This window comes from Rhinoraja longicauda, chromosome 1 (assembly GCF_053455715.1).
Source record: "Rhinoraja longicauda isolate Sanriku21f chromosome 1, sRhiLon1.1, whole genome shotgun sequence".
In the NCBI taxonomy this organism is placed as follows: Eukaryota; Metazoa; Chordata; class Chondrichthyes; order Rajiformes; family Arhynchobatidae; genus Rhinoraja; species Rhinoraja longicauda.
The window spans coordinates 85069015-85141103 of NC_135953.1; the positions used below are offsets into that span (position 1 = coordinate 85069015).

The window sequence follows — 72089 nt, forward strand, 5'->3', positions numbered from 1 at the left end:
TAGATAAGTGGCAAAGAATTAAAGGTGAGTTGATGGACAGAGAATATGTTCCAGAGAGACTTGGAAATATGAATGGTTGTATGTCTGATGGGATTGTTGCCCTGAGAGTTAACATGGACCCAATGGACCAATTGTCCTCCTTTTGTCATAATAAGAAAATAAATACTTATTGGAGTGGCGCAGTGGTGGAGCTAGTAGTGCAGCTGCCTTATAGCTCCTACAACCCAGCTTCAGTCGTGACCTCTAGTGTTGTCAGCGTAGAATTTGCATGTTCTGCCTGTGACTGCCTAGGTGTCCTCCCACATCTTAAAGTTATTCACCTTGATAGGTTCAATGGTCATTGTAAATTGTCCCGAGTGTGTAAGTGGAATCTGTGGAGAATGTGAGGGGAATAAAATTGGATGAATATGGGATTAGTGTAGATGCGTGCTTGATGATTGATGTGGCCTCAGCAAGATTTGAATTTCTTTAGGGCTTACTCCTATATTTTCTACACTGCAAAGTACCATGGTTGGACATGTTTGTAGTGCAAATATTTGGAAATAGCAAAAAGTCCAGAACTAGGGCTCAGTGTCAAGATATGCCATGCAAATAAATGTAAGACATTTAGAACCAAGACCGTTGAGAACTTTTTTAATATTGAAGCTACGTCATTTTCTATCCCAGAGTGCTGGAGAGACTAGATCATTAAATATATTCCAGAAAGATAGCGCTATATTTCTTAATGCCAGAGAGATAAATGATATGGGGAGAAGGTATGAATAGAGTACAGAAGTGGAACATGAGCCATGATCATGTTGAATGGTGGAGCAGGCTCCTATTTCCCATGTTCCTATGTTTCACACGTAATCTCTGGCGAGTGCAAATGTGTCAGCCCCACCATGTGCTGCTTTGAATGCTACTTCAATATCACTGTTGGTGAGGGGGCTGGTAGCTGCATGCACACATGGGGGACCCAGCATGGGGGGGCCACCGAGAACAAGGGGGGACCCGGTGTCGGGGGGCCACCGAGAACAAAGGGGGGCATTGGGGACTAAATGAAATGCTTGTGTAACTTTGTCAGCGCCCTATACGGTGCGATTATTTTCATACCTTGGTTATGCAAAACAAAGCATCTCGCTGTTACATGCCACATGTGACAATAAAGTAAAGTATCAAATATGGATCTCTTGAGGTGGAAGATGAGTTTCGAGTTGGTTCTGTTGCAAGTTTCCTTACGTAGATTACTGTGTGAGCAGCCTATTCTTGTCTGGTTTCCAGACCTGACATCACAGCATTCCATCTGTTGTACATCGTATCAATCGAGATTTGTGTGTCTCTTAAAAGGATATTGAGCACGCAACCCTCTGTAAGCAAACTCAGAGGCAAGAGTATTTTCAACAAAGCCACAGCAGAGTCCTGAACCATATGTAGTTTCAGAAGCCACATATTGGGAAGATGAAATTCCCAACATGTTCATTGTCAGGCTAAATCCTGATCAGAAAACCTAAGTTAATGTGTAAGCATCCACTGTCGGAATTAGTTCAGCTCAGTTCTACAACTTTCCCAGACAATAGCAGCTGAGGTCAAGGTGGTTTTTATAAGCATTTGGGGCTTCAGGGTGTCTTTAAGCATTCTGATATTGCTCTAAGATTATATGATTATTAAATTATCAGGTGAACTTTATAAGTCTAATATAAAATAAATAAGCATGGAGAGATTACACTGCTGAAAGTGCCAGAGCAATATGTAAATATAAAAGCAGGTGTAATTTTCCTCCCCATTCACCTTCCCATCGGCCTTCTTGCCTTAATCAATCATTCCTACTGGTCATGGACCCATGAATGTCAGTAGTCTTTTGATACCTTCTTCACTTGTATGGTGCTTGATCAATTAGTACTAGCAAGCTGTTCATTTTGCAGGGGTGCATTCACAGATATATTAGCCTACTCTGAGAGTAGAATATTATTTAAATGCAACGTATTCTTTCTTGAGGGAAAGACCTATTGAACTGTTCTTTGTTGAATAAAGAGCAATTTCACAATTGCCGTACAAAAAAGCTGAATCTTAGAGCAATGGAGAATAATATATTTCACTTTACCATTTAGAAAATGGGACATCATAAGCATCATTTCCCGACAATTTGCATACCTTGGCAAGGTATGCAATCAAAGAATGTGTCACTGACTTGTCATGTGATAATAAAGTATTCAAATCATGAGGATACATTGGTTTCTACGTAAATGAATGGACCACTGCAGTTTGTGGCCAATGAGGAGGAGGGGGGGGGCTACTGAGCCTACGAGCTGCCGCTAACTTTAATAGATGCGCCCCCCGGGAGGATCGGCTACTGACCTTCCTCCCGTGGTGCAGCGCGGCGGCAGAGGGTCCAACAAGATGGCCGTGGCCGCCGCGCTGCAGGAGAGGCTTTGGGTCGACGCCTCGCTCTGGCTGCAGTGCTAGTGGCACCCTCTCCCCTTCCCTGTCCCCCCTCGCCCGCCCGCCCACGGGCTTCGACAGTTGGAGAGGGTTGCCGGGCCCGCAGCATCGTCAGTTAGTTGGTTGTTGGGGGGGGGGGGGGTGGGGGAGGGAGGCCCGCAAGAGAGGCCCGCAAGAGAGGCCCGCAAGAGAGGCCCGCAAGAGAGGCCCGCAAGAGAGGCCCGCAAGAGAGGCCCGCAAGAGAGGCCCGCAAGAGAGGCCCGCAAGAGAGGCCCCCAAGAGAGGTTTGGACCCAACGGCTCCACCTCAGTCTAGTGATTTATAAAAGTACATTTGAGTCATGTTTTCTGTGACATACTTGTTTTAAAATGTAAACCAACCCGACTGAGCAGGAAGCAGTGAGAGTCCTAAACAAGTTGGAGGAAATTGTGGGATTGATGAGGGGGGAGTGAGGACGAGGCAGTGGAAGAGGAAAGGGGTGGGTGGGGGCTGGCCTGGCCTGTGGTGGGGCGTGGAGATTGCAGGTGTTCACACCTGGAGGTTGCAGGTGCGGGGCCACGACATCCTGCACCGAGCTCAGGTTTCTGCACCAGGAATCGTCAATGCCGCTTTCTCTCCTTGACGGATACCAGCTGTGTCTGAAGAAGGGCCTGGTCCCGGGTCGTCGCCGACCCATGCCATGCCATGCCCTCCGCAGATGGTGCCGGACCCACTGAGTTACTGTAGCATGTTGTGTCTTCTGCAGTGCCTTGTGTCACCTTTTATTTTCAAACCCTCGGTCAGCTTGATAAACTTTCTGTGCTTGCTGGACAGTGTTTGTTCCAGGTCCACCGGGGCGAGGGGGGCGGGGAGAGTCCGCAACATCGCACGCAGCGAGGGCGGGACGCAGGGAGGCACCGGGAGCGGCGGCAGCCCTGCCTGCGGTTGGGAGCCGGTGTCCGACACGTGATGGGCTGTTTCTGGTAGAGTATAGAGGGCGAGGCGAGGCAGGAGAGACAGAGAGAGGCAGAGAGAGGCAGAGAGACAGACAGAGAGACAGACAGAGAGAGAGACAGAGAGAGAAAGAGCGCGGTGAACGCACTGATCCGGTGCAGCAGCAGCGACAGAACCGGCGCGATGGGCTCCGAGCTCTTCAGCAAAGTGCGGACCCTGGAGCTGAGGCAGAGGCACATCGGGTGAGTGAGTGAGCTGGGCAGCGGGGGACCGGGGAGGGGAGGGAGAGAGAGGGGGGGGGGGTTATCAATGCACCTGGAGCAGGGGTATGAGTGTGAATGAGTCCGGCAGGGTCCGGGTGGAATGAATGCACATGGACCTGAGCCTGGCAGCGGCTGCCCGGACCCTTGGCGTGGACGGCTACTTGTTTCCACCACCTCCGAGGGGATTGCTGAGGCTAAGGGGGCTTGCTTGCTTTTCTCCTGCCTTTTACACCCTATTCCCACTGAACGGAGTTTTGGTTCTGGTTGAACTCTCGGGTGCTCCTTTGCCATTCTCAGTCGCCGTCGTGGACCAGAGATTCCCATGGGGATGCCGCGTTTTGTTTTATAAGGCTTTGGGAACACACCTGAATCCTCTGCGCATCTGTTAACCTGCTGCCGTGGCAGCGATCAGAGCGTCTGTTTTCTGGATTCTGGGCCGTGGGAACGAAGTGGCCTGACCACGACGGCGGACTTTTCATCTGGGCTGCCAATGCATTTGGGGCACTTTGCAAAGATAGCGGTGGTGCTGTCTCTCAAGTGCCTTGAAATATCTGCTGTAAGTGGGCTAGTACCTTGAGGTGCACAGGAGGGAGTGGGTCACTGGAAATGTGTCTCTGCAGGGCTTTGAGATATTGGCTGTAGGTAGTCTATGACTTTGATGACGTTGAGATGTGCAGGAGGGAACAGGTCACTGTTGCTGAGTGGACCATGCGTTTTCCCTCACTTGGGCAATGTTGCGCAGTGGTGAATTTCATCATCAAAGTCTGCCTTTGCCGCAGGAACTTATCATGGCCTTTGTTTTTGGAGGGTAATATTGTTCCAAGGGCAGTGGTGGGATCTTTAGTTTACCGGTCACAAAGTGCTGGAGCAATCAGTGGGTTAGGCAGCATCTGTGGGGGGGAATGGACAAACGATGTTTTGGGTTGGGACCATTCTTCATGGCCTGTCCATTCCCTCTACAGATCCACCTGATACACTGGTGCACTTTGTATTTAGCTCAAGATTCCAGCGTCTGCAGTCTCTTGTTCGCTCCTTAGTTTGCAGATCATTAGCCCACTCTCTCGTATGTGTCACTGTACGTTTGACAGTATCTTTATGTTTGCCCTCCAAATATGTGCATACGCAGATAGGTTCCATGTTTAATTTGGCATCAGGTTTGGCACAGATATCATGTTCCAGTGCTGTATTTTTGCATGTTTTGCACATTGCAGCCTGATGACGGCAGTTAGAATGACATTGGTTTTGAAAGGGTGGCGATGTACATTGAACAGTTCCTATTTGTTTTGTGTATTAGCTCTCACCTCAGCAGGACGTTTGTCGGAGGTGGGGTGCAAGTTTGCAGCAAGAAAGACTGAGTAAAGTTGTGGCAATAAAGCAACCTTGATTGACACAGGTCTGCACTGAGATTGAGTCGTGGGTTAAGGTTACAATTTGCAAACCTTCATGTGACAGATATAGGAGAGGAACAACTTTCTGAGGATGGTTAAATTTGAGAATGACACTCCACGGTTCAATTGACGCAGTGAGAGGATTTCAGAGGTTAAAAATTACAGATTCATGCAGCACAGGAACAGGGCCTTCGGTCTAATTCTTCCATGCTGATCAAGATGTCCTACCTCAGCTAGCCCCATATGCCTGTATTTGGCCCATATTCCTCTAAACTTTACCCATCCATCTATCTGTCTGTGTCTTTTAAGACATATGGACATATATTGTCATGTATAATGGTTGGTACCATTTACCGGGTTGAAGCTGTCACATGGTCAAGGTGTCTCTCGATGGACAGAATCCACAAGGAGTTTCAAAGGCTCAGCTCTTGAGACACTGGGAAAAGGATGCATGCCATGGTTTTCCCTGTGATAGACACCAGGGTGGTGTTCAATGGAATCTGGTGCCTCTTCCTGCTTGAAAGTGATCAATGTGAGGTCCTCTTCCCAGATGTGGGAGATGAGACTAAATTTGTCTGAAGTTCCCCTCTGCTCAGTTGTGGAATTTCAGAAAGGCATACTGTCTGTTCCCAAGGTAGGAGTTGTTCTTTTGGCTCAGGTAGCCCTTTGCTTTGCCCAGGGAGAGCAATGAGAAGAAGGAAGACACTGATGACTCTTCAAGTTCTTCTGATTGTTCGGGTGACAGTGAGAAGGTAGAGGGTGGTACTCAGATTACACACTAGTAGGTACAGAGTACCCAGCCAGGAGGTAACCAACATCCAGACTCTCTTGCACCACCCGGTAATCTAGACCATCTTGGGAGCAAGAACGAAATATTAAAGCATGTCGAGGAGATCAGTGAAAATACACACCACACAACATTAAGTATTCATTTAGTATATGATTTTGGATTGGTTTTAAAATCCTAATTTATACATGAAATTACGCACAGCATTTCTGGCACCGATGCACGCTGATCACCTATGCACTGTTAGCTTCCTTTTTAGCATCTGTTTTCTGAGGAAGTGAAGATTGAAAGTCCAACATTTATCTCTTTGGAGATAACTGTGCATTAAAAATTAGGTCTGGGCATTTACAGATTCTTCCCTCAGTCTTATTATTTAGTTTGGTTACTTTATTTAGTTAGAGGCACCCCCCTCATTCTGTATACAACATGTTTCTTCAAGTTATGTGTTTCTGATGAGAACAAGTCAAGTCAAGTCAAGTCCATTTTATTTGTATAGCACATTTAAAAACAACCCACGTTGACCAAAGTGCTGCACATCTGATTAGGAAAAAAAAAAGAAACATACAGTGGCAGGCAGCCAAACACAACGGCGCGGCCATCTTGAACAAAATGTTTAACTAAAGCAGAATGGTGTCCCGCCGCCGCACCGGGCGATGGAAGGCCCCGCGGCCGAGCCGCACCGGGCGCTGTTCAGTCCCGCGGCCGAGCCGCGCCGGGCGATGGAAGGCCCCGCGGAAGAGACCTAAAAAAAAGAAGAAAGATTTCCCCCACCCACCCCCCCCCCCCCCCCCCCCCCCACATACACAACCAAAACAAAACACCCCACCACCAACACACAAACAAAAAGGACAAAGGACAAACAGACTGCCAGCGAGAGCAAATACGTGGAAACAATAAAAAGGACCTGAGGAGCAGGTTTTTCCAGTCAGTGTAGATGTGGAACGATCTGACAGAGGAAGTGGGCGAGGCAGGTACAATTACAACAGTTCAGAGAATTGGGTAGATACGTGGATAAGAAAGACTCGGAAGGATATGAGCCAGACTCAGGCAAGTGGGGCTAGCTTGGTTGGACAACTTGGTTGGCATGGTCGGGTTGAGTCAAAGGGCCTGTTGCTGTGCTACAAAGCTCTCTGACTCAGTGATGCTTCCCAGCAGATGAGCTTGGTGGGAGATCAAATCTTCAATTTCCCTTCAGTTCAAAATAACATTAATCTTTGCATCTTTGTATAACTTCTAAACTTAAGAGACACCTCGCAATTGTTAAAGTGCAAGACAACATAAATATGGTTGAACAGATTTGAAGTCTCGTCACTAAATTTCCTCGGCTGCAGCTGGCAGATAATAGCATTACAATTCCCACTGACTTTACAACTGGTTGGTGTGTTGTTTATTATTCATCAATTTGCAATGGAGCAATTAGACAAAATGAAAATCAAAAATACTTCAGATGCTGGTAATCTGGAATAAAACCAAAAAATGCTGGAAATACTAATAGGTGGGAAAAGAAGCAGAGCTAATGTTTCAGGTTGAAGATCCCTTGTTAGATTTGGAATAAATTAAAATTGAATTATTTATTACCTTGGAATAAATGTTACTTGACTCTGGCACCCATGCCAGCAGTCCTGCGTCGTAGGTCTGATCTCCCCGTGAGTGGTGCTACAAATTCAAAGATTTGTCACCTTGATGCATGCAGCAATAATGTGTTCTGAGGAGCTATTTATTCTGCAGGGCCCACTGGCCCACATTTCCGCTCATGTGTGATTTTTCACTCGGGCTATCTTCAGTTTGCCAAATTCATCACATGTCCATCCCACTACCAACCCCACCACCACACTCTGCTATTTGGACTTAAATAATTTACACATTCGGACTTGGTTTCTCTCATTATACACTCCTTTTGACTTCTGTAATTTAAACATCTCCTTTTGCCCTCTCTCAGCATCGTGGTGCAGCTGGCAGAGCTGCTGCCTTACATGGGCCTCAATAGCATTTTCCTGGCAGAACATCCTTGATGATCCCTGTGTCTCCTCTCCAGCCATTTGGCATCTCATCTGCTGCCAGCAAAGATTAAAAATTCTCTCTCAGGGCCCCAAAGCAGCCGAGGATGCATCAGGCCCTGCGCATTTAACCCCTTCAATCCCACTAAGACATTTAATACCTCCTTTTTAATGATGACATATTCCAAAATTTGGCTGTCACCCTCCTCCATGAATTCCACAGCTAAAATGCCCTTATCCTTTGTGAGCCCAGATTAGTATTCATAGAAGAACTCACCTACCTGGCTCCATGCTGCACTTTGATCCTACCGTGCCTCCTAAGGACTTTTAGGAGACTTGTAGTATACCACTAGCAGAGTGATCAATCCCTTTTATTCCTAAACTTTACCATATGACCTCTTAAAGATTTAGGGTATTCTCCCTCATTACAAGGGTAATGGATTTGCTAATCAGTATTGCAATGCTGCCTCTTTTAATCCCCCTGTTAAGCCCGAAGATTCTATGTACTAAAATGATAAGTTGTTGGCCCTTTCCACCTTTCTGTCACGTCACTGTGATAATAATAATTCCCATGCAGTGCTTAATGCTCTAACTTACTAGTAAGACTCCTATTGAAATAGCTGCAACTTGGCCTTGATTAATTCAAATTCTTGGAAACACAGTTGCATAACTGTTTGATTTAACGAGTTGTTTTTCTTCTTGGGGACTCCACAATACCTACCAGGAAAAGCCTCTCTTGTGTTACATGTTCACACTGATCTTTTCTTTTTTTCAAAACACTGGCAGCGGTTCAACTCTTGACGCCTTCTTTTTGTTATTCAGGCCATCATGCAAGGTGTTCTTTGCAAAGGACCCACTCAAGATAATCCGTGCCCAGGGCCAGTATATGTATGATGAGAATAACAAGAAGTATTTGGACTGCATTAACAACGTAGCTCATGGTATGGCACCTTTATCTGAAACTCTATATATTGCAACACTATAATATTGAGACATGATCTCCAGTTCAGTGCTGAGAACTTAGTTTAAAATTCAATGAGATAAAATGAATACTCTTTCAGCTCAGAACTGGTTTTGAATCGATGACTCAGTATATAAAAGCAGGAGTTGCAACATGTTGTGACTGTAACATGCAGAGTCAATTACCAGAAGGGGAAAGCAGCACTTTGTATTGATATAGATTATCTTTTATCATCTTTGCATGGGATGTGGAACAATGCAACCTGTTTACTTTTGGGATTTTTGAAGCTCGGTGTGGTAGATTTTTTCAGGTAAACAAAACAGTGTTGTTAACTATACTCCTCTCCCAAAGGGATTGGATTCTGACCCAGTCTTTCACATTGCAAAGAGATTTATGGTGCAAGGTACAGTAAACCCTCAACTTTCGCAGGGAGTCGGTCACCAGTTGCCTGGGATGATGAGTAAAGAAATTTAAAGCTTATCAGTCTCTCAGTAAAGATGCAGCAAATCAAAAGCAAACTGGCATCTTTTAGCAAACTGAGATGTACAAGCTGAAGTTTACACACTATTCATTGAAAGGCCATTATTGGTAGGTGAAAAAGTCCAGGTGCTCAAGAGAGGATTTGCCCATTTTCAAATTGCTTATTTATTTCAGATTCTTCTCATTAATCTAATTAAAAAGACTATAAAGTGTTAGACTATTTTTTGGTCATGGTATATACTAATATGGTGCATCATATTGGTGCATATACGACTATGATTGGCACCGACTAATTAGGGTGGCACAGCGGTAGAGTTGCTGCCTTACAGCGCTTCCCGACTACGGGTGCTGTCTGTGCAGAGTTTGTACGTTCTCCACGTGACCGGGTGGGTTTTCTCCGAGAACTTTGGTTTCCTCCCACACTCCAAAGATGTATAGGTTTGTAGGTTAATTGGCTTGGTATGTGTAAATTGTCCCTAGTGTGTGTAGGATAGTGTTAGTGTGCAGGGATCGCTGGTCGGTGGGCCAAAGGGCCTGTTTCCACACTATCTCTAAACTAAACCGAACCTCTATGAAGTTAAATGTCATTATTTTGTTTTCCAGCCGCATGACACACATACATATCAAAGGTGTGTACCAGCACAATTTTTTCTACAAACAAAACCATGGGTTAAAGACCTGTGTTTGAAAGGCAGTCTGCAAATACTTACTCCACTGTTCAATGTAGCGGCAGATTAAATAAAATAAAATCCTTCATTGTAGCAAAGATTTGTTAAGTGAAATACTCTCTCAGGGAAAGCTGCACAGCAAAAATTTTTTTGCTTTTTTGATCGCAAAGCAAGAGAGGTTTAGAAAATGGCATAATTAATGAAATGTTGACAAATCTAGCACTGGATTCCTGTAACTTCAATCGCAAGTGGGCGTTCACAAACACTATTAGACATTCCGGCTTTTTTTGTACCGAAGTGGAATTTCACTTTTTGTGGTTTGATTAAGTTGTTTTTGTATTTGAATAGGCTTTTATTCTTTGTTTTAGTGGGGCATTGCCATCCAACTGTGGTGCAAGCTGCTATCAAGCAGATGGAACTGCTGAACACTAACGCACGATTTCTACATGACAATCTGGTACAGTACGCCAAGGAACTCAGTGAGACCCTTCCGCCTCAACTATCTGTTTGCTACTTTGTCAATTCAGGGTAATGTCTATCCAGTGTATCTCCCTCTTCATTAGATTCTAAAAGTACAATCTCTATTCTCGTCATTCTTCCATAAATACATATTTCTTTGTTTTGTTCTGAATGGTGTATCATGGTTCAAACTCCTGTTTAGTTGCGTAATATTGAAGGGAATATTTGTCGAGGTGAAAGACAATAATAATAGATGTTTGCTTACAAGCAATTTGAGGCAGTATATATTAAGATGATTTATTTATCCTCAGGTTCTGTACATTATTGGTAATGCCAGAATCCATTGTCCTTTCCTGAACATTTAAGTTAAAATTACATTTTATTTTGCAATTTAAAAACACAAGCACTCACACAGACATAACCATATAGAGTTTCTACTTCCTCAATAATGCATATAAATTATATTGGCTGCAACTTCCGTTCTTGCAATACCTCTGATTGTCATTGATTGATGTGTCCTCTGCAAAAGATTGTGCAGCAGCATTAGTAAACTCAAGGAGGGGGAGGGAGGGTGATACCAAAGAAAACAGGTTGGAATGATGCCCTTGATTTGTACTGCTAATCAAAAGGAAAGGAAACCAGCTCAATAAATAGAAGTTTGACAAGTTTGGATTTCCTTACAATAAAGCAAGTAAATCAAGCTCATCAATGTTTTCAAACATGTTAAAAGATGTACTGTACAGCTTTAATATATTATATTTTGTTCAATCAGCTTTATGGTTCTTTTTCTCACAAACCATATGCAATCATAAAGATAAGGGCGTTTACTCAAAATAAAATGAAGTTGGCATTTAACACACCCTCTAATAAAATTGCAGAATGCAGGTCAGGCAGTATCTGTGGAGATGTAAACCGAGAGTTAATCTTTCAGGTTGAAGACCTTTTGTCAGAACATGCTGATTCCTGTTCCTCCAGTGTATAATCAAACTTGAATATTTCCAGGAAACCCCACTACATGTTGTCCTTTTGGTGACCATAATCTTGGCAGTATAATGGGGCAACACATGAGTAGTTTTGTCACCCAGAGAGTTGGGAAGTTGTGGAATCTGAAATTCTCTGCCACAGAAGGCAGTGGAGGCCAATTCGCTGGAGATTTTCAAAAGAGAGTTAAATTTAGTTAGCTCTTAGGGCTACCGGAATAAAGGGATATGGGGGGAAAAGCAGGAACAGAGTACTAATTTTGGATGATCAGCCATGATCATATTGAATGATGGTGCTAGCTCGAAGGGCCAAATGGCCTACTCCTGCAACTATTTTCTTTGTTTCTAGTATTGTGTTGTCAGATCACTATTGTACACTTGCCGTATCTACTCTTCTGATGCTGTGTGTGTGTGTGTGTGCGTGTGTTTTTTTTTAACAGCTCTGAAGCTAATGACCTTGCTCTTCGATTGGCTCGCCAGTATACTGGTCACCATGATATCATCACCCTCGAGCAGTAAGTAGTAGGAATTGGAGAAAGCACTGAAAGGCCTTTAATTCTGGAGTTTAGAATTACTTAATAACAGAGTGATCTGAATAGAATTCCCTGCCTCGAGGCCTGGATTGACACAAAAAGCTGGAGTAACTCAGTGGGACAGGCAGCATCTATGGAGAAAAGGAATGGGTGACGTTTCGGGTTTAGACCCTTCTTCAGACTGAAGAGTTACTCCAGCTTTTTATGTCTATCTTCGGTTTAAACCAGCATCTGCAGTTCTTTCCTACACCTGGATTGATATGCAGCCTATTATAATCTATAATTCTCCTTGTTATGAATTTGGGCATCTTCATTAAAGGAGGTTTGCATAATTGTAATCTGTTAATAGTTCCTGGTCTCTTTTCTCTCTGCAAATGTTTAGCTTTTACCAAGTATCTCTGTAGATCTCTGAAACCGGCAGTACTTGGCAAGATGATACTGAGAGTATTCTATTGGGGAGCTTTGTCTTTACCGTGAAGCTTGTGTAATATTAAACGTTATAAAAGCTCATGCTGAATGTCCATAGCCCTCAATTTTGGGCCCTTGCACTTCATTAATCTTGTTGCACCAATGGTGATCATTATCACAACGACCAAGTCCAACTCTGGAGGTCTCTCCCCAAAGGAGGAAAAGGATTGAGAAGTATAGGGATTCATTCGTTCATTGTTCTTTATCTCTCCACATCACCGCCTGTATCTCTCGTTTCCCTTATTCCTAACCAGTCTGAAGAAGGGTCTTGACCCGAAACGTCACCCATTCCTTTTCTCCAGATGTCCCACTGAGTTACTCCAGCTTTTTCTGTCTATCTTCTGAGAGGTATAGGGAGATCTCTTTATTCAATGTACTTGTTTTGTTTGATATGACACCAGTGAAACACCTGGGAGCAGTTCCCTACAGAGGCTACGTACATGCAAGTTGCAAGTGCCCTGACTGAACTCTCCTAGTGTGGCACATATTACATTTTCAACTGCAGTTCAGCAAACTCGCTACTGAAATGCAAATTTAGTTGAAACCAGTGAGGTAACACACATCCTAGAGCACATCATTGCTTAAACAATCCTACTTGGAAGTGCTGTTGGGGCAGGTTTGATTATTTAAAAGAGATCTTGCTAATCATCAGCAAGCCTAATTGATGGTAATATGTTGGTGTCAATTGAATTAAGTGTTGGCATTGTGCTTGCGAAGTAATCGCTGGCTCAGTGCATCACCAGTCTTTAACAGGTTGGTTTTGTTATTCCCATTCACGTTCAGCATATAATACCAAAACTGACAGAAGTGAAAGGAAATCTGGAAGAGCAACTTTTTGCCTAGTTTCCTAGACTTCCCATACTTCCAGAAGTCAGGCAATAAAACAGAGGAGAAATCTGCCATGTGTTCAAGTGGTGACAAAACAATGACGGTTAAGCAGCATATTAGTTAATTTACTCAGATGTCTGGATTATTGATCTGGAGACGAGTTCAAATTCCACAATAGAAGTTGCAGAGGTTATGTTCAAGGAGATGAATGCATCTGGAATTAAGGAGCCAACTCCATTATTGGTGAACATCAAAATATTTGGTATTCTGAAAATTGTGTGTGAGACTCCTTTACATGGAACATTGGTGCAGGTACAGATCTGAGTATTGAAATGATGGATACTTGGGTTGAACTTTGGTTTCTTTCACTCCCCACGCAGTGCTTACCATGGACACGTAACATCTTTGATTGACATTAGTCCCTACAAATTCCACGAGCTTCATGCAGAAAGTCAGAAGGAATTTGTACACGTTGTAAGTATTGGTAATAGTTTAACATTCCAGCTGTTGCAGATGTGTTAGCAAACAAAAAGAGCAATAACACATAATTCACTGTGGATGTGGGCAATCACATCTGGCTTTACAACAGGAGCTGGGGAGGCTTAGAGGCTTGGCAGATACCCTCAGGGTTATAGTCTAGAACAGAGATATACTATATAGCATTTCTCTTTTACTGCGGATTTCCTGTAGTAGTTACAGCAACTGTGGTGCCGCATTTAGTTTCAGTGTATCTGCACTGAGCAGAAGGAAACTCGTAGACCAGCTTGCGTTTTATTTTCAGCCGACTGAAATGTGAAGGAAAATAGGCTCACGCCAGATTATGACTCCACAGGTTTACACATGGAGCATGATCCTGGATTGGGAGGTGGCTGGTGAATGAGTGTGGGGGGGGGGGGGGGGGGGGGGGGGGGGGGCTTCCTGCCATTAAGTCCTTATGCTGGTACATTAACCAACACTTTTTCAAAGGATTTTTTTTAATGAGCCAAAGCTAACACAAATGTCCACCAAAAGGTTATTTATTTCCTTTCAGCTAAAATCCACTGAAAACAGATCTAACAGCCATATTACTGTTAATATTGTTAAAAGATTGGATGCCAAAACACTTTAATTTTTTAGATTTTCCTGCACTTGGATTAGTAAAGGGAATTTGTGCCTATTCTCCCTTAGGCACCCTCTCCAGATGTTTACAGAGGGAAGTACAGGGAGGACCATCCTGATCCAGCCTCAGCCTATGCAGGTGAAGTCAATGTACTGATTCAAGAGGCCAGAAAGAAAGGACGCAAGGTTTGTAGCCAGTCAAACAAAATTATTTCTGCTATGGTAACATTAACAGTATCTATCTATTTTCTACAGCAGAATTCAACATTGCCTGGAGTGAAAGAGATTTAAAAATCTGTCTCTTTTTTTATAGCTACCAGCCTGCTTTTGATGGCATTGATACAGAATATATAATTTGTACAGATTTACTTCTTTAATTTTTTTTGCAAGAGTATTTATCCGTGCATTGTTTTGTGCCATCTGATGTTAATTTTAAACCGATTTGAGAGTGTGAGAAAGTGAAGAGTCAGTTGAACATATCTTTTAAATTTTTAATTTAAAAATTACTGCAGAGGAAAACGCAGTAAAGGGGACAGATGAATTAAGCTTGTGATAAGATTTTAAGGATGCAAATTTGCTGCATTTAGTGCCAATACATCAATGTTTCATTAAATCTGTGTCTTTTAGCCATGAGGTCTTGGATCAAACTAAAATGAATATTTTAGTCAAATACAAAATCGTCCTTAATTTAACACTGATAAGGTTACTTGAGCAGCATCAACTTCAATTAATGTAGAAATGGATGAAAGCAAGTGTCATGATGGAAGCTCTTTTTATGAGTTTGTCAGTCAAGGGATCTCTACTCTATGTCAAGCTCCATTATAGTATTTTGAAGGTTCATGCTCAGCATTGAAAGGAGAGATGAAACTGGAGTATTCCCATTGCATATTGGAAAATGATGGAAAAGGAGGAGGAAGTGGGTGGTGGGATGGGATGATTTTTCTCATTCCCCCTCCCCAAATGGTTTGGCAAAAGTTTTACATGAGCCTTCAAAATAATGGCAAAGACTAGAGATTAATCGCTGTAGGCTTTGTACTAAATACGACACTGCCATATGATGCATTGTAACTCTCAGGCCAGTTTCTTCCTAGTGCGGCTTTGACAACACTGAAGCCAGGACAATGACATTCCAAAACTCTGATTCATGAACTTTGAAATGTGGATAAAATAATTGGTTGTGATGAGGTGACCAATGCTGTTGATTTGTGTTTTGAAATTACCTCAGAGTTGCTCCTTGGATTTCAGTCACACTTCCCAGCGAAGTTCCCATTTCCCACATTGCACTTCCCACTGCAGATCAGGAGAAACTCTGAGGAAATTTTTGTTTGATAACTTGATACACTAATTGTATTTAATCATGAGGCAAGTGATTTGTGGCAGTCAATGTTTTGCCAATTGAATTGACCACGATGCGAAAATTTTGATTGCTCCAGATGTTTTCTTTACACAATGAGTAATTTTATTGGATATCTCCCAGCCGCACCAAATCACTTGTCCCCACTGTCCTTCCAAAGGTTAGGTAGATTGTGACTATATATCTTTCTTTACTAATGGATAGTTTTTTTTTTCTCTCTTCTTTTTCCCCTTTTGTTGGTTACTTTAACAGGTAACCAGGAAGTTGTTCAGCCACAGAGAGAGTAACGACTAATTCTACGTGTGTCAGTAGCATCTCTGGTGTGCACTAATGTGCGTGAAACACCAGTATGCTCTGTTACTCACTAACTACCTGATCAAGGCCAGAGACGTGGTTTATTTCCAGGAGGACCATCTGCTATGGAACTCTAAACCTTTTGCCTGGTATTTGATAACAAATACAGACAGAGGAGTTGGGAGTTTATCTGAATTTGGAATGTGATCGTGTACAATGTGCCAGGATGGATTCTGCCAAGGAGCGTCAAATGAAACAGGTTGCACATAATGTTTTTGACAAATAATAAATATTTCCCTTTGTGGTAACGTGTGCCTAACCAGTCTAGGGTTGAAATTCCAATATGATAAACTAAGCCGATTAACAACTTTGTTGAAGCAGCACACAATGAAATTTTACTTGGAACCATTAACTGATGTCTTGAAAGTAACAGGAATCTGTTGGATTTCAACCCTGGGGACTGCAAATTTGTTGATGACATTTTCTTTTTACAAATGGTCCTGTAAGTGACTAGAGTTTGCTGAAGATTGTCAAAGCCTTTTTCATTTTTTATATATATTATGACTCAAACTGATGAAGCATTCTATCCCCTGGCTTCTGATTGAATTACCAAACACCCGCTTCCTTTTTATAAATTGAAAGCTGGAGATGTGTGGTTTTCATATCATCTTATTTTATGCAGATGGCTGCATTTATTGCTGAATCCATGCAGAGTTGCGGAGGTCAGATAATCCCACCGCCTGGCTACTTCCAAAAAGTGGCACAGTATGTACAGTTTGTGTTTCTTTAAGAATAGAAGGCTTGATATGGCTATCTATTTAGTCTGTAATTAAAATTCTCTCTTGCCTGGGAGTAAGAATGGGTGGCACTTTGAAAAAACACCTCTCCGAGCTCTAATGCATGTATTGGGTTGTGATTATGCAATAATTATAGATGATGCATAATGTATTTTGCAGGAAATGTAATCTCTGAGAGCCGGCAAGAGTGTTTCAGTGGCCAATGATTTTAGATACTATGAAGTTTGAAATAGCGATGGTAGAAGAAGTAGTGATGGTGGCAAGAGTAGTGCTTAAGAATGAAGAGCAGGGATAGACCTTCTAAACCTACAAACCTGTTCCATCATTTGTTAGATTCACAGCCGAGCTACTATTCTGCTGCCCAATTTCCATGCCCCTCGAGTCCTCAATTAACCAGAATGTATCAATCACTCTATGACTGAGCCTCCACATCCCATGATAGACACAAAATGATGGAGTAACTCAGCGGGACAGGCAGCATCTCTGGAGAAAAGGAATGGGTGACGTTCAGTCTGAAGAAGGGTCTCGACCCAAAACGTCACCCATTCCTTCTCTCCAGAGACGTTGCTGAGTTACTCTAGCATTTTGTGTCTTTTTTCGGTTTAAACCAGCTTCTGCAGTACCTTCCTACACACTCCACATCCCATGCATTGATACTGCAGAGCCAGAGGGAGGGCCTCTGTGGGAGCCTCACATGACCATTCTTAGACTCCAGTTCCAAATATGCTGCACTGTCATCCTCAATGGTTACAACACCAATCAGTTTATAGACAAAGCATGATTATTATTTGAAGTAATTAACAGTGTTGCTATTGTAGAGGAATATTTCCATGTATGGACTGATTATGGAAAAAATGTATTTGCATTTGCATTTGCTTTTGCATTTGCTTGTCTCTGGTCAAACTGAATGGCTATTTCTATTTTCAGGTACGTGCATAGTGTTGGGGGAGTGTTCATAGCTGACGAAGTCCAGGTTGGCTTTGGCCGAGTTGGGAAATATTTCTGGGCCTTCCAGTTGCAAGGAAAGGACTTTGTTCCAGACATTGTCACCATGGGCAAACCTATGGGAAATGGCCATCCCATGTCCTGCGTGGTTACAACCAAGGAAATTGCAGAGGCATTTGGAGCATCCGGACTTGAATATTTTAACACGGTGAGTCATTGAAGGGCTGATTCAAACTTAACAAGCTTACCTGCCTTTGACTAATGTCCAAGGTTCCACTGAAGGGAAGTACAAGAGAAATTAGATACTATTAAGTCCAAGGAAAAGGCCTACAAAGTTGCCAGAAATATATATAGGCGTGAGGATTGGGAACATTTTCAAACTTGGCAAAGAGGGATAAAGAAATTGGTAAAGAAAGACAAGAATATGAGTCGGCTGGCAAGGAACATAAAGCTGAATTGCAAGAACTTTATGTGAAAAAAAAAACTAAGGACAAGTGTAGAGCCCTAATAGGCAGACAGGGGCGTTTATAATGAGGATAATCACAGAAGAAGATGCACAAAACTTACTGGATATATACAGTGCATTCAGAAAGTATTCTGATCCCTTCACTTTTTCCACATTTTGTTACATTAGAGCCTTATTTTAAAATGGTTTAAATTCTTTTATTTTTGCCATCAATCTACACACAAGGCGGCACGGTAGCGCAGAGGTAGAGTTGCTGCTTTACAGCGAATGCAGCGCCGGAGACTCAGGTTCGATCCTGACTACGGGTGCTGCACTGTAAGGAGTTTGTACGTTCTCCCCGTGACCTGCGTGGGTTTTCTCCGAGATCTTCGGTTTCCTCCCACGCTCCAAAGACGTACAGGTATGTAGGTTAATTGGCTGGGTAAATGTAAAATGTCAAAATTGTCCCTAGTGGGTGTAGGATAGTGTTAATGTACGGGGATCGCTGGGCGGCACGGACTTGGAGGGCCGAAAAGGCCTGTTTCCGGCTGTATATATATGATGATGATGATGATGAATACCCCATAGTAAGAAAGCGAAAACAGGTGTTTAGAAATTTTTGCAAAGTAATGAAAAAGAAATAACTGAAATATCACATTTACATAAGTATACAGACCCTTTAATCAGTACTTTGTTGAGGCACCTCTGGCAGCGATTACAGCCTCCAGTTTTCTTGGGTATGACGCTACAAGCTTGGCACACCTGTATTTGGGTAAATTCTCCCATTCTTCTCTGCAGATCCTCTCAAGCTCTGTCAGGTTGGATGGGGAGCGTCGGTGCACAGCTATTTTCTGGTCCCTCCAGAGATGCTCAATCGAGTTGAAGTTCGGTCTCTGGCTGGGCCACTCAAGGGCATTCACAGACTTGTCACGAAGCCACTCCTGCGTTGTCTTGGCTGTGTGCTTGGGGTCATTGTCCTGTTGGAATGTGCACCTCCACCCCAGTCTGAGGTCCAGAACGCTCTGGAGCAGGTTTTCATCAAGGATCTCTCTGTACTTTGCTCCATTCATCTTTCCCTCAATCCTGACTAGTCTCCCAGTTCCTGCTGCTGAAAAACATCCCCACAGCATGATGCTGCCATCACCATGCTTCACCATAGGTATGGTATTGGCCAGGTGATGAGCAGTGCCTGGTTTCCTCCAGTCGTGACGCTTGGCATTCAGGCTAAAGAGTTCAATCTTGGTTTCATCAGACCAGAGAATTGTGTGTCTCATGGCCTGAGAGTCCTTTCGATGCCTTTTGGCAAACTCCAAGCGGGCTGTCATGTGCCTTTTACTGAGGAGTGGCTTCCGTCTGGCCACTCTACCATAAAGGCCTGTTTGGTGGAGTGCTGCAGATATAGTTGTCCTTCTGGAAGGTTCTCCCATCTTCACATAGGAACTCTGGAGCTCTGTCAGAGTGACCATCGGGTTCTTGGTCACCTCCCTGACCAAGGCCCTTCTCCCCGATTGCTCAGTTTGGCCGGGCGGCCAGCTCTATGAAGAGTCCTGGTGTTTCCAAAGTTCTTCTATTTAAGAATGACGGAGGCCACTCTGCTCTTCGGGACCTGCAATGCTGCAGAAATTGTTTTATACCCTTCCCCAGATCTGTGTCTCGACACAATCCTGTCTCGGAGATCTACGGACAATTCCTTCGTCTTCAGGGCTTGGTTTTTGCTCTGACATGCACTGTCAACTGTGAGACCTTATATAGACAGGTGTGTGCCTTTCCAAATCATGTCCAATCAATTTAATTTACCATTGGTGGACTCCAATCAAGTTGTAGAAACATCTCGAGGATAATCACTGGAAACAGGATGAACCTAAACTCCATTTTGAGTGTCATAGCAAAGGGTCTGAATACTTATGTAAATGTGATATTTCAGTTATTTCTTTTTAATTACTTTGCAAAAATTTCTAACCACCTGTTTTCGCTTTGTCATTCTGGGGTATTGTGTATAGATTGATGATAAAAAAAAGAATTTAATCTATTTTAAAATAAGGCTGTAACGTAACAAAATGTGGAAAAAGTGAAGGGGTCTGAATACTTTTTGAATGCACTGCATGAGAAAATAATGAGAACAAGAAACTAAGTATTAGTCAAGAATAGTACAATATTGCAGAGATGTGAACCTAGTGGAGCTTTTACTCTCAATACTAATTCCCCCTCAGAACATTTTGGCTGGCAAGATTTAGTCCATTGAATTTTTAAAGGATAAAGTGTTGAGAAGTTGATTTTCCCAGCTGGAGAGTCCAGAATTAGGACAGGTAAGGGGGGAGATTTCATTGTCTCAGGATAAAAGGTCAACTGCTTATAATCAAGATGAGAGAATTCTTCACCCGAGAGGCATGAATCTTGGCTATGCCCTAGCTGGGTCATTGACTGTATTCAAGATGGAGATCAAAGGATTTTTAGGAGCTAAGAACCGAGGGAAAGTAAGCTCTGAAGGTGCGTTCAGCAGAAGAAAAGCTGGCATCTAACCGAATTTCAGAGTTAGTACTTCTTGTGACAACTCCCATGGATTTCTCTGATAGCATTTGATGGCACATATGAGTTTATTGTAGCAGTAATCATAGCTCATCCACACTTAAAAGAGGCATTTATGTTATGTGCTGAAGTAAATGAAGTCCTTTTCATTTACATTTAGCACATTTTCAGGCTCGCTCATTGTTCATCATAAGACATGGGAGCAGAATCAGGCCATTCGGCCCATCAAATCTGTTCCACCTTTTGATCATAGCTGATCTATTTTTCCCTTCCAACCCCATTCTCGTGGCTTCTCCCCATAACCTTTCATGCCCTTACTAATCAAGAACCTATCAATCTCCACTTTAAAAATATAGAATGACTTGGCCTCCACCACTGTCTGTGGCAGTGAATTCCACAGATTCACCACCCTCTGGCTAAAGAAATTCTTCCTCGTCTCCCTTCTAATGATGCATCCATTTATTCTGAGACTGCCCTCTGGTCTTAGACTCTCCCACTACTGGATACATTGTCTCCACATTCACTCTATCTAGGCCTTTCATTATTTGGTAGGTTTCAATGAGAACTTCCCTCATCCGAACTCCAGCGAGTACAGGTCCAAGGATGTCAAACGCTCCTTTCTTGTTCAAGACCACTTTTCTTCACAAAAATATTAACGAAACGATATGGTAGTAATCTCTTCCAAGGAAGTAGTCTCTCCTTTTACTTCATGTGAAAGTGCTTGTGTATTGGGGACGAAAAAGAGTTAAAGAGGTCCTTCTCAATGTATTTTGATAGTAGGTTCCAGCTCAAGTCCAGGAGTGACTGCTACAAGGATCCCTCCACTCTCCAAATGCCCACTGTTGACCTTTAAGTGACGTGAATGCCCTTGACCTTGCATAATTTAGCAAGAGTCCCATGCACTTGGCCAAGAAATTCAGTCATGGCTTCTTTTCTCAGGGCCACGGCTGCTGCCTCTGCAAACTTAATGGGAGCCTCCTAAAGCAGATCCACCTGGGTCATCTTGCAGCATTCCACCCTCCATTGCCCCTAGTCCTGAACTATGATCCCAGGCAGTCTCTTCAGGTCATACTCCAATCCGCTTCCCCATCCACATTCTCCAGAGCCAACCTGAGTTCCCACAAAATGCTGTGGAGGCAAAGTCAGTGGTTATATTTAAGGCAGAGATAGATTCTTGATTAATACAGGTGTTAGAGGTTATGGGGAGAAGCCAGGAGAATGGGGTTAGGAGGGAGAGATAGATCAGCCATGATTGAATGGCAGAGTAGACTTGATGGGCTGAATGGCCTAATTCTAATCTTATCACATAATCTCATGAGTCTCACCGCACAACACACGAGATAAAGTGCAATGGGCAACTATTGAAGCTACTGCAAAGGCAGATCCACAACCAAATGGCGATCAACATCCCGCACAGCCGTGCTGATGACGGCAGTGCAGTGGGTAGTTCTGCTGCTGCCTCCCAGCTTCACAGACCCGGGTTCAATCTTAGCATGGAGTTTGCATGTTCTCCCTGTGACCACATGGGTTTCCCCCAGGTACTCCAGTTTTCTCCACACCCTGGGTCTCAATGTATTTTGTTAGTGGGTTCTAGCTCAAGTCCAGGAGCTTGAAAAGCCTAAAGGAGAATAAATCCCCAGGACATGATAGAATTAATCCCAGGTTGTTGAGAGAGGCAAAAGAAGAGATTTGAGGGGTCTTGACTAAGATCTTTCTATCCTTTCCAGTGAGGTCCCAGAGGACTGTAGAATAGCCAGTGTTGTTCCTTTGTTTAAGAAGGGAAGTAGAGATAATTCAGGAAATTATAGGCTGGTGAACCTCATGTTAGTGGTAGGGAAGCAATTGGAGAAGATTATTTGAGATAGAATTTACTCGCAAATGCATGAGAATAGGATAATTAGTGACAGCATGGCTCCTTCAGTGGCAGGTCATGGTTTACTAATTTGAGTTTTTTTGAGGAGCTAACGAAGACAATAGACAATAGGTGCAGGAGGAGGCCATTTGGCCCTTCAAGCCAGCACCGCCATTCAATGTGATCATGGCTGATCATCCACAATCAGTACCCTGTTCCTGCCCTCTCCCCATAACCCCTGACTCCGCTATCATTAAGAGCTCTATCTCTCTCTTGAAAGCATCCAGAGAATTGACCTCCACTGCCTTCTGAGCCAGAGAATTCCACAGATTTACAACTCTCTAAGTGAAAACGTTTCTCCTCGTCTCCATTCTAAATGGCCTCGGATGATTGTGGATAGGGCAGCGGAAGTTGTCTACATGGATTAATGAAAAGCATTTGAAATAAAACATAGTAAAGTCCCTCAAGGTAAGCTGATCGCGAAGATTACCATACATGAGATCCATGGTGACTTGGTAGTTTGGATTCAGAACTGGCTTATCCAGAGAAGACAGAGGATAATGGTGGAAGGGTATTATTCGGGCTGGGGGCTTGCAACTAGTGGAGTTCCACAGGGATCTAAGCTGGGATCTCTATTTGTGATATATATAAATGACTTGGATATAAATGTAGGTTAGTAAATTTACAGATGACACCAAAATTGATGGAGTTATGGACAGTAAGGAAAGTTTTCAAAGAATACAGCGGGCTATAGATCACTTACAGATATGAGCAGAGGAATTGGAGATGGAGTTTAAACCGAGCAAGTGTAGAGTGTTGTGTTTCGGAGGTTGAATGTATGGGGAAAGTATACAGTTAATGACCCTTAACAGCACTGATGTAGAGAGGGATCTTGAGGTCAAGGCGATTACTTCCCTGAAAGTAGCAACATGAGTGGACAGAGTGGTATAGAAGGAGTATAATATGCTTCATATAATATGTGAGTCTGTGGAATTCTCTGCCACAGAAGGTAGTTGAGGCCAGTTCATTGGCTATATTTAAGAGGGAGTTAGATGTGGCCCATGTGGCTAAAGGGATCATGGGATATGGAGAGAAGGCAGGTACAGGTTACTGAGCTGGATGATCAGCCATGATCATATTGAATGGCGGTCGGTGCAGGCTCGAAGGGCCGAATGGCCTACTCCTGCACCTATTTTCTATGTTTCATCGGTCAGGGCATTGAGTGCAAGAGTCAGGAAGTCATGTGGCAGCTTCGGAAAGTTTTGGTTCGGCCACATTTAGAGTGTTATGTGCAGTTGTGGCTGCCTCATTACAGGAAGGATATGGAGGCCTTGGAAGAGGTGCAAAAGAGGTTTATCAGAATGTCACCTTTCTTAGAGGTATTACCTCTGTTTTTATGGAATTGAGGGGAGATCTTATAGAAGTATGTAAAATTATGAGAGGCATAGCTAGGTAGACGGTAGACAGTCAGAACCTTTCTCCCAGGGTGGAAATGTCACCGATGATGGCAAAGCTTTCTGGTCAGAGGAAGAAAGTTTAAAGGAGATGTGTGTGGCAAGGTTTTGACACGGAGTGCAGTAATTGTGCTGCCACGATTGGTGATGGAAATGGATATGACAAGGGCACATGGATCTGCAGGGACATGAATCACGTGCAGGCAGAGGTGAATGTTTGGCACAGACATTATGGGCCGATTGGTCTATTACTGTTCTATGTTCTAGTGTAAATGGGTATTGGTGGTTAATGAGGACGTGGGCTAAATGGCCTGCTTCTGCACTGTCTGACTGATTCCACGACATGTCACACCCTATTAATGACAACAAATAGCTTCTCGCCCAGCAATTGTTCTGGAGCTTATTCCTTTGTTGCTCGACAAATTTGATTCACAGTAAAAAAAAAAAGTCAAAATCCAGTAAAGAAACAGTGCTTTCTATAGTTTACTAAACAGATTCACCTTGTTGAAGCAATTGGCTTTCAAATGAATCGACATCCCCAACCACAAATAACAAACATTTAGAAAGACCAAAAGGCTGAGAAATTAGTTAAAGTTTTCACACCTCGTGGTGTTTAGGCACTTTGTTGCATTATTGCACCATTTGGGATAACATCTTTCCTTTCTAGTGAAAGCAACCGTTTTCAGTGAAGATATAAAGTGCACTTGTTAGCTTATGATTTTTTTAAATATAAAAGGCTATTTTGTATCCAATACTGTTTGACTTTGAGGTGGAGATTCTGTGGTTCTGATCTTGCTGTCCCATGTTTCAGTTTGGAGGTAACCCAGTCTCGTGTGCCATCGGTCTGGCGGTTCTGAACGTCATTGAGGAGGAGGATCTGCGAGGCAATGCCACAAGAGTAGGAAATTACCTGATGGATTTACTGAGAGAACAGCAAGCCAAGCATCAGCTTATTGGCGATGTCAGGTAATGTTTGCTAGGAATGGCTTGGCAACACTAACTTCCATTAGAAATGACATATAAGAAGGAACGGGTTATGGTGGTGGTGACCAGTCAATGACTCTAATGGCAAAACATTGCTCATTGGTTTATGGAAACACTGGGAGTTAAGACATCTGAGGAGAACCTATGCTATCGGGTTTCCTTCTCATCACACTCCATCTTTGTCCCACCCAGAGACAGAACATGTAAATCTGATTTGCCATTTATGACATATGTGATAATGTATTATTGTGAGTAATTAAATAAACACTGACACACATTGGGAACTCTGTTTCCTGCATATTACTCTTCAAATGGCTACATTAAGAACCCAAGTAAATATATTACATTTATTCACTCAGTCACCCTGCAACCACCACCACCTGGCTCCCTTTGTAAATACAAGGGCCAATAGTGCTGCCTTCTGTTCTTGTCATATCACAAATCGCATTACTAGGAGAGGTCACCACTGTCTCACCCACTGCCCCTTTCCAGTTGTCTTTAGAAACAGTTCGGCATAAGCAAAAACCAATGCTTAGAAACCCCATAAAGTGTTTGGGAATTTTGCTGGATTTCAGCTGCCCCAAAGTGTGCAACCCTCCAGTCCACAGCACTGAGCTTACCAGTGGTTGTCCTGCAGCGGCACAAATTGGGGTCAGTGCTTGCAATATTGGAGCAAGTCTGGCTGTTCAGTGTGTTGCCAATATCACACTTGCTCATCCTTGGGGGTTAAGTTGACTGGTCTGGGAATGCATTTTCAGTAAACTTAGTAAGCTGCTGCTGAGCATCCAGTTGCCCAAGGTGAAGCCCCAGTTGAAAGATTTGAATACTGTAGAGATGAGGCTGAAGCTGGTGCTCTGTTCTGAAAGTAGCAACGTTTCATTGCAGCTGTGTTGATCCAGGCGAATGGTGATAATACTGACCTGGCTTGTGTACAGTGCCCTCCATAATGTTAGGGACAAAGACATATAACATATATATATATAACAACTACAGCATGGAAACAGGCCTGTCCGGCCCTACCAGTCCACGCCGACCATTCTCCCTGACCTAGTCTCATCTACCTGCACTCAGACCATAACCCTCCAATCCCCTCCTATCCATATACCTATCCAATTTACTCTTAAATAATAAAATCGAGCCAGCCTCCACCACTTCCACCGGAAGTCCATTCCATACAGCCACAACCCTCTGAGTAAAGAAATTCCCCCTCATTTTACCCCTAAACCTTTGTCCCTCAATTCTGAAGCTATGTCCCCTTGTTGGAATCTTCCCCACTCTCAAAGGGAAAAGCCTACCCACGTCAACTCTGTCCGTCCCTCTCAAAATTTTAAAAACCTCTATCAAGTCCCCCCTCAACCTTCTACGCTCCAAAGAATAAAGACCCAACCTGTTCAACCTCTCTCTGTAGCCTAAGTGCTGAAACCCAGGCAACATTCTAGTAAATCTCCTCTGTACCCTCTCCATTTTGTCGACATCCTTCCTATAATTTGGCGACCAGAACTGCACACCATACTCCAGATTCGGCCTCACCAATGCCCTGTACAATTTCAACATTACATCCCAACTTCTATACTCGATGCTCTGATTTATAAAGGCAAGCATACCAAACGCCTTCTTCACCACCCTATCCACATGAGATTCCACCTTCAGGGAACAATGCACAGTTATTCCCAGATCCCTCTGTTCCACTGCATTCCTCAATTCCCTACCATTTACCCTGTACATCCTATTTTGATTTGTCCTACCAAAATGCAGCACCTCACACTTATCAGCATTAAACTCCATCTGCCATCTTTCAGCCCACCCTTCCAAAAGGCCCAAGTCTCTCTGTAGACTTTGAAAATCTACCTCACTATCAACTACTCCACCTATCTTAGTATCATCTGCATATTTACTAATCCAATTTGCCACACCATCATCCAGATCATTAATGTAAATGACAAACAACAGTGGACCCAACACAGATCCTTGGGGCACTCCACTAGACACTGGCCTCCAACCTGACATACAATTGTCAACCGTTACCCTCTGGTATCTCCCATTCAGCCATTGTTGAATCCATCTTGCAACCTCACTATTAATACCCAACGATTTAACCTTCTTAATCAACCTTCCATGTGGAACCTTGTCAAATGCCTTACTGAAGTCCATATAGACAACATCCACAGCCTTGCCCTTATCAATTTCCCTGGTAACCTCTTCAAACAATTCAAGAAGATTAGTCAAACATGACCTTCCAGGCACAAATCCATGTTGACTGTTTCTAATCAGGCCTTGATTATCCAAATAATTATATATATTGTCCCTAAGTATCTTTTCCATTAATTTTCCCACCACAGACGTCAAACTAATAGGTCTATAATTGCTAGGTTTACTTTTAGAACCTTTTTTAAACAACGGCACAACATGCGCAATGCGCCAATCTTCCGGCACCATCCCTGTTTCTAATGACGTTTGAAATATTTCCGTCATAGCCCCTGCTATTTCTGCACTAACTTCCCTCAATGTCCTAGGGAATATCCTATCAGGACCTGGAGACTTATCCACTTTTATATTCTTCAAAAGTGTCCGTACCTCCTCTTCTTTAATCCTCCTAATTTCCATCACTACTCTACTTGTTTCGCTTACCTCACATAATTCAATATCCTTCTCCTCGGTAAATACCGAAGAAAAGAAATTGTTTAATATCTCCCCCATTTCTTCCGGCTCAGCACATAGCTGTCCACTCTGACTCTCTAATGGACCAATTTTATCCCTCACTATCCTTTTGCTATTGACATATCTGTAGAACCCCTTGGGGTTTACTTTTACATTACTTGCCAAAGCAGCCTCATATCTTTTTTTCGCTTTTCTAATTTCCTATCATTTATTTATTTGCCTCTGTACTCCACAATTTGACATTTGTAAAAAATCACGTGGTTAAAGTCAACATTGTCAGATTTTAATAAAGGCCATTTTTATACATTTTGGCTTCACCATGCAGAAATTACAGCAGCATTTATACATTGTCCCCCTCATTTCAGGGCACCATAATGTTTGGTACCCAGCAATGTCATGTAAATGTAAGTAGTGATGTTTAGTATTTTGTTGCATATCCTTTGCATGCAATGACTGCTTGAAGTCTGCGATTCATTGACAAATCCACACCTGACTCCTGAAGAGTGTTTCTGATCTGTCGGACAGATATTTGGGGATTTTTCTGTATTTTAGAGAATTTTTCTGTCATCAGGTGTGGAGGTCTTCCTTGGCCTGCCAGTCCCTTTGCGATTAGTAAGCTCACCAGTTCTCTCTTTCTTCTTAAAAATGTTCCAAACAGTTAATTTTGGTAAGCCTAAGGTTTGGCTGATGTTTCTTGTTTCTCAGTGTCATAATGGCTTTTTTGACCTTCATTGACACAACTTTGGTCCTCATGTTGATAAACATCAATAAAAGTTTCTAAAGGGGATGGAAAGACTGGAGGAAAGACTATGTGCTGAGAGCTCTCTTATACCTGCATTAAGGAAGCAATTAAACACACCTGAACAATTACAAATGCCTGTGAAGCCATTGTCACAAAAATGATGGTGCCCTAAAATGGGGGGACTATGTATAAACACAGCTGTAATTTCCACAAGGTGAAACCAAAATGTATAAAAATGGCCTATAATAAAATCTGACAATGTGCACTTTAACCACACGTGTTTTTTTCTATTACAAATGTCAAATTGTGGAGTATAGAGGCAAATAAATAAATGATGGGTCCCAAATATTATGGAAGGCACGGTAGATAGCAGCCAATCACAACTTAGTAGAGGGTATTTAGCCTAGTTCTATTGGCAAGCTTCTGACTTGTGCTCCCCCAAGATTCTGATGTTAAAGAAGTGCAGTGACAAAACTGCCATTAAATTCTGCTTTTGTTGTTGTAGATGGTACTGGATGTCTATTATCACAATGGATACCAGAATCATCCAAATCCAAATCCAAAATCCAAAATAGCTTTATTTGTCATTCGTTCAGAACGAGATTACTTAGCCAGCAGTACAAAAACACAAGACACAACCCCAACACAAACATCCATCACAGTGACTCCAAACACCCCCTCACTGTGATGGAGGCCAAAAACTTCCCCTCTCTCTTCCCCCATGCCCCTCCCACGTACAGACAACTCGACCCCTACTGAGGCGACCGACCCGCACAGCCCCCGCAAGGAGATGGAAAGTCCACACGGCCGCGCCGCACCGGGCGATGGAAAGTCCACGCGGCCGCGCCACGCTGGAAAGTCCCGCGGCCGAGCCGCGCCGGGCACTGTTCAGTCCCCATTGTGCAGTGTAATTTGTGGCTTTTTGTCTAGATTATTGAAGCTGCTGAATACCCCAAAGCAAATGTCCTGGGATTGTGTTGATGAGCGTCCACCAGTAACTAGAAACCTGCTGACCTCGGCTTTGTTTACCATCCCTGTTTCAAGGTGGATAAACTGCAATGCCGATAGCCTGTACACCAGTTCTATCCTATATACTAGGGGCAATTAACAGAGGGCCAATTAATCTATAAATCTGCACCTTCAAATGTCTTTCGAATGTGGGAGGAAACAGGAGCATCTGGAGGAAACCCATGCGTTTACAGGGAGAAGGTGCAATCTCCATACAACTTGGCACCGAATCAGGATCAAACCCAGGTCTCTGGTGCTGTCAGGCTGCAACTCTACCGTTGCGACACTTTTATAGTTGTTTTTAATAATTTTTTAATACTTTTATAGTTGGAAACTGATTTTTACACAGCTTATACTTTGGTACATAATTCTGTAAACAATCGCACGTCTTGGCGTAAGTGCAAAGTTCACTATTTTCTGGTTGGTATTAAAACTGAGTGGTGAATGACCACCTCAGTACCACTTGGAAGGCATATTAAATATATCGATGGATCTTGGCAGTGAATGTCTGATAGATCTGCCGTCATACAGCTGGTTAAATGTTCTACTTCTCTGTTAAGCTTATTATCCTTCTCCCTCCAGAGGTGTGGGCTTGTTTATTGGAGTTGACCTGGTTAAAGACCATAGGAAGCGAACACCAGCCAAGGCAGAAGCACAGCACATAGTCTACAGGTAACAAGACACAGTTCTTTGTACTGTTAACTGCAAATTGAAGACCCAGAAACAAGTGTTGATGCCTGGAGGGATTCCAGGAAAGTACCATGCTCAAAAGGCACAGTCAGCAGAGTTTAATTGATCTTTCAGATGTTGTCAGCATTGGATGACAATTGTAATATATATTTTCCATGCAGTGTGTTGTCAGATGTTTTGAAAAACTCAATTGTTGGCATGGGACAAGATGAAAAACACAATTTATTTGTGACGTTGGTGGGAAGCTCGTCCTGATTTATGTAGAAATGAGACTTCAAAAAAAGACAGTTCCGGAGTAACTCAGCAGGTCAGGCAGCAACTCTGGAGAACATGGATAGGTGACGTCTTGGGTCGGGACCCTTCTTCAGTCTGAACTGAGGAAGGGTCCTGACTGAAAGGTCACCTATCCATAATCACCAGAGATGCTGCCTGACCCGCTGGGTTACTCCAGCATTTTGTGTCTCTTCCTGATGCATGCCAAAACCAAATTTGACTCCGAATCTCCACTTAAACGATGCAGCCAAACAGCAGAGCTAAATGGGAGCCCCTCCAAAACCTTCAGTGGGGAGGGGATTCTGCCTGTGATGAGACAATTTAGCTAGAGATGGATCTCAAGCAGGCCACTGATAGACGGGGTTCCTGTTTTGAGTTGGGTGCATTCAGCCTGCACGCCTCGGGCAAGAAAGCTAGCTTGGTGGAAACAAAGAAGCTGGATTTAGCCGGGAGCAAGTCTGTAACAGCTGGTAATGAGAGTACAAAATTAGTGTCTCTTCCTGTCCAACACTGCAAACTGACTTGTTTTATATTTACCACCACAGGCTGAAGGAGCATAATATAATATTGAGTGCTGATGGGCCACATCGGAATGTTCTGAAGTTCAAGCCACCAATGTGTTTCACTATGGAGGATGCCAAGTCTGCAGTAGAGAAAATAGATGAAATTCTTTCAGGTACACAATCCTATCAGAATCTGTACACCTCTACAGTTAAACGAATCTGGTGTACGGTGGTGGGGGTGGAGGGAGCGGAGGGGAGGTGGGTGCTGCCACTGACACCTGCACTCTCTAATGGAATCCAACCTGATGGAGCTTTCACCATGATCATGGGCAAAGTGTTTTGGAAACTGCTCCATCTGCTTGGCTCATTCTAATTTATTTTTTTTGGAGTTGCATTTTCTTTGAGGTTAAATCACAGCTGCCAGTTTCTACATTCAGTCACATAAACTCTGACTGTCATCCAGCTACAGGGTATAAGATTAGTGCAGGTGCCCCAGTATGCTTCACATGCCTGCACAGCCACCCCAGACCTACTGTGTAGAAAGGAACTGCAGATTCTGGTTTATACCAAGATGGACACAAAGTGCTGGAGTAACTCAGTGGGTCAGGCAGCATGGCTGGACAAAAAGGATGGGTGCTGTTTTGGTCCAACCTCCAGTTCCCTCCCCTCTACTTTCAGTCTGAAGAAGAGTTCCGACCCAAAATGTCACCCATCCATTTTCTCCAGAGATGCTGCCATTGGGTTACTGCATCGGGTAATCCATTGGGTTACTGCAGCACTTTGTGTCTACCCCAAACATAAGGCAGGAGTGCATGGCAGGCTTTTCCCTTTTTATTTGTGGTGTCTGTCGTCAACAAAATCTCACAAACTACTTTTTTATTGCAAGACTGAAGAAGGGTCTCAACCTGAAACGGCACCCATTACTTCTCTCCAGAGATGCTGCCTGTCCCGCCGAGTTACTCCAGCTTTTTGTGTCTAATGTTTAAACCGGCATCTGCAGTTCCTTCTTACACATGGCCTCAACACCACTTTCCTGCTCACTCCCTATTTTAGTTTAGTTTAGAAATAAAGTGCGGAAACAGGCCCTACAGCCCACTGAGTCCGCGCCGACATGCGATCCTCGCACATTAACACTCTTTACATGCACTAGGGACAATTTACATTTATATCAAGCCAATTAACCTACAAACCTGTACTATCTTTACCAATCTGCCAATCACCCATCCTCATCTGTATCCACTTACCAGGCTTTGTCCAACCCCTACCTCTCTTTTCTAACTTTCTCCACCCCCCCCCCCCCAACTCCATCAGTCTGAAGTAGAGTCCCAATCCGAAATAATGGCTGTCCATTTCCCTCCACAGAAGTTGCCTGACCCGCTGAGTTCCTCCAAAGCTTAGTGTTTTTTCCTTTGCTCGATTCCAGCATCCGCAGTCTCCTGTGTTTCCAAGATTGGTTACCATGCCAGACTTAGAACTGCTGCTTCTTGCGTCAGAAAAAGTTCAAATAAACAGGATAGATTGAATAAACAATAGGGATTGAATTCTATCCAGTTAAATCCAAACGTTATCAGCGCAAGATGAAAAAGCTTGTTACATTCACTACCAAGGTAGTCGAGGCAATGATCTATGCTAAAGGATACAATGCAAGGCTCTGACGGGTATTGGTACATGCCCAGCATAACTGGGAAAATATCCTATGATCAGAGAAAGAAAGTTCTCCAATTATTTCCTCCCAAGAGATGCATGGAATGCACCTTGCCAGGATGTCTTGATGAACCAGCTAGTCTTCTCCTGTGCTCCCCCCCCCCCCCCCCAACCTCACCCATGTTTGTAAATTAGATGACCTTGTCTTCTCTTTGTGGTTACAGATCTTGAGAAAAAGACCAGCACAAGAGTTCAAAATGGGAAGTCATATCCGGTGGATAATAGAGTCTCCGTATCACTCAGGGGCAGCAAGAGAAAGGTAAGTGCAGTACAAGGTCATTTGGAAAACCTTCTCGGGTATTGGTTCAAAGTGAATTTAAATTCTTATATAACTGTTTTGGATATGGTTGGACATGGCCAGAAGGTCCAAATCAATCACTTTCAATCTTGTTGTAGACATTAGATAAAAAGATGTTTAGAATGCCATGTTATCTCCTCGCAGATAAAGGTTGCATCCTGGGTTATCTCGGTTACAGATATTCCACAATTTATCTTATTTTCTCATCCACTCCCTACACACACGGAGCAATTTTACATTGGTCTGGACACAGTTAAGGGAATAAATTGCACTCGAGCTAGGAAAAGAGGCTGTAACTGGGGACCCCATTACCACCCTCTCCTCCACGCAGTCCACCCTCCCTCAAAATGAACCCACATATCACATACCTGCGTGCTGGCTCACTTCCTTGTTTGTAATGATGCTGTGATACCTTACTCTTATGACTCGCTTAGAAACATAGAAAAATGGGTGAGTAGGCCATTCATCCCTTCGAGCCAGCACTGCCATTCAATATGATAGACAATAGATGCAGGAATAGGCCATTCAGCCCTTCGAGCCAGCACTGCCATTCAATGCAATCATGGCTGATCACTCTCAATCAGTACCCCGTTCCTGCCTTCTCCCCATACCCCCTCACTCCGCTATCCTTAAGAGCTCTATCCAGCTCTCTCTTGAAAGCATCCAACGACCTGGCCTCCACTGCCTTCTGAGGCAGAGAATTCCACACCTTCACCACTCTCTGACTGAAAAAGTTCTTCCTCATCTCCGTTCTAAATGGCCTACCCCTTATTCTTAAACTGTGGCCCCTTGTTCTGGACTCCCCCAACATTGGGAACATGTTTCCTGCCTCTAATGTGTCTAATCCCCTAATTATCTTATATGTTTCAATAAGATCCCCCCTCATCCTTCTAAATTCCAGTGTATACAAGCCTAATTGCTCCAGCCTTTCAACATACGACAGTCCCGCCATTCCGGGAATTAACCTAGTGAACCTACGCTGCACGCCCTCAATAGCAAGAATATCCTTCCTCAAATTTGGAGACCAAAACTGCACACAGTACTCCAGGTGCGGTCTCACCAGGGCCCGGTACAACTGTAGAAGGACCTCTTTGCTCCAATACTCAACTGATCATCCAAAATCAGTACCACGTTCCTGCATTACCCCTATCCCTTGATTCCGTCAGCTCTAGGAGCTATATCTAACTCTCTCTTGAAAACATCTAGTGAATTGGCCTCTACTGCCTTCTGTGGCAGAGAATTCCACAGATTCACAACTCTCTGGGTGAAAAAGTTTTTCCTCATCTCCGTCCTAAATGGCCTACCCCTAATTCAATGCTGAGTGCACTGTGTGATTTCTCACTCGCCTGCACAACCTTTCTCCCTTCTGATGGGACATTTGGGGTTTAGTTCCTCTCCAGTGTTATTCTTGTATATCTTCTCGTGCCCCCAAGTAAGCTGTGGAGAAATAAAAATGTGGTGTATCAATCATTGCTTGCCGGCTCGTGTTTTAACAACAGATTGCTCCTGCCAGCGTTCCTGAGGTAAGCAGCAGATACAGAAGTGAGCTGGAGGGAACAGAGACCTCATCGAGTGAAGAGAGTCCAGATGGAGCAAGTGACCATTTTAAGAGATCTGCTTGCAGGCAAGAACCGAGTTCCTGTCAGGACGCTGTGTCACGCAAAGGATTAGGAAGCAATCTGCTCGCCTCTCGATCTTAATGAGCCCCCACCACCACTTTTTGTCACAATCAAGTTGCACATTAAATTTTTGCACAATTCAGTCATGTTTAGACTGAATCTCTAATCTCCCGGGTTTTAACAAAAGGTTTTATTTTATTTAATCTGTATATTGCCTATTATCTCCTCAAAATCCCCTTAATGGCTGTTCCCATTAGTCAGCTTCACATGGTATTCTAGCCTTCTGCCACTGTCAATGCCACTGGAGGGATATGGATCATGTGCAGGCAGATGAGATTAACTTTATCTTGGTATGATGTTCAACACAGACATTGTGACTTGAAGGGCCTTTTCCTGTGCTGTACTGTTCTATGTTCCATAAACCTCACATGGCCTCCTCTGCACCAAGGCCCATCCAGTCTTTCTTCACAGCTGAAACGTTCCTTCCCAGGGGACATCCTAGTGGATTTCATCTGCACCCTCTCTTACTGACTTGGTCAGAGCCCTAAGCAGTAGGTAGACCTGGGCTCTCTTCCTCTGCAGATTTAAGATCAAAGTAGGTTCTATTTGTATTTCCAAGAGCACCTTTTCTGAAATTGCCACACTGGCTGGAAAATTCTTTAACATGTTGGTTGGAATGGGCAAGTTGGGCCGAAGGGCCTGTTTCCACGCTGTATAACTATGACTTTATTGCTGATATTCCACCAGCAGTTGTTAAAATAAGTTACGTGCCACTCACGCAAGTTCATGTAACCCCTCAATTCCTTTTATTGACTTAACATCTTTGTCATTTGTGGAATTTGGATGAGAAAGGTTTTTAAGAACCTACATGAATAGTTGACAATATCCAATATGCACATTAACTATAAACATGAATGTTTATGCATGTTCACTGAGGCTCTATTGCACACAGCTTCATGACATACTAATCTCAAAAACGTCTGATAATGTTGCAGTAATGCTATTGGATTACTGGCTCACTGTCATGTCTGTTAATCAAGTACATGACATTGTTGGTTTGGGATGTGCCAGTCACTGACAAGATCAATATTTATTTTCCATCTAATAGGCCGTCGACTGACTGGCCTGCTCTAGAGTTTAAGGCAAAGTGGATATGAAAAGAAGGTTCCCTTTCCCAAAGGACACGAGTGATTTAGAACATTTTTAACAACAGTCCAGTATTTGCATTGTCACCATCCATGATATTGGCACTTATTAGTCGAGATCTATTTGATAATTTGAATTTTCTGGCTGCCATGTTTGGATTTGAAATCATTGGTTCAGATCTCTAGATGACTGATCCAATAAAGTGGCCACTCTGCTACACAGTGTAAAGACATTTTGCATTCAAATGGAAATGTTAAATTATAAAACCTATTATCTGATTTCAAATTATTCAGGGCCCAAATTACACAGGTTGTTTATTAATAACTTTGACTTTTCCTGCTTTTTAATTTAGAAATGAATCCTTTGTCAATAAAGCTTCAGATTGCCACAGAACCTCCATTTGGATTTTCTATTGTTGGTTTTAAAGATAATCCAGATTATTCTGATTCCTAGACTTGAGTCAAGTTTCTTGACACCTTTATGAATTTGCCTTTGATTCCAAGTTAAGAAGTACTTGTAAAGTTTTTTAAACTAAATAATAGATTTTGATTTTTAAAGATTGCGTGTGCTTTCTAAATGTTCAAATTTTTACAGAAACTATAGCTCAAGTGTTGGGGAAAATTAACCAACTCTTGTGTCAAATTAGAGATCTTTTCTTTGTCTAAAATAAAATTTCTATTCTCCATGACACAAGCAAATAAGATGCCCAGGAAAAAGTCATGGAACAACGGAACTCATTTACCCCAAAACAAGCTAATATTCATATTTCTCATTTTGTCCTGGCTGTAAACATTTGTTAACACAGAAAAAATGTCATCTTCCAAACACAATAGATAGATAGATAGATAGATAGCTTTATTTGTCATCCAATATTGGACGAAATTCGGTCACCCACAGTCCAACAATAAAAGCATTAAATATGCATTCAAATTACACAACCCCAAAACCCCCAAAACACAGTCCAACAATAAAAGCATTAAATAGGCATTAAAATTACCCAACCCCAAAAACACACAAAAAAAGAAACATCCATCAAAGAAACATCCATCACAGTGAGTCTCCTCCAGTCCTCTCTCTCCTCACTGTGATGGAAGGCCACAATGTCTTTCCCTTCTCCCGCTGTCCTCTCCCGCAGTCAGGCTGTTGTGGTTGCAGGCCGCACCGGACGGTCCACAGCAGGCCAAGCCCAAGGCGCGTCGCGTCGCAGCAGCTCCCGCAGCCTCCGAAATGTCAGATCCCCTATTAATTTATATAACAGAAAAGTGTGTTTCCTGTTTAGTTAATTCTAAAACAGTCTGCAAAGATTGTGGGCTTGTGATTGCAGTGGTTGAGTATATTCTGCTATTAATTGATTTAAAGATTTAGTTCACAAATATGATTATCATTTTCCTATCTTAAAGCGTCATATTTACCTAGTATCTCTGAATGTTAATGCTTGTGTCATTTATTGACCAGAAAGTACACAAACTCTATTGATAAAGTAACCTTTGAACTATGGAGCAAGAACACACATTTATAAAGAAAATGTGTAATAATTGGAGCTACAATTATGCTGTTTTTAACAAATCACGCCTGTTCATAAGAAAATTTGAGGGAATTGCACAGAATGGCCAGAAGCAAAATGTTGCACAAAGTCGTTCCAGGGATGCTGTCCCAGGGGTTATGATGCTGCTAAAGTTATCAATGCACTCTCTCTATTCCACCTGCTGCCATTTCATTTCCTGGGCATGGCAAAGTAAACCAAAAAGCCACAACAAATTCGGAAAATAAAATGTTTAAAATTCCTTTGAAACCACTCAATTAAAATGCATTCCAGGAGATCACATCAACCACATGATACATTATCTGCTGTATTTTGTGCACAGAGATAATGGTCATGTCCAGCTGTTCAAGATGTTGCAATGAATTTACTCTTGCCACATGAACTGCAAACATTGACTACTATAACAAAAATCCCTCGCGTCAACTAATCCTGTTCAGTGTGTTTAAATACTTTATCCTAATCAATCTAGTTCAAATCATCTGTAAACAGAGGTAACAGTGTAGTTTCTAGAATAAAATGACACTTTTCCATAGTAAAAGAATGCATCTTTCTGAGTGCAACTTGGTAACTAAATGATTTTAAACAAAGGGGAATTCCACTCACCTGCTTTGGAATCTTTTCTTGGGCCTCTGCGTTAATTAACTTTCACATAAGTGACTACTTCAGTGGGCTGGAATACAGTATGTATGCTTATTGATTTACAATATTAATGTTTAATATCACTACTACCTCGTCTAAATTTAAATAATAGGAGCTTTGGGAAAGCAGTAACATTGTCTTTTTCTGTGAAATTATAAATGATTGTTTTAATTTTCTTTGATACGGTGCTATAATGTTGTTATAACTTCCCTAGGATTGTTTCTCCTCACTTTGTGATGGCAATAGCATGAAACTAATATGTACAAATGAAATAAAATATTTGATTCCTTTGACTTGCATCTACCTAAAAAATATGTGTTGAACATAGTTCTCCTCTCACTAATGTCTTCAGAAACAAAACTAGCAATTAGTTAAGCTGTTTTGTTGTGGAAATGACATGGATTTAATATTTTCAACACGTGTCTTTGGTCCTTTGAATGTGGTCAACACTTAAAAGCTGGATGCGTTATGAATTAGACAGAAGTGGATTTAAAAGTTCCCAAGCTTATTCCAGTAAAGGCCTTTACATTTGACTGAGGAGAAGCATTTGGCTGCATTTGCAGAATTTGAACTTGGGCTTCAAGATAAAAGAACAGGGCATTTTATGATCGTTAACAGCCTTGGGTTGGTTATCATACTGTAACCATAAAAATGCAATGAACTAATTCTAACTGGGATGGAGTTAGTAAATAATTCATCATCTGAAGAGATAAGACTTTGAAGAAACATTCAGTCAAAATGCAAGCCAATTGTTGTTAGAAAGGAGAATTTAGTTAGAAATAAATCATCACACGTTCTGGAATTGAAGTAACAGACCATTTGTATCCCTCGCACAATATTTGTTTCCTTTGTAGTTGGAATATAGAACAGTTTGATTGAACCACTGTTGACAATTTCTGACTCCAGGCTCCAGATGGCACCCATAAATTTAAAAAAAGCCAAATTCTTCACATACACATCATGATTAAACAAAACAAAAAAAAGGTTAGAAACACTCAGCAGGTAAAGCAACTTCAGGAAATATGGAAGTTACTAAAGGGCCTGTCCCACTTTAGGCGATTTTAAGGCGACCACCGGCGACTAGGCTGTTGCCGACAGTTCGCTGGGTGTCGCGGGCATGATCATGAGGAGTCTTCCAAGAATCGTAGTGGATCTCAACGCGTCGCTGAGAAATCATCCGGAGTGAAATTTCTCAGCGACAGCTGGCTTATTGCCAGGTATCGTTGCTTATTGCGGGCGCTGTCGCCTGCTGTCTCCAGATTTGCTAGGTTCTCTTAGATGCATTTAGAAGCACATAATATTAAAATAAGTAAAGTCATTTCAAAATACCATAATGCTTGTGTTTAACCAATTTATTTACCGTCAGGACATTTGACAGGTAGATTAGAGGCGACAGTTTGATGATCAGGTAAGCGTGAGAATTTCGCGATGTTTATGGCCATCAGCCATTACATTTAAAGTGGGCTCCCAACCCAGATATGCAACCCAGAAACCAGATATGCATCTCCTGTACATTTTCAAAGAATGCCCACACACTTTTCACACAAATCCACTTAAACACTTTTAATACAGTTATTAGTAAACTGGAAGTAAATCCAGTTTATGCCTTGTTACAGTGATGCTTGGTTTTTAAGTAACCCATACAAGATGTTATAGTTCAAAACTCTCAAGTACTTACCGACTTGTCAGTGATTTCAGTGAAAATTAGGACGCCGGAGAAGCATTGACAGCGTGGGAATTTTGTGATGTTTCTGAAGACGCTGTAATCTCGACCTGACTCGGCATTGTCGTGGTCATTGTCGTCGGGTAAAAGAAAATTTCGTCGATCTGCTACGACTTTGGCAGTCACCTTAAAATCGCCTAAAGTGGGACAGGCCCTTAAAGTTCTGATGGAGAGCCACCATTCAATGCATACACTAGTCTGTTCTCCCACAGATGCTGATTGAAAAACAGTATCTCTCCCAACATTTTCTCTTCTTGTCTTACAGAGAATAGTAGAGAACATGATTGTGCTGCCATGTTTAGTGACCTATGAACTTGGTCCCAAGATCCCTCTATACATCAACATTGTTCAGGGTCTTGCCATTAACTGTATGCTCTCTCCTTGCATTCAATCTTCCAAAGTGCAACACGTCACAATTGCTCAGTTTAAATTCCATCTGCCATTTTTTCACCCATCTCTGCAATTGATCTATATCCCATTGTATCTTCTGGCAGCCTTCCTTGCTTTCTAAACTCCTCCATTTTTTGGTGTTGTCAGCAAACATACTCACCTACACATTTACACGTAGGTCATTTATATATATCACAAACTGCAGAGGTCACTGCACAGATCCCTGAGGAACTCCACTTGTCACAGACCTCCAGCCAGAATATCTACCTTCCACCACAACCCTGTCTTCCATGAATAAACCAGTTATGAATCCATAGGACCAAGTCTTCATGAATCCGTATATCTTCTGGATCAGCCTACCATGATGGACCTTATCAAAACCCTTAGTAAAATCCGTGTATACAACATCCTCCACCCTACCTTCATCAATCTCCTTTCTCACCTCCTCAAAAAACTCCAATCAAGTTAGTGAGACACAACCTGCCATGTACAAAGCATGCTGGCTATCCCTAATTAGCCCAATATCTTACAATGGAAGTATACCCTATCTCAAATAATTTTCCAATAGTTTCCCTACACCTGATGTGAGGCCTGTAGTTCCCTGGATTTTCTCAGCTTCCATCTTCCAACAAAAGAACGACATTGGCCACTCTCCAGTCTGCCGGGACCTCGCCTGTTGCTCGAGAAGAAACAAAGAATCTTGTTAAAGCCCCCCAATCTCCTCTCTTGCCTCCCTCAATAACCTAGGATTGATGCCATCAGGCCATGAGACATACACTTTAATGTTCTTCAAGACCCCCACCACTTCCATCTCAAACTGCCTTACCAAATTTGTTTTCTGTAAACTGATATCGCTGTCCTCCAAGTTCTTGTCCTCGGTTAATGCAGATGCAAAGTACTTGTTTAGCACCTCACCTACATCCTCCGACTCCCCGCATAGATTCCCTCCTTTGCCTTTGAGTGGTCCTACCTTCTCCCTGGTCACCCTCTTATTTTTAACGTACGTATAAAAAGCCTTAGGATTTCCTTCAGTCCTTGCTAATGATATATCATGGCTCCTTATAGCTATTCTAATTGCCTGCTTGAGCTCCTTCCTTCTCGCTTTTATTCCTCATTCTTCCTGATGCCACCTTCTTAAACTTGACATTTTCTTCCTGACCAAATTTACAACCTCCTTGGTCATCCATGGCTCCCTTAGCTTGAAAAAGGAAGAGTATGTCAAGTATCCCTCCTTCTTACTGGAATATGCCAATCCTGCACTGCGATCAGCTGCCCTTTAAACGACGTCCACATGTCATCTGTGGACTTAATAAATAACAACCGATCCCCATCCATGCTCCCTAGCCCCTGCCTAACGACATTATAATCTGCCTTGCCCAACATTCAGACCTGTCCATTCAAAACAATCTTAAAACCGATGGAGTTATGATAACTGTCCCAAAATTCTTCTTTCACCTTGATGAGTCACCTGGCCAGGCTCTTTTCCCAAAACAAGGTCCAGTATGGTCCCTCTCCGAGTCAGACAATTCACAAACTATTTAAGGAAACCCTCTTGGATGCACCTAACAAATTCTGCCCATTCTAAACCGCTTGCCCTGAGGAACACTGTTGTGATTCAAGCATTCTTCTGTAAACTATCTTGCACATTAATGTAATTTTTTTTTTAACCTTTCAGAAGAACCATAAGCAAAAACTGAGTCGAAGAGAATGATCGGGCCTACAAAAATAACATATTAATTTCTCCTCAGAAAATAGTTAATACTTGGCTTTAATGTGTTCTGCAAACACATACAGAAGTAGAACCTACATACCGTTAACCTTAATACAAAAAAAGACAAAAAGTGCTGGAGTAACTCAGCGGGTCAGGCAGCATCTCTGGGGAATATGGATAGTTGTCATTTTGGGTCGGGACCCTTCCTCAGATGCCAGGGATGCTCGCTAACCAGTTGAGACACTCCAGCATTTTGTGTCTTTTTTTGTAAACCAACATCTGCTATTCCTTGTATCTCTAACCTTCATATGACCATAACATGTCTATAAATAGCATGTTTGCTGTGCAGCAAACTGCTGAAGCTTAGAAATGAAATCCAGAAGGGAACCTAAAACTGCTGATTATCTCTGCTGCAGGATGACTTTGACATTGAGCCATGTGTTTACCATCAGAGTCAAGATCTGCAACATAGATTTCACGAAGAAGCTGCACTTTGCAGCATCTCTTAAATTATTGCACTATATTTGTTTCCTGTGATTACATATTATGCCAAATGCCTCAACAGTTCTGACTTTCTACACATACAGTTCCTGCTGTACTGCAACTTAAAAACTTATTTCGAGACTTGTTTTCATGAAACTAAAACAAAAGGTCACCAGGAGTGTCAGATAACTGCAAAGAGTGTCAATGGTGTAAGGCTGCTGCCAGGAGAGCAAGGTTACGACGTGCCAAATATCATGCTAAAAGCTACGCTTTTGAATGATATCTTGACATCTTTCGCTCAGCCAAGATTTGTTTGAGGACAATACTGTGGAATACCTGTGGAGTGTTCCTCCATTTCAAGGTGCAGTCCATGGACTCTTGCTTTAGACTGAGGCAAGAAACAAGTTAGTCACTTTTCTCTCTGACTCAGGGTTTTTCAGTTGCCTTAATAGCCTTCTATGTGATTCAATGCTCAATTTTGTCCAACGTGATCTGGTGACTTGGGTGATTTTAGTGTATTAAGAACTACATAAATATCTAAATTATTTTAATATTTAATCAGAAACGTAACACTGCAACACTGGTGGTATTGGTCTGTTAAATAGCTCAAAGCCTTGGATTAGCCTTGAACACACAACCATTCAAGTGTCAGGTTGAGTCTCACCAACCAAGCCAAACTGACAGGAACATTATAAAGGGCACATTTCAAATATCTGCACGCTAATGTGCACAGGACATTGAGTTCCTGCGATTTCATTAATCTCTTTTCAACTTGTGACCCGGGTTTGATCCTGACTATCTGCGTTTATTCCTGACCACTGGTTCTGTCTGTACGGAGTTTGTACGTTCCCCCAGTGACCGTGTGGGTTTTCTTGGTGTGCTCTGGTTTCCTCCCACACTCCAAGGACGTGCAGGTTCATTGCCTTCAGTTAATTGTAAATTGTTGCTAGTGTGTAGGATAGTACTAGTGTACAGGGATATTACTGGTCGGCGCGGATTCGGTGGCCCAAAGGGCCTGTTCCCATGCTGTATTTCTAAAGTCTAAATAGATTAATCAGTTCCACCGCTTTAGATACCGGCATCAGCTCTCACATTTCCATCTGAGTGTGAGGGCAAAAGGGAAAAGCTGGAGTTGTGTGAAGCATGTCACAAACCCACTGAGTGCCCCTGACAAGGAGCAAGGGCTTTATAGATGTTGTAGTTCTGTGGGTAACAGGTGCACCACTCAGTAAGAAATTCAACTTCATTAATTTCTACTTCAGTCCAGTACTGAGTGGGGTGCTTAACGTCAGATGCTACCTTTGAAAGCTCCTAAGAACCTCAAATGATGTAAAAGATCCTATACCCCTTATTTTGGAGACGTCAAAAGATTTCCCAGAATCCAGATCAGTAACCCAGATCAGTAAACCCAGTCAGCCATATTTTCAGTTTAGTTTTCAGTTCAGTTTATTGTCACGTGTACCAAGGTACAGTGAAAAGCTTTTGTTGCGTGCTAGCCAGTCATCAGAAATACAATACATGAGTACAATCGATCCATTTACAATGTATAATAAGGGAATAACGTTTAGTGCAAGGTAAAGCCAGCAAAGTCTGATCAAGGATAGTCTGAGGGTCACCTAAGAGGTAGATAGTAGTTCAGCACAGCTCTCTGGTTGTGGTAGGATGATTCAGTTGGCTGATAACAGCTGGGAAGAAACTGTCCCTGAAACTGGTGGTGTGCGTTTTCGCACTTCTATACCTTTTGCCTGATGGGAGAGGGGAGAAGAGGGAGTGGCCAGGGTGCGACGCTTCCTTGATTATGCTGCTGGCCTTGCCGAGTCAGCGTGAGGTATGTGGAGTCAATAGAAAGGAGGTTGGTTTGTGTGATGGTCTGGGCTGCGTCCACAATTTGCTGCAATGTCTTGCTGTCCTGGATGGAGCTGTTCCCAAACCAAGCTGTGATGCATCCTGATAAATGGCTTTCTATGGTGCATCTGTAGAAGTTGGTGAGAGCTGTGGTGAGACATGCCAAACTTCCTAAGCCTTCTAAGGGAGTCATTGCGTCAATATGAGTGGTCCAGGAGAAGTTGTTGGTGATAGCTGCGGGCTATGCCTGGGTAACAACGCAGGAGACAGAGCCCGACGTATAGTAGTTGACAACCTGCTGAAAAGCTGTGACATTTTATGTTTACAAGAAACGTTTTTATCGAAACAGGACTTGGGAAAATTGAACTCTTTTAATGACGATTTCCACGGGGCTGGTGAGTCCACTACTGACCTATCTATGGGAATAGTGAGAGGAAGGATAGCAGGGGAGTGGCCATCCTTTGGCAGAAAAGGTTGGACTCTGCTATTAATGTCATTAGGCTACAAGTTGACTGGTGTATCACTATACAGATAAAAATGAATAACAAAGAGGTTACTATCCTCAATGTATACACACCGTATGAGTCACAACAAAATGAAGACGAATACCTGATTAGATTAGCTTTTATAAATTCTTTTATTTCTGATAATCATTCCACAAGTATCTATGTAGTGGGTGACATGAATGCTGACCTATCAGACAAAAGTTCCTTGTTTGCAAAGCATATGCTGCAGTTTTGTGTCGATAACACTCTTATATTATCCAGCCAAAAGCTCCTACCTCAGATAGTTATTCTTACATAAGTGAGGTCTGGCACTCTACATCATGGCTTGACCACTGCATTAGCACTGCTGATGCTCATGATATTCTAAGATCTATGGAGATTGTGTATGAGGCATCTATGTCTGATCATGTTCCTTTTGTTATGGCACTCGATTGGGGCAGTCTCCCGGAGATGTCTCAGGAGGTTAATAGTGCCTGTAAGGCTAAACTGGATTGGTCTAAGCTCTCAGATGAGGATGTGATGTTATACTATGGGAGAACTGATGTTCTTCTAAGTAATGTATATCTACCCAGAGATGCGATTATGTGTACTGATGTGAATTGTAATAACAGCGCTCACTGTAAGGACCTCTGTGCTATGTATAATTGTATTGTGGGTGCTGTGTATGAAGCTAGTAGGCCATGCTTTACTCACTCTGATAAAAGACACAGCATTAAGCCAGGGTGGAATAAACATGTGGCTGCTCATCATGCTGAAGCTAAGGATGCCTTTAAGGCTTGGGTCCTGGCAGGTAGGCCCAGAGAGGGGCCTGTCCTGGATCACAAAAAGCTTAGTAATGCTCGGTATAAATATGCAGTTCGTTATATCAGCAAACACGAACAATTAATGAGAGCAGACTCTATGGCTGATTAAGCTCCTTGGTAACGATGTTACTGGCTTCTGGAAGGAGGTGAGAGCTCTGAACAGAGGCAGTACATCGTTACCATGTACCATAGAAGGAGTCTCAGGAGCCGACAACATAGTTGATTTGTGGAGGCAACATTACTCTGAGCTATTCAATTGTATTAAAAGTGATCCATACAAAGTGGGCAACATTGCCAACAGTGACAAAGTGGGAATCACAGCCAATAAGGTCTATCAAGCAATCACACAGCTAGCTGATAACAAAGCTAGCGGCTTAGATCAGATCACTGCAGAGCACCTCAAACTTGCAAGCCCGAGGGTTGCTGTCCTTCTTGCAATCTGTTTTACTGGCCTTATGAATCATGGTCTGTTACCGGACTCCATGTTGACCGTTACTCTGGTGCCTGTCATCAAGGACAAAGCGGGCAAGGTGGGGAGCTTGGATAATTACAGACTGATTGCTCTAGCCAGTGTGTTATCCAAAGTCCTGGAAAGAATTTTATTAGATAGATTATGTTTTTATTTGGGTACTACAGACAACCAGTTTGGCTTCAAGGCTAAGCATGGTACTGATTTATGTATCTATGCCCTGAAGGAAATGGTTGAAATGTATAGAAGGCAGAATTCCTCTGTATTAATTGGTTTTATTGATGCCTCTAAAGCTTTTGATCGAGTCAACCATCATAAGCTGTTCCAAAAACTGAGTCAAAGAGGAGTGCCTAACAGTATAATTAGGGTCCTGGCATATTGGTATGCCAACCAGAGCATGCAGGTCAAATGGGGTAATGCAGTCTCTGTAACATTTGGTGTTGGTAATGGGGTTCGCCAGGGGGGGCTACTCTCACCAGCCCTCTTTAATGTGTACATGAATGATTTATCTGAACAGCTTAGAGGCTGTAAAACAGGATGTATGATTGGTAACACCCTGGTAAACCATCTTATGTATGCCGATGATCTGGTGGTTTTTTCTCCTAGCAGTGCTGGGTTTCAGCAGATGTTGAATATATGCTCTGAGTATGGTGTCCAATTTGACGTGAAATACAGTGCTAAAAAGAGCGTTGTCATGATTTGTAAAGTAAAAGGGGACAAAGATCTAGTCTTCCCATCATTTTACCTGTCAGGGCAGGTTCTATCTGTCTGCTGTAAAGCTAAGTACCTGGGACATGTCATCACAGATCAAATGTCTGATGATGAGGATGTATAGACAGCGCCGCATGTTGTATGCACAAGCTAACATGTTGGTTAGGAAATTCCACTGGTGTTCAGGAAATGTCAAGATAAACCTGTTAAGAGCGTACTGTACTCCTCTTTACACTGCTCCTTTGTGGATAAAGTTTAATAAGTCAAGCATCCATAAACTTAAGGTTGCCTATAATGACTGCATGCGCATATTGCTTAGAAAGCCAAGGTGGTGCAGTGCAAGTGAACTGTTTTGTAGTGCAGGAGTCAATACGTTTCATGCCCTGTTGAGGAATCTCATGTTTAAATTTATATGCCGATTGAATGGTTCTCAGAATTCCATCATTGTGCTGCTGGTAAATCCTGGTTTCAGTGCCGTGAGATACCTGTCACCTATGTGGAAACATTGGTATTGTTGCCTTTTCTAATTTTTTAATTTTATATGTATATACTGTGTACTGTATGTGTATTCTAATGGACCATGAGTCTGCTTAATAAAATGTAATAATATAATAATATTGACTCAGGAATTTGGGGTTTCCAACCAACTCTACTTTGGCACCATCAATGCAAACGGGTATGTGTACTGCTTCGCTTCCTGAAGTGGATCACTATCTCCTTGGTCTTGCCCACATTGAGAGAAAGGTTGTTGTCCCAACACCAGGGCACCAGGTTCTCAATCTCCTTCAATCTCAATCTCCTTCAAGCCGTTAATTAGAGACAGAAGAAGGAAAAAACAAACAAAAAGTCACATCCAAGTCAATGGAAATGGAGAAGAGGAAAGGGTGGTTATTTGAACTTGTCCATTGAGTCCCAAGGGCTGCAGTGTGCCAACATGGAAGATAAGCTGCTGTTCCTCAAGCTTACGTTGGATATTGTTGATCAAAGCAATATGGGGCTGGCATGGTGGTGCAGCTCTAGAGTTGCTGCCTTACAGCGCCAGAGACCCCGGTTTGATCCTGACTACGGGTGCTGTCTGTATGGAGTTTGCACATTCTCCCGTGACTGCATGGGCTTTCCCAGGGTGATCCGGTTTCCTCCCACACCCCGAAGACGTTCAGGTTTGTTGGTTAATTGGCTTCAGTAAAGATTGTAAATTGTCCCTAGTCCGTAGGATAGTGCTGGTGTATGCGAATCGATGGTCAGCGTGGACTCAGTGGGCCGAATGCCCTGTTTCTGCACTGTATCTCTAAACTAAACTGTATCTCTAAACTAAACTAAAAAACAGACAAATTGGTCAAGATTTCATTGCAGTGTATGAGATCCTCCTGTGTGGAATTGAAAGCTGCATTTCCTCCATTTCTGTATTGAATCCACTTCAGAAATTCAATGCTAGTTTTTAAGTATTATATTAATATATCATATCATATAAATCATATATATATATATATATATATACTAGCAAAGAGGGCCCGTTGGGCCCGTCCCCACACCCCCCATTTTCTCCTCCCCCTTCCCCACTCTTACTCTCCCCACACCATGGATTGAGGTTTGGAGAAGGGAATGGGGGAAGAAAGGGGTGGAGGGTGAGGAGAGATGGGGGGGGCGAGGTGTGGAGGGGGGAGGGAGCTTGGGGGGAGAGAGGGGGGGGGAGGTGAGGGTGGAGAGGAGAGGGAGGGGGACCTCCCCTTTTCCCAGTCAGCTCTAGCTCATCTCACAGGGGTATTGTGACGTCACACACTGAAGGCCTTCAATAAAAGGCTTAGAAAAAAAACGTTTTATCTTTTAAACCTCTTTAACTTAAAAAATATACGACCAAATTAAATAAAAATATCATTTTCTAGTAGCTATCTGCGTTGTGATTAAGGTGGTGCAAAAATTGTGGCGCTACGGTTTACCGTTTTTCCGACATCAGCCGACATCAGTGAAATATATATACATACAAGATCTGAGTTTTAATAGTATACTAGACCAAGTGGGCCCGTTGGGCCCGTCCTCGTAGGGTTTCCATTGTAACCGGGAGGCGGGGAGGGAGGGGGAGGGGGACCACCTGTTTTCCCAGTACCCCTCTTTACCCGTTGTGGGATGGGAGGGGGGAGGGAGAGGGGAGGGAGGGGGGAGGGAGGGAGGGGAAGGGGGAGGGGGGAAGGGGAGAGGGAAGGGGGGGAGGGAGGAGGACCTCCCCTTTTCCCAGTACCCCTCTTTCCCCGTTGTGCCCGTCCTTGTAGGGTTTCCATTGTAACCGGGAGGCGGGGAGGGAGGGAGGAGTGGAGGGAGGAGGGGAGGGGGAGGGAGGGGGGAGGGGAGGGGGAGGAGAGGGGGGAAAGGGGGAGGGAGAGGGGAGGGAAGGGGGTAGGGGTGGAGGGGGGAGGGGGACCACCTGTTTTCCCAGTACCCCTCTTTCCCCGTTGTGCCCGTCCTCGTAGGGTTTCCATTGTAACCGGGAGGCGGGGAGGGAGGGGGGAGGGAGGGAGGAGGGAGGTGTGGAGGGAGGAGGGGAGGGAAAGGGGGGGAGGGGAGGGGGGAGGGGAGGGGGGAAGGGGGGGGGGAGAGGAGGGGGGGAGAGGAGAGGGGGGAGAGGAGAGGGGGGAGGGGAGAGGGGCGAGAGGAGAGGGGAGAGGAGAGGGAGAGGGGGGAGAGGAGAGGAGAGGGGGGAGAGGAGAGGAGAGGGGGGGAGAGGAGAGGAGAGGGGGGGAGAGAGGAGAGGGGGGAGAGGAGAGGAGAGGGGGGAGAGGAGAGGAGAGGGGGGGAGAGGAGAGGAGAGGGGGGAGAGGAGAGGAGAGGGGGGAGAGGAGAGGAGAGGAGAGGAGAGGGGGGAGAGGAGAGGAGAGGGGGGAGAGGAGAGGAGAGGGGGGAGAGGAGAGGAGAGGGGGGGAGAGAGGAGAGGAGAGGGGGGGAGAGAGGAGAGGAGAGGGGGGGAGAGAGGAGAGGGGCCTATTTTACTTTAAAATAAACAGCATCCTTTGTTGAAAAAGAAATTAAACTTATCTATAGAGCAGCAGCTTATGTCTTTGTTATAAATGAAATTAAACTTATGTGAAATAAATGTTCTTTTGTTAAAAAAGAAAGTAAACTTATCTATGAAATCTCTGTCTTTTATCTTTTTTTTAAAATAAAATTAAATGCAATGGAAATCTCGTACCGTTTAAAATAAAAGTAATTTTTCTGTTGGAAATGATAAGAAACTTATCTATAAATATTCTTTCTGTATTTCAATTAAACTGCCCTCCTAAGTGATGCTGGAGCCTGTCCTCAACCAGCATCAGAACGGTGGACTGTTGGTTACGGCAGTTGGTGTCAGTTCAAATCAACTGCTCCACCCACATCGAGTGTGAGGTTGGAGCCAATCACTGCACCCCACGTAGAGACCCAGCCAATCGGGCGCTAACAGGGAGGGTGGAGCCAATCACTGCACCCCACGTACAGACCCAGCCAATCGGGCGCTAACAGGGATGGTGGAGCCAATCACTGTACCCCACGTAAAGACCCAGCCAATCGGGCGCTAACAGGGAGGGTGAAACCCAATGAAAAAAACCGCGTTTTTACTTTAAAATAAACAGCGTTCTTTGTTGAAAAGGAAATAAACTTATCTATAGAGCAGCAGCTTTTTTAAAATAAATAAAATCAAACTTAATGAAAATCACATTCCTCATTTTAAATAAATGTCTTTGTTATAAATGAAATCAAACAGCGGGAGAGGCGACGGCGACTACACTTCCGCTTCTGGGAGAGGAGGAGGGAGGGAGGGGGGGAGGGGGGGGAGGGGTGGGAGGGGGGGGAGGGGGAAGGGGGGAAGGGGGGAGGAGGGAGGGGGGGGAGGAGGGAGGGGGAGAGGAGGGAGGGGGAGAGGAGGAGGGGGGGAGAGGAGGAGGGGGGGAGGAGGGGGGAGAGGAGAGGGGGGAGAGGAGAGGGGGGAGAGGAGAGGGGGGGAGGGGAGAGGAGAGGGGAGAGGAAAGAGTGGAGGGGGGAGAGGAGAGGGGGAGGGGAGAGGGGGAGAGGAGAGGGGGAGAGGAGAGGAGAGGGGGGGAGAGAGGAGAGGAGAGGGGGGGAGAGAGGAGAGGTGTCTATTTTACTTTAAAATAAACAGCATTCTTTGTTGAAAAAGAAATGAATCTTATCTATAGAGCAGAAGCGGGAGAGGCGACGGCGACTACACTTCCCGGCGGTCAGCGCTGCGGGGAAGGGAGGGAGGGAGGGATGTTGAAAAAGAAATTAATCTTATCTATAGAGCAGAAGCGGGAGAGGCGACGGCGACTACACTTCCCGGCGGTCAGCGCTGCGGGGAAGGGAGGGAGGGATGAGGTAGGGAGGAGAGGAGAGTGGGGAGGGAGGGAGGGGGAGAGGGGAGGAGAGGGGGAGGGAGGGTGTAAGGGAGGGGGGAAGGGGGGGACCTCCCCTTTTCCCAGTACCCCTCTTTCCCCCACCACCAAGCCCCCTCCGCAACGACCCCTGTTGTCCCCAGTCCCCATTCACAGACCCCTCCCCCCCCATTCTCTCTCTCCCCATACACACTCTCAGTGCTTTTTTCGAAACACTTGCCCCGGTGGCCCACGAGCATATGGGCCCAATGCTGATCTGTGTATGTTAAGTAACTTGCAATAAAAAAAAATACTTTAAAAAGAGATAAGTGCTTTTTAAGTGCTTGTTTTGAAACATTCGCGGTCACATAGTGCTTCTCACTGTAGCACCCATCTCAAGTGTGCCCGTTGGGCCCGTCCTCGTAGGGTTTCCATTGTAACCGGGAGGGGAGTGCGGGGGAGGGAAGGGGGAGGGAGGGAGGAGGGCAGGGGAGGGGGAGGGAGGAGGAGGGGAGAAGGGGGGGAGGGAGAGGGGAGGGAGTGGGGTAGGGGAGGGGGAGGGAGGGGGAGGGGAGGGGAGGGGGGAGGGGGGGGGGAGGGAGGGGGGGAGGGAGGGAGGGGTACCTCCACTTTTCCCAGTACCCCTCTTTCCCCGTTGGGCCAGTCCTCGTAAGGTTTCCATTGTAACCGGGAGGAGGGGAGGGAGGGAAGGGGGAGGGAGGGAGGAGGGAGGTGTGGAGGGAGGAGGGGAGGGTGAGGGGTGGCGGGAGGGTGGATGGGGGGAGGGAGGGGGATAGGGGGAGGGAGGGGGACCTCCCCTTTTCCCAGTACCCCTCTTTCCCCGTTGGGCCCGTCCCCGTAAGGTTTCCATTGTAACTGGGAGGCGGGGAGGGAGGGGGGAGGGGGATGGAGGGGGGGGAGGGGAGGGGGAAGGGGTGGGAGGGGAGGGGGAAGGGGGAGGGGGGATGGGGAGAGGGAAGGGGGGGAGGGAGGAGGACCTCCCCTTTTCCCAGTACCCCTCTTTCCCCGTTGTGCCCGTCCTTGTAGGGTTTTCATTGTAACCGGGAGGAGGGGAGGGAGGGAGGGAGGGAGGAGGGGAGGGAGGGGGGGAAGGGGAGGGCGGAAAGGGGGGAGGGGGGGGAGGGGGGAGGGAGAGAGGGGGAGGGTTGAAAGAGCATCCCTCTCCCCATCAGGACTGCCTCCTCCATCGACTCCTTTAAGTCCAGGCTCAAAACCTATTTCTACTCCCTAGCTTTTGAGGCTAATTGAGGAGGTACTGTGAACTGTTTGGGAGGGGAGGGGAGGGGGGAAGGGGGGAAGGAGGGGGACCTCCCCTTTTCCCAGTTCCCCTCTTTCCCCGTTGGGCCTGTCCTCGTAGGGTTTCCATTGTAACCGGGAGGACGGGAGGGAGGGAAGGGTGAGGGAGGGAGGAGGGAGGTGTGGAGGGAGGAGGGAGGTGTGGAGGGAGATGGGGAAGGAGGGGGAGGGGAGGGGGTAGGGGGAGGGAGAGGGGAGGGAGGGAGGGGGGTAGGGGGAGGGAGGGGGAGGGGAAGGGGGAGGAGGGGGACCTCCCCTTTACCCAGTACCCCTCTTTCCCCGTTGGGCCCGTCCTCGTAGGGTTTCCATTGTAACCGGGAGGAGGGGAGGGAGGGAAGGGGGAGGGAGGGAGGAGGGGGGAGGGAGGGGGGGAGGGGAGGGGGGAAGGGGGGAGTGAGGGGGTAGGGGGAGGGAGGGGGAGGGAGGGGGAGAGGGGAGGGGGGGTAGGGGGGAGGGGAAGGGAGGGGGCTCTCCCCTTTTCCCAGTACCCCTCTTTCCCCGTTGGGCCCGTCCTCGTAGGGATTCCATTGTAACCGGGAGGAGGGGAGGGAGGGAAGGGGGAGGGAGGGAGGAGGGAGGAGGGGAGGGATGGGGGGGAAGGGGAGGGCGGAAAGGGGGGGAGGGGGGAAAGGGGGGAGGGGGGAGGGAGAGAGGGGGAGGGTGGAACGAGCATCCCTCTCCCCATCAGAACTGCCCCCTCCATCGACTCCTTTAAGTCCATGCTCAAAACCTATTTCTACTCCCTAGCGTTTGAGGCTCATTGAGGAGGCGCTGTGAACTGTTTGCGTGCTACTGTATGTTTCATTTTTTTCCTTAGTACCTAATCAGATGTACAGCACTTTGGTCAACGTGGGTTGTTTTTAAATGTGCTGTACAAATAAAATGGACTTGACTTGACAGCTCTTCGCAACAATGTAGCACAGGGGCATTGTGACGTCACACGCTGAATACCGCTGGGGTGGGGGGGAAGGGGGGTCAGCTCGAGTCCATCTCACAGGGGCATTGTGACATCACAATCCGCACCGCAGCGCCCCCCTTCTGTCAAAACTTCGATAAATCAGGGGGGGCAGCACTTTTAAACCTCTGTAACTTAAAAAATATGCGTCCGAATTAAATAAAAATATCATTTTCCAGCAGCGAACCGCATGCTGATTAAGGCGGTACAAAAATCGTGGCGCTACGGTTCACCGTTTTGCCGGAATTGCCGTATTCAGCCGACATCAGTGTTATATATATATATATACACAACATCTGAGTTTTAGTAGTATACTAGACCAAGTGGTCCCGTTGGGCCCGTCCTCGTAGGGTTTCCATTGTAACCGGGAGGCGGGGAGGGAGGGGGGAGGGAGGGGGGAGGGAGGTGTGGAGGGAGGAGGGGAGGGAAAGGGGGGGAGGGGAGGGGGGAGGGAGGGGGGAGGGGGACCACCTGTTTTCCCAGTACCCCTCTTTCCCCGTTGTGCCTGTCCTCGTAGGGTTTCCATTGTAACCGGGAGGCGGGGAGGGAGGGGGAGGGAGGGGGAGGGAGGGAGGAGGGAGGTGTGGAGGGAGGAGGGGAGGGAAAGGGGGGGAGGGGAGGGGGGAAGGGGGGAGGTGGAGGGAGGGGGGCGGGAGGGGGGAAGGTGGGAGGATGGGGGAACTCCCCTTTTCTCAGTACCCCTCTTTCCCCGTTGGGCCCGTCCTCGTAGGGTTTCCATTGTAACCGGGAGGAGGGGAGGGAGGGAAGGGGGAGGGAGGGAGGTGTGGAGGGAGGAGGGGAGGTACCACGTAAAGACCCAACCAATCGGGCGCTAACAGGGAGGGTGAAACCCAATGAAAAAAACCGCGTTTTTACTTTAAAATAAGTTCTTTGTTGAAAAGGAAATAAACTTATCTATAGAGCAGCAGCTTTTTTAAAATAAATAAAATCAAACTTAATGAAACTCACATTCCTCATTTAAAATAAATGTCTTTGTTATAAATGAAATCAAACAGCGGGAGAGGCGACGGCGACTACACTTCCGCTTCGGGGAGAGGAGGGGGGGAGAGGAGGGGGGGGGAGGAGGGGGGGGAGAGGAGGGGGGGGGAGGAGGGGGGGAGAGGAGGAGGGGGGGGAGGAGGGGGGGAGAGGAGGAGAGGGGGGAGAGGAGAGGGGGGAGAGGAGAGGGGGGAGAGGAGAGGGGGGAGAGGAGAGGGGGGGAGAGGAGAGGGGGGGAGAGGAGAGGGGGGGAGAGGAGGGGGGGGAGGAAGGGGGCAGAGGTGGGGGGAAGGGGAGGGAGAGGGGAGGGGAGGGGGGAGGGGGGAAGGGGGAGGGGGAGGGGGACCTCCCCTTTTCCCAGTACCCCTCTTTCCCCGTTGGGCCCGTCCTCGTAGGGTTTCTATTGTAACCGGGAGGAGGTGAGGGAGGAAAGGGGGAGGGAGGGAGGAGGGAGGGGAGGGAGGGAGGTGTGGAGGGAGGAGGGGAGGGGGAGGGAGGGGGGGAGGGGAGGGGGGAAGGGGGGGAGGGGGGAGTGAGGGGGTAGGGGTGAGGGAGGGGGGAGGGAGGGGGGAGGGAGAGGGGAGGGGGGAGGGGGGGTAGGGGGGGGAGGGGGAGGGAGGGGGGATGGGAGGGGGAAGGGGGGGAGGGAGGGGGCTCTCCCCTTTTCCCAGTACCACTCTTTCCCCGTTGGGCCCGTCCTCGTAGGGATTCCATTGTAACCGGGTGGAGGGGAGGGAGGGAAGGGGGAGGGAGGAGGGAGGAGGGGAGGGAGGGGGAAGGGGAGGGCGGAAAGGGGGGGAGGGGGGAAAGGGGGAGGGAGGGAGAGGGGAAGGGGGGGAGGGGGAGGGAGGGGGGAGGTAGGGGAGGGAGGAGGGAGGAGGGGAGGGAGGGGGGAAGGGGAGGGCGGAATGGGGGGGAAAGGGGGGAGGGGGAAGGGGGGAGGGGGGAGGGGGGAGGGAGGGGGGAGGGAGAGGGGAAGGGGGGAGGGGGAGGGAGGGGGGAGGTAGGGGAGGGGGAGGGGGGAAGGGGAGGGAGGGGCACAGGGGCATTGTGACGTCACACGCTGAATACCACGGGGGGGGGGAAGGGGGGTCTGCTCGAGTTCATCTCACAGGGGCATTGTGACATCACAATGAAGAATAAATCCGCAGCGCAGCGCCCCCCTTCTGTCAAAACTTCGATAAATCAGGGGGGGCAGCACTTTTAAACCTCTGTAACTTAAAAAATATGCGTCCGAATTAAATAAAAATATCATTTTCCAGCAGCGAACCGCATGCTGATTAAGGCGGTACAAAAATCGTGGCGCTACGGTTCACCGTTTTGCCGGAATTGCCGTATTCAGCCGACATCAGTGGAATATATATATATATATTCAAGATCTGAGTTTTAATAGTATACTAGACCAAGTGGGCCCGTTGGGCCCGTCCTCGTAGGGTTTCCATTGTAACCGGGAGGAGGGGAGGAAAGGGGGAGGGTTGGGGGAGGGGGACCACCTGTTTTCCCAGTACCCCTCTTTACCCGTTGTGGGATGGGAGGGGGGAGGGGAGGGGGGAGGGAGAGGGGAGGGAGGGGGTAGGGGGGAGGGAGGGGGGAGGGATGGAGGGGAGGGGGGAAGGGGGAGGGGGGAAGGGGAGAGGGAAGGGGGGGAGGGAGGAGGACCTCCCCTTTTCCCAGTACCCCTCTTTCCCCGTTGTGCCCGTCCTTGTAGGGTTTCCATTGTAACCGGGAGGAGGGGAGGGAGGGAGGGAGGGAGGGAGGAGGGGAGGGAGGGGGGGAAGGGGAGGGCGGAAAGGGGGGAGGGGGGGGAGGGGGGAGGGTTGAAAGAGCATCCCTCTCCCCATCAGAACTGCCTCCTCCATCGACTCCTTTAAGTCCAGGCTCAAAACCTATTTCTACTCCCTAGCTTTTGAGGCTAATTGAGGAGGTACTGTGAACTGTTTGGGAGGGGAGGGGAGGGGGGAAGGGGGGAAGGAGGGGGACCTCCCCTTTTCCCAGTTCCCCTCTTTCCCCGTTGGGCCTGTCCTCGTAGGGTTTCCATTGTAACCGGGAGGACGGGAGGGAGGGAAGGGGGAGGGAGGGAGGAGGGAGGGAAGGGGGAGGGAGGGAGGAGGGAGGTGTGGAGGGAGATGGGGAAGGAGGGGGGAGGGGAGGGGGTAGGGGGAGGGAGAGGGGAGGGAGGGAGGGGGGTAGGGGGAGGGAGGGGGAGGGGAGGGGGGAAGGGGGGAGGAGGGGGACCTCCCCTTTACCCAGTACCCCTCTTTCCCCGTTGGGCCCGTCCTCGTAGGGTTTCCATTGTAACCGGGAGGAGGTGAGGGAGGGAAGGGGGAGGGAGGGAGGAGGGAGGTGTGGAGGGAGGAGGGGAGGGGGAGGGAGGGGGGGAGGGGAGGGGGGAAGGGGGGAGTGAGGGGGTAGGGGGAGGGAGGGGGGAGGGGGGAGGGAGGGGGAGAGGGGAGGGGGGGTAGGGGGGAGGGGGGGTAGGGGGGAGGGGGAGGGAGGGGGAAGGGGGGAGGGAGGGGGCTCTCCCCTTTTCCCAGTACCCCACTTTCCCCGTTGGGCCCGTCCTCGTCGGGATTCCATTGTAACCGGGAGGAGGGGAGGGAGGGAAGGGGGAGGGAGGGAGGAGGGAGGAGGGGAGGGAGGGGGGGAAGGGGAGGGCGGAAAGGGGGGGAGGGGGGAGGGGGAGGGAGAGAGGGGGAGGGTGGAAAGAGCATCCCTCTCCCCATCAGAACTGCCCCCTCCATCGACTCCTTTAAGTCCAGGCTCAAAACCTATTTCTACTCCCTAGCGTCTGAGGCTCATTGAGGAGGCGCTGTGAACTGTTTGTGTGCTACTGTATGTTTCATTTTTTTCCTTAGTACCTAATCAGATGTACAGCACTTTGGTCAACGTGGGTTGTTTTTAAATGTGCTGTACAAATAAAATGGACTTGACTTGACAGCTCTTCGCAACAATGTAGCACAGGGGCATTGTGACGTCACACGCTGAATACCGCTGGGGGGGGAAGGGGGGTCAGCTCGAGTTCATCTCACAGGGGCATTGTGACATCACAATCCGCACCGCAGCGCCCCCCTTCTGTCAAAACTTCGATAAATCAGGGGGGGCAGCACTTTTAAACCTCTGTAACTTAAAAAATATGCGTCCGAATTAAATAAAAATATCATTTTCCAGCAGCGAACCGCATGCTGATTAAGGCGGTACAAAAATCGTGGCGCTACGGTTCACCGTTTTGCCGGAATTGCCGTATTCAGCCGACATCAGTGGAATATATATATATATACACAACATCTGAGTTTTAATAGTATATAGATAGATAGATAGATATATGCAGAAAACCCAGAGAGGATGAAAACCTGGTAACTAGATCCATTACAACTATGTAGGGAGGGACTGCAGATGCTGGTTTATACCGAAGATAGACACAAAATGCTGGAGTAACTCAGCGGGTTAGACAGTATCTCTGGAGAAAAGGAGTAGGTGACATTTTGGGTTGGAACCTTCTTCAACCTGAAAGATAGAGAAGGCCAGAACAAAACAGAGCTGGCAACAAATGACCTCAGGAAGGCCCATTGCTGGTTGAGGAAGATGTGCTAATGACGGATACAAGGATGCAGACAGTGGAACTAGTAGAACAAGTAGAGTCCAAACAGCACAATTATGTCTCCATTGTAAACCCAAGAACTAACTGCACAACCCCCAGGCAGGTTTGGGAAATAACACTGAGTCACCCGAGAGAAAACAAGTTGCAACAGCTGTGACCTGTCAGGTGATGCTCTCTCTTCTCTGTGTCAGGTGATGCTCTCTCTTCTCTGTGTCAGGTGATGCTCTCTCTTCTCTGTGCCAGGAAGCCTCTTGCACCTACTGAACTATACCTCCAGTCATCAGCAACGCTGCAACCTATGTGTTGGCCGGCCTCTGCCCTGTTCTGAGAGAAACAAGGAGATTGGACCATCTCAAATGCTCCCAAGATTAGGTGCATAAAACAGTACAGCACAGGAACAGGCCCTTCGGCCCACAACGTCCATGCCAAACATGATAACAACTTAAACTAATCTCTGCCTGCACGTTATCCACATCACTCCATTCCCTGCACATCCTTGCGCCCATCTAAAAGTCTCTTAAATGCCACTATCATATCTACTTCCACCACTGCTCCTATCAGTGTGTCTCAGGCCCCCAAACACTGGCACCAGCAATGGCTGCCTCGCCAATAGTCTGTCTGTCCCTTCCTTCTTTGTGTTTTAATAGTATGTATTAAATTTATGTTTGTAGTGTTCTTTAGCTTGTTTTATGTGGGGTGGGGGGGGGGGGGGGGAGTTGGGGGAAACTTTTTCTAATCTCGTACGGAGATGTGATTTTTTTCCATATCGTATCTCCGTCCGCACTGCGGCCAAACATAGAAGAGTTGGCGGCCTTTGCTGGAGATCGCCCGGGAGCGGAGCCTGCAGACTTACGATCACGAGCACGCGATCCCTTTGCCAGAGATCGACCTCGGAGCGCCAACCGTGGGTGCCTGTGGACTTTAACATCACGGAGCTCGCGGTCTCTGGTTAGAGACCGATTTCGGGGAACCAAGCCGCAGGAGCTTCAATCACCCCGACGCAGGAGCTATGATCGCCCCAATGCAGGGGTGTAAGGGGTTTCTGCGCCGAGCTTTCGCCCGACCTAAGGTCCCCGTGCCTTGCTCTGATCCCTTGACCAGGCCGCGCACACTGGTTCCCCCTGAGTGGTTCGACCCACTCACTCCCTACGGTTCTAGACACTGGACTTAGATACAGGAGCGTTTATAGTGCAGAAAAATTCAACCAGACCAGATTTGAAAACCAGGGTTTAAATGGAAAAGGCTTTTATTTAGCGCTTGGGACTATTGTCCATGAATACTTATACAGTTCTATAATACATGTCTATAAAACACATACCGAATCACATGAATACTTATAACTATGAATCATAAAACACACACAGTTCTACAAGACATATACACGACTGTAAGATGGGGAACGTACGACACATCGCAAAATTGACCAACACACACTCCTTTACACACCCACGTTTATTCAAACCACCCTCCCCTCTACACTAAACTATGTCCAGGATATGCAGATTTGGGGTACATGCTCACCATGGGGCTATCACTGGGGTTACTGGCTGTTCGTGCTGCAGTATTTCTTCTCGAGTTGCGTGCCTGTTCCTCTCTCTTGCATCCGTTCTTCTTGCCTGTCTTTTCTTCCTCCTGCATCCGTTTGACTTGCTTCCTTGCATCCGTTTTCTTGCCTGCTTGCGTTCCTTGCAGGTTTTCTTCTTGCGTTCCTTGCAGGTTTTCTTCTTCGATTAGAACCCAAAAGTCGTGGCCAGTTATACTATTCTGACCCGTCCTATCTCCCGCCAGATCTTGGAATCTCTTTGTTCAAAAAGATATGTATGAGTTCTTTCTCTAATCTGCGCTTATGTCCGGCGATACCGGGGATGGCCAGATGGTGTTAATTGGTATTTCGTTGCGAGGTGATGGGTTTAACTGGTTTCCCATCACCTACCAGGTAGTTTTCTATGGGCTATTGTGCCCCCTTAACGAGATGAACTGTTTAGGTCGGCTTGGGGCATTGTGAGTATGCTGATGTCAGCGCCCCAGTGTTTGGACTTCGACCTGGTTTCGCAGGTTTCTGCATGGCCAATACCCATCCATTGTTCTGGCCGTGGCTTTGTAGAAAACCTAGAGACTGGGTTGTAAGGCTTTTACTTTTTGTGGCTGGTCACGAGGTCCTGCGGCCATTTTAGGACCCACGGATTGTGACATCCTTTGGTAATCTGACCGCAGCCTTTCTTCGCTATCAACCCCAGTCTCCCGTTTAAAATGTCCAAACTGCAGCTCTTTGGTTTGGTGTTGCTTTCAGAATGAGGGAAAACTTCTCAAATCTTACAGGGGCTTCGACCGCTGGCTACGGGTGCTTCGATCACCCCGAATGCGGATGGTTCTACTGCCCCGACTGCGGGAGAATAAAGAGGAAGAAGGCTGGAATTTTTTGTCTTCCATCACAGTGAGGAATGTGGGGAATCCACTGTGGTGGATGTTTATGTTAACTTTTATGTAGTTGTGTGTCTTGTTGCTTTTTTTTCATATGGCTGGTATGGTAATTCGCATATCACTGTACCTTAATTGGTACACGTAACAATAAAAAAACTTTGAAAACTTTGAAAAAAAACTTGCCCCGCACATCTCCTTTAGACTTTTCACCTCTGACCTTAAAGCTATGCCCTCTAGTATTTGACATGTCCACCCTGGGGGAGAAAGGTCTGACTGTCTACCCTATCAATGCCCTTCATAGTTTTAAATACTTCTATCCGATCTCCCCCTCAACCTCTGATGTTCCACAGAAAACAATCCAAGTGCTGACCATTCGTGAGCAACTGGAGCAGAACTTGCAATGTTTAGGAAGCTGAAAGGAGACCTGATAGTAGTATTTAAACTGATTGCAGGCATAAATTGGGTGGAGAGTAAGAACCTTTTTCCCAGGGTGAAAATGTCATAGGTTTATGGTGACATGGACAAAGAGATGTGCTGAGCACATTTGTTTACGCTGGGAGTGGTGGGTGCCTGGAACATACTGCCAAGGGAGGTGGTTGAGGAGGCAGATATAATTATGGCAATTAAGAGACTTATAGATCGGCATGTGGATATGCAGGAATGGAGGGATAGAGATCACATCTAGGCACAGGAGATTAGTTCAACCTGCCATCATGTTTGGAAAAAACATTGTGGGCTGAAGAGCTTTAAATTTGTGCTGTACGGTTCTATGTCCTATATAGCTTCCTCCCGCACCAATACCTTTATGAATCTGGTGCAAAATACTGGCACAATTATTTTCAGTGAGTTCATGAGTTAGAACATGTTACACCTGGGAATTGTGTCCATGAAAAATGAATGTGAAATTGGATTAAAATGTTTCCCATAAGATCTTGGAAAAGGCCCCTTTCCTCCCAATTTCAATGCTGGATTCGAACCTTGGTTCCAGAGGTGAAAAACCCAGAACATTGACCTATTGTACCATCAAATGAGAATTTGTCCTTGCATCTTATCATTGTTTGTTTGCACTTGGGGTGTCAATCATGTCAGGTTTTTGAATGGAAGAGAAACTTTTCATGGATACGGTGAAGTAAAAAGCCTGCAGGTCCTTGTAATTGTGTTATTTCAACAGAAAATGTTGGAGATATTCAACAGATCAGACTGCAACTGTGCAGAAAGAGAAATGCTGAAACTATGAGAACTGTGTCTCACATTTATTAGTCTTCTCTGTCTTGATTCACCTTTCATTTCGATAGATCAGCTGTGATGAAGGAAAAGTGCTTGATTCAAGAAAAGTTCACACTGTAAATCAGATATTCCAGAGAAATAGCAAAATAAATTAAAAAATCCAAGGATAATTGCAAAGCTGCTGCATTACTCTGGTGCATATTAACAATTAATTATATCACTCCTAGATTTCTTCCTGATAATTTAGTTGCTTTTCCTACTTCCTATTAACATTTCAGCTTGTTTACCTAAAATGTGTTATTTGTACGTGTAACTTCATCAGCTGAGTCAGCAAATATTCCTCACAGAGTGAATCCTACACTGGACACTTTTACATCAGGTCTTTTCTGTCTACCTCAATGCTATTCATTGAGTAAGGGTCTTGTATAGGCAGATTGAATTAAACTGGCAGAAGGCCATCAATATTGCCTTACTTTGAATTAGGAGTTCAGTGTCACAGATCCAAGGAGAAACTGTCAAGTCATGCTACCATTAAAATAAAATATTGTTGTAACATTAAGAGCTCATTTATTTCCATGATTAGGTAAATACTGTTTCAAAGAGTCAGTACACTCATTCCTAACCTTCTGCCCTAATCCAATGTGGGTTACAAAGAATATAAAATAGGGATACAAAACACTTGCCAGGTATTTATGACATTATCTATATGTTGACTGCATTATTTTTGGATTATAAAACATAGAAACATAGAAAATAGGTGCAGGTGTAGGATATTCGGCCCTTTGAACCAGCGCCACCATTCAATATAATCATGGCTGATCATGATCATCCAAAATCAATACCTCGTTCCTGCTTTTTCCCCATATCCCTTGATTCTGTTAGCTCTGAGAGCTATATTATTACAAAATACTTCCAATGTTTAAGTAGGGTTTTGCTACGAAAAGAGTTGGAAAGTTTCAAGTTGGGCTTTGTGACTGTATGTTTAAATTCAAATAATCTCAAAGGACGACATCTCATTTGCTTATCATTTGCTTGCGTGGGTTAGTGGTGGAGTGGGTACCACTATCAGTACAGTCAGAAACCTTTGGGTTCTCAGTCCATTCCAGCAAAACACGAGGGCTGGTGTATCATTGCAATAGCACGCCATTGAAACTGTCACTATTTTTAAGCAGAGGCTGTAAATGATTTGTGGTATTATTCCATGGCTTATAATGAAAAAATGAGTTATATAACAATGCGGTTGTTCAAAACAATCCCTTGTCAAAGATAATTATGGATAGGCGTTTTTAAATTTGTTCAAGGTTGAGAGCAAAGAAAATATTACTGGGCCACATTCTTCACATGTTACATTGAGTAAAGCCGAAAGCCATTCTTGTAAAAAACTATGCGACATCAAAGGTTTATTACTGGATTGTGTGTGGTAAATTTGCAGGAATTTAAGAAAATGAAACACAGAAAAACACAGTTTATCACCATTGTCAATCACTACACTTAATAAACAAGCGCAGGGCAGTGAAACACCTCAAACTCTTTCATAAAGGTTTGCAAAGAGTGGGTGATGCCTAATGAGTCTGATGATGGAATGTGCAGGAAGGAACTGCAGATGCTGGTTTATACCGAAGATGGACACAAAATGCTGGAGTAACAGCGGGACAGGCAGCATCTTGGGAGAGAAGGAATGCGTGACGTTCGGGTCCTGACCATTCAGATCCAGGCCTGATGGAATGCTTTGAAGGGATGATAAAAGTAAAGGATGTCCACAGATATTATATGTGTAGACTTGCAATGACTTTGATATAGGAGACGGTTTGCTAAAGCTGACTAACATTAAATTGGAGGCATGTTAATAATGGGCAAAAGACAGGCTGCAGGGACAATCTGCAGTCTGAAGCAGTCTGAAGAAGGGTTCCAACTGAAATATCACCTATTCTTTTTCTCCAGAGATGCTGCCTAACCCACTGAGTTACTCCAACATTTTGTGTCTATCTTCTGTAGGGATAATGGCCAGGTAACCAATTTGAGTCTGAAGAAGGGTCTCGACCCAAAACGTCACCTATTCCTTCTCTCCCGAGATGCTGCCTGACCTGCTGAGTTACTCCAGCATTTTGTGAATAAACCAAATTGATGGGATGTGACCTGTTTCCTGAATGGATCCTTGTTGAGTGGAACTATCCACTCGATTAAATAAACAGTTCAGATGCCAAGATGGAGAGTCATTGTTCAAAGTTTAGGTTTAGGTTTATTATTGTCACATGTACTGAGGCGCAATGAAAATCTTTGTTTTGCCTGCTAGCCAACCATGTCAGATATTAGTAGACATAAAGACAATCAAGCAAAATCAAATGCTATTGATAGAGTGAAAGGAAAGATACAGAGTGCAGAATATAGTTCTCAGCATAGTAGCGTAACAGTTCCAGAGACAAAGTGCAATGTCTGTAGTGAGGTAAAGGAGCATTGGACTGTACCCTAGCTTGTGGAAGAAGCCTGATAACAGATGGTAAGAAGCAGTCCTTAGTCTGGTGGTACATGCTTTCAAGCTTCTGTATCTTCATAATCATAATTATAATCATAACAGTAATTTGTTAGCCAAGTATGTTTTTACAACATACGAGGAATTTGATTTGCCATACAGTCATACCAATAAAGTGCAACAAGACACCCAAATAAACTTTAACATGAACATTCACCACAGCGAATCCCCCACATTCCTCACTGTGATGGAAGGCAAAAAAAGTTCAATCTTCTTCCCTTCTTTGTTCTCCCGTGGTCGGGGCACTCGAACTTTCCGTTGTCAGGGCGATCGTAGCTCCCGCAGCCAGCGGTTGAGCCCTCCACATCGGGGTGATCAAGCTACTCCGCTCCGGGCGATCGCACCCCAGGTTGAGGCGAGTTGAACCTCGTTGGGCTTGGAGCTCCCCGACATCAGTCTCTACACGAGACTGCGAGCACCTCGATGATGAAATCCGCAGGCCGCAGTTAGAGCATCGACCCCAGGCAAGGGATCGCAGGCTCTGATGGTAAGTCCACAGCTCCGCGGTGAAGCTCAAAGTCAGTCTCGAGCAAGGCCTCCAGCTCCACGATGTTAGGCCGCAGAGCGACCAGAGATACGATCCGGAAAACAATCGCATCTCCGGCAAGGTAAGAGATTAAAAAAAGTTTCCCCTGACCCCCTCCCCCACCCCCCACATAAAACAAACCAGAGAACATTAACACGTACTTTTAAAACACACTAAAAATAACAAAAAAGACAAAAAGACAGACACAGACCGTTGGCGAGACTGCCATCGCTGACGGCGCCACCCGGTGGAGAAGGGAAGGAATGACCGGGTGGGAAAGGAATGACCGGGTGGGAAAGATCTTTGATAATGCTGGCTACACATCAAGTGTAGATGGAGTCAATTGTGGGGAATCTGGTCTGTGTGATGGACTGGGTTACATCTACAACTCTCTGCAATTTCTAGTGACCTTAGGCAGAGCTGTTGCCAAACCAAGCCGTAATGCAACCCAACAGTCTGCTTTCAGAGACAGCCACAAATTCTCTCAGTCAGGTCTCCTACATAACATTATGTTTCCCACTCACCACCGTTCATACCCATCGCAACTCACCAAGATTCACTCCCATGCCTCACAATTGGCATTCACTTGCTGCTATTCATCTGTAGCAGGCACTTTGGTCAAAGGCATTGCAAGGCATTTACTTCTCCGCTTGTGTCTGGAGTATACCGACACTCGACACAATCCATGTGGGTAGCGGTAGACTGGTGGAGAGGGAACTATCTCCTCTAGCTTACAGCCCGGGAACAGGCCCTTCGGCCCACTGAGTCCGCACCGACCAGCAATCCCCGCATATTAACACTGCCCTTCACACACTAGGGACAAATTCACATTTATACAATTATACCAAGCTAATTAACCTACCACCCTGTACTACTTTGGAGTGTGGGAGGAAACCGAAGATCTCGGAGAAAACCCATGTACGTCAGGGGGAGAACGTGTGAACTCCGTACAGACAGCACCCGTGGTCAGGATCCAACCCGGGTCTCTAGCGCTGTAAGGCAGTAGCTCTACCGTTGCGCCCCTGTGCCAGTAGTTGTCCTTCATCCTGACAATATACTCTGACCTACAAACAGTTGACGCTTTCAGGCGTTGCATTATCATGAGATGTTGCGACACCTATTACATCCTTCCATATGTTGTTGTTCACAAGTGGTCCAATTTCATCATTCAATATAAGTGTCCATAACTGTGAACTTACAGGCAGGATGTCAATGCAATTCAAACTATTTCTTAAGATGCTGATCAACGTGCATTCCCACTTCAACAAAAAGTATGCAAGATGTTTTGATTGTCAGATAATCCTCCCTCCAGGGCCTGGCCGCCACTAGCTGCTGCTCTTTGTAGCACTATTGAACTTGTAGTTTTGCAACTGGGCCTGTGATGTTCCCTCTGTTAAACCATCAGCTTCAGCCTCCTGAAACTCCTCAGCTGATGCCTGTTCCTGTGACAGGTAACACCATCCACTTCTTCACCCCAAAGGATGTAGGTGGCAACAGCTGTCTGATGACTGCAGATTTCAACCATTTTTCTTGTTGGTTTTGGCGTTGATCAACTTCATTGAAAGAGTCATAGAACCATAGATTCTTACAGCGTGGAAACAGGCCCTTCAGCCCAACTTGCCACACGGGCCAACATGTCCCGTCTACACTAGTCCCACCTGCCTGCATTTGGCCCATATCCCTCGAAACCTGTGATATCCATGTACCCGCCTAAAACATTGAGATAGTACTTGCCTCAACTACCTCCTCTGGCAGCTCATCCCGTACAACTACCACCCATTGTGTGAAAAAGTTACACCAGATTCCTATTAAATTTTTCCCCCCTTCACTTTAATCCTATGTCCTTTGGTTCTCGATTCCCCTACTTGGAATCATCTTTGATCAAACCCTCTCCTTCGACAAACACATCAAACACATCACAAAGACAGCCTTCTTCCACCTCAAAAACATTGCCCGTCTCCGTCCATCCCTCTCCTCCACAGCTACAGAAACCCTCATCCACGCCTTCATCACCTCCCGTCTGGACTACTGCAACAGCCTCCTCTATGGCGCACCCTCAAAAATCATCAGTAAACTTCAATACATTCAAAACTCCGCTGCCCGTCTACTCACCCACTCCCCGATCCGTGACCATATCACCCCCGTCCTTTACAAACTCCACTGGCTCCCCATCCCCCAGAGAATCCAGTACAAAATCCTCCTCATAACCTACAAAGCCCTCCATAACCTGGCCCCATCCTACCTGACTGACCTCCTCCACAGACACACTCCCACCTGCACCCTCCGCTCTGCTGCTGCCAATCTCCTGTCCCCCCCCATCCGGACCAAACTCAGATCCTGGGGGGACAGGGCTTTCTCCATCGCTGCTCCCACCCTATGGAACTCACTACCCCAAACCGTCAGAGACTCCTCCTCACTCACCACATTCAAAACATCACTGAAGTCTCACCTGTTCAGCACTGCCTTCAACCACTGACCGTCACCTCACCTTCTGTCTCCTTTTTCTGTTCGTTTACTTATTTATCTATTTATTCACTTCTCTATGTTCTAGAAATCCCTGTAAAGCGTCTTTGAGTGTTTGAAAAGCGCTATATAAATGTAATGCATTATTATTATTATTATTACTTTTGGCAAGCGACTCTGTGCGTCTACCCGATCTATTCCTCTCATGATTTTATACACCTCTATAAGATCATCCCTCATCCTCCTGCACTCCAAGAAATAGAGTCCTAGGCCGCTCCCTATAGCTCAGAACCTAGAGTCCGGGCAACATCCTCGGAAATCTTCTCTGCTCCATTTCCAGCTTGACAACATCTTTCCTCTAACATGGTGCCCAAAACTGGACACAACACTCTAAATGGGGCCTCACCAACATCTTATACAACTGCAACATAACCCCCCAACTTCTTTACTCAATGCTCTGACTGATGAAGACCAGTGTGCCAAAAGCCTTTCAAGAGAGGGTTAGATTTAGATCTTAGGGCTAAAGGAATAAAGGGATATGGGGAAAAAGCAGGAATGGGGTATTGATTTTGAATGATCAGCCATGGTCATATTGAATGGCAGTGCTGGCTCGATGGGCTGAATGGCCTACTCCTGCACCTATTTTTTATGTTTCTATGACCACCCTATCTAACTGTGATGCCACTTTCAACAAACTATGCACCTGCACTCCTAGACCCCTCTGCTCTGCAACACTCTGCGGAACCTGTGTAGGTGCTGCCCATGTTAGTGCTCCCAAAATGCAACACCTCACATTTCTCTGAAAGACATGACAGTCATAGGGCAATGACTAACACTGAGGGTATGAAAGGTAGAAGCAGCAGCAGTAATACATGCTACTAGCAGTCAGCAAGTTCAGTTCAGTCAAGTATGTACTGAATTTCTTCCCAGTTACCTGAAGTCGATTAAAAACTTGAATCTGTCCAGTTTCTTTCTATGAAGTGTTCAAGCAGGTCCCAAAGGCTTTGACAACCTTTTTCGATTTCCCATCAACAGACAAATTGAAAGACTTCAGTGCCACATTGTTAAACCGGTTAAAACAGCATCTGAAATTTTACTTACTGCTCTTTCAATATTCCTTCTTCCAATATTATCACTCATTTGACGAGTTACTTGCATCCATCCAACAGATCATTAATGAACTAACTAATGGAATAAAACCCACATTGTTGTTAGCTGCCTGTCTACCATGGAGTACCTGGCTCTGATACCTTGCCTGCCAGTTCCTTCCTCTCGCACAAGAATCCTAAAATGTGTTTCTTTCAAACTTCCACAAATGCCATTTTTTCCACAAGAGTGATCCAAGGCAAGGCAGTGTTCTGAGAAAATACATAAAGTGTTTAGCCGCTTCCAGACACCACACTGCATTATGTCAGCATCAGTAGTTCATTCTTCACAAATTCCTCATCGTCATATACGCCATATATAAACTTATGAACTTGTGAACTTATGAATGTGGCCAAGATACAGGCCAGTCAGCCCAAACAGACTATGCTGGGATTTATTCTCCACTCAAACCTCCTCCTGTCTTGTCTAAATGGGATTAGCATAGAATTCGTGTAAATGGGCAGCTTAGAGTAACATGGACTGCAGGGGTCACAGAGCCTACTTCTCATAGAGTCCTACAGCACAGAAAGAGGCCCTTCGGCCCATCGTGTCCGCGCCGCCCGTTACCAAACACAGTCTAATTTTAATCCCATTTTCCCGCATTTGGACCGTAGCCCTGAATGTTGTAACATTTCAAGTGCCCATCCAAATGCCTCTTAAACGTTGTGAGTGTTCCCGCCTCCACCATCACCCCAGGCAGTGAGTTCCAGACTCCAACCACACTCTGGGTGAAAAAGTTCTTTCTCACATCCCCCCGAAACCTCCCTCCCCTTACCCTGTATCTATGTCCCCTCGTTGTTGAACCTTCCACCAGTGGAAGAAGTTCCCCGCCATCTACCTTATCCATGCCCCTCATGATCTTGTACACCTCGATCATGTCCCCTCTCAGCCTTCTCTGCTCCAGGGAAAACAACCCCAGTCTGCCCAGTCTCTCCTCATAGCCGAGGCCCTTCATCCCTGGCAGCATCCTGGTGAATCTCCTCTGCACCCTCTCCAAAGCTATCACATCCTTTCTATAATGTGGTGACCATAGTCTATCTCTTGACTATGTATCTATCACTATATCAATCTCTTCAATTCACCCTCATATGTTTTGTGCGTCATTGTTCTTTGGGTAAAAAAGCTTCTGCTGAGTTCATTGTTGGATTTGCTACTGACCCATAGTCAGGATCGAACCCGGGTCTCTGGTGCTGTAAGGTAGCAGCTCTACCACTACGCCACCGTGCCAGTAGTTGTCGATGACCTACAAACAGTTGATGCTTACAGCCGTTGCATTATCATGAGAAGTTGCTACACCTCTTACATCCTTCCTTTTGGTGTTGTTCACAAGTGTTCCAATTTCATATTTCAATATCACAGTGTCCATAACAGTGTTCCCATAAACCCAAATGAACTTACATGCAGAATGTCAATGCAATTCAAACTATTTCTTAATAGAAACTAGCCAGGCTTTCAACACAAAAAGCTGATAAACGTGCGTTTCCACTTCAACAAAAGATCTGCAAGATGTTTTGATTGTCAGATTATCCTCCCTCCAGGGCCTGACCGCCACTAGCTGCTGCTCTTTGTAGCACTATTGAACCTGTAGTTTTGCAACTGGGCCTGTGATGTTCCCTCTGTTAAACCATCAGCTTCAGCCTCCTGAAACTCCTCAGCTGATGCCTGTTCCTGTGACAGGTAACACCATCCACCTCTTCACCTCACAGGATATAGTTGGCAACAGCTGCCTGATGACTGCAGATTTCAACCATCTTTCTTGCTCGTGGTGTTTTTCAATCTCCCTTTCTACGTGTCTATACTACTCACCTCAACCACTCCCTGCCACAAGAAATCCCTCCTACTCAATGTTCTTTGCGTAAAAAACCTTCTGCTGAGTTCATTGTTGGATTTGCTACTGACTATTCCATAGTGACGGACTTGTCACAAGTAGAAACATTTATGTCTGCTTACTCTGAGCAAAACCATTCATAACATGGGGCAGAATAAAAACGAATTGTTTCAACTGATTCCTTAAATTTCATTCATCAGTAATTGTCTCGTAATTTTACAAATACATTATAACAGCAGACCCCCAACCCAGGATGTGATATTACAATACGAGATGCAGCATAGATTCTAATGTATTAAACTAAGTGCATGAATATATTTATATCTGATAATGACCTGAGCAGAGTGAAAGAACACGGTGAAAGTCTCTGTCTGTCCAACTATGATATTGAGAGATAAGTAATTTAGCAATCAGGCTAGTCTATGGAACGTGGTACTGTCCATTTAATAAGGCTTGGCATTCAGAAACATGAAGAAGGGATAAACACTGTCACAGGGATAAATACTGTCAGAAAGTGCTGGACCCCAACACCACAGGAGGATCAAGCAAAGCACTGTGTAGTTAAACATTGCTAATTACACATCAGTCTTCTTTGTTGAAAGGCATGTGCCCTGATATCAAACTGTGGGTCAAGAAGCATTCAGCATGTTTATTTCCAGTGCCATCCATTAGTCAGGAGTATTGATTAGCTATAAACAAATAGCATTCACAGAATAACAACATAAGGGGCATCAGAAGAATTGAGTTAAATATTTTGTGTGTTAGTGTAAATTCAGACATTTAATGTAATATTTTATAAGCTCACATTGCCTGCTGGACATCCCGTTAACAAGGAAAGAAGAATCCACACTATTTGAATACCATAATGCCGATAGCTGGAATCTGTTCATGTCAAAATTCTTCTCCATAAATAGCACTCCATTGTTACATGATAGACAATAGACAATAGGTGCAGGAGGAGGTCATTCGGCCCTTCGAGCCAGCACCGCCATTCAATGTGATCATGGCTGATCATTCTCAATCAGTACCCCGTTCCTGCCTTCTCCCCATACCCCCTGACTCCGCTATCCTTAAGAGCTCTATCCAGCTCTCTCTTGAATACATTCAGAGAATTGGCCTCCACTGCCTTCTGAGGCAGAGAATTCCACAGATTCACAACTCTCTGACTGAAAAAGTTTTTCCTTATCTCAGTTCTAAATGGCCTACCCCTTATTCTTAAACTGTGGCCCCTTGTTCTGGACTCCCCCAACATTGGGAACATGTTTCCTGCCTCTAACGTGTCCAATCCCTTAATAATCTTATACGTTTCGATAAGATCTCCTCTCATCCTTCTAAATTCCAGTGTATACAAGCCTAGTCGCTCCAGTCTTTCAACATATGATAGTCCCGCCATTCCGGGAATTAACCTAGTAAACCTACGCTGCACGCCCTCAATAGCAAGAATCTCCTTCCTCAAATTTGGAGACCAAAACTGCACACAGTACTCCAGGTACGGTCTCACTAGGGCCCTGTACAACTGCAGAAGGACCTCTTTGCTCCTATACTCAACTCCTCTTGTTATGAAGGCCAACATTCCATTGGCTTTTTTCACTGCCTGCTGTACGTGCATGCTTCCTTTCAGTGACTGATGCACTGTTTGGATTAGGCAGCAGTAACTTCAAGGCCTGTGTATTCTCAGGTCCTGCTTATTCTGCGAGGGACAGTGACGAGGAAAAGGACAGGTCCTGGTAACACTACACTACAAGTGGCCTTTCAGTAGAGGATCCATTAAGTGTTTTGTTTTCAGTTGGACCAACAATGATGCGGGCAGGCAGTTATCCAAGTATTTCCTTAACCCCAACCTTTCCTTAAGACGGGTTGTTATCAGCTGGGACGATGCGATTTGGCCAACACTGGGACAACAATGGCAACCAGGGACAGCAGTCACGAAGACAGGGTTAATTATGGGCTTGGTGTTTGATCGTTCAAATCTCAATTGCATCTAATTGAAGCATCTAAATTACTTTTTTCCTACATTTATTTTGTAACTCTGAATGAATTAATACTTTATTGTCACATGTGACAAGTCACAGTGATATTCTTTGTTTTGCATAGCCAAGGTATGCAAACAGTCACAACATAAAGGGCGCCGACAAAGTTACAAAGTATCCCGCTCCGGATCCTCCTTTGTTCTTCCTACCTCCCACTCATGGCAGCTCCCCCCATGCTGGGTCCCCCCTCGCTGGGTCCCCCCACGCTGGGTCCCCCCCGCTGGGTCCCCCCACGCTGGGTCTCCCCACGCTGGGTCTCTTCCCGCTGGGTCTCCCCACGCTGGGTCCCTCCACGCTGGGTTCCCCCTTACTGGGTTCCCCCCATGCTGCGTTCCC

The 72089-nt window shown here is 45.3% G+C and overlaps 1 protein-coding gene across 2 annotated transcripts; it reads left to right on the forward strand.

Annotated features, from left to right (window-relative positions):
- The first annotated feature begins 3279 nt into the window (after positions 1–3279).
- Positions 3280–38028, forward strand: etnppl (ethanolamine-phosphate phospho-lyase). Of its 2 annotated transcripts, none has more exons than XM_078401397.1 (13): positions 3280–3593; positions 8609–8727; positions 10264–10423; positions 11775–11849; positions 13544–13637; positions 14331–14447; positions 16592–16674; positions 17634–17859; positions 24740–24894; positions 29903–29992; positions 30829–30959; positions 32655–32749; positions 34302–34418. In XM_078401397.1, exons 1-13 carry the CDS (start codon positions 3535–3537, stop codon positions 34308–34310), a joined length of 1413 nt encoding a protein of 470 aa, XP_078257523.1. In that variant the 5' UTR covers positions 3280–3534; the 3' UTR covers positions 34311–34418. The 2 variants fall into 2 exon arrangements, with proteins under 2 accessions (XP_078257523.1, XP_078257515.1); XM_078401389.1 differs by having other exon boundaries at positions 3283–3593; positions 34288–38028.
- The last annotated feature ends 34061 nt before the right edge of the window (positions 38029–72089 follow it).

Excerpts from the sequence above, each read along its gene's own strand:
- etnppl (XM_078401389.1), top strand. The coding sequence starts at position 3,535 with ATGGGCTCCGAGCTCTTCAGCAAAGTGCGGACCCTGGAGCTGAGGCAG. Across the intron at positions 29,993-30,828 it reads GCACAGCACATAGTCTACAG|GCTGAAGGAGCATAATATAA; the intron begins GTAACAAGACAC and ends TTACCACCACAG. Across the intron at positions 30,960-32,654 it reads AATAGATGAAATTCTTTCAG|ATCTTGAGAAAAAGACCAGC; the intron begins GTACACAATCCT and ends TTGTGGTTACAG.